This window comes from Natator depressus, chromosome 1 (assembly GCF_965152275.1).
Source record: "Natator depressus isolate rNatDep1 chromosome 1, rNatDep2.hap1, whole genome shotgun sequence".
NCBI classification, from domain to species: Eukaryota; Metazoa; Chordata; order Testudines; family Cheloniidae; genus Natator; species Natator depressus.
Window position 1 is genome coordinate 213,859,189 of NC_134234.1, and position 71,276 is coordinate 213,930,464.

At 47.8% G+C, this 71,276-nt stretch overlaps 1 protein-coding gene and 1 long non-coding RNA gene across 4 annotated transcripts; one reads left to right on the forward strand and one right to left on the reverse strand.

Moving 5' to 3' along the window:
- Positions 1-1,400: 1,400 nt before the first annotated feature.
- LOC141974956 (tapasin-related protein-like) lies at positions 1,401-22,461 on the reverse strand. Of its 2 annotated transcripts, XM_074935039.1 has the most exons (8): positions 19,926-22,461; positions 18,891-19,130; positions 7,168-7,443; positions 6,320-6,415; positions 5,865-6,206; positions 5,322-5,651; positions 4,603-4,698; positions 1,401-3,535 (listed from the first exon to the last, which is right to left on the reverse strand). In XM_074935039.1, the coding sequence occupies exons 1-8, from the start codon at positions 19,972-19,974 to the stop codon at positions 3,495-3,497; spliced, it is 1,470 nt and encodes a 489-aa protein (XP_074791140.1). In that variant the 5' UTR covers positions 19,975-22,461; the 3' UTR covers positions 1,401-3,494. The 2 variants fall into 2 exon arrangements, with proteins under 2 accessions (XP_074791140.1, XP_074791148.1); XM_074935047.1 differs by lacking the exon at positions 6,320-6,415 and having other exon boundaries at positions 1,403-3,535; positions 19,926-22,459.
- Positions 22,462-22,596: 135 nt separating this feature from the next.
- LOC141975082 (uncharacterized) lies at positions 22,597-36,803 on the forward strand. 2 transcript variants are annotated; one of them, XR_012635850.1, is made up of 4 exons: positions 22,597-22,782; positions 30,264-30,755; positions 34,407-34,525; positions 36,562-36,803. It is a non-coding gene; the product is annotated as an uncharacterized LOC141975082 (long non-coding RNA). The 2 variants fall into 2 exon arrangements; XR_012635848.1 differs by having other exon boundaries at positions 30,264-30,678; positions 36,562-36,800.
- The last annotated feature ends 34,473 nt before the right edge of the window (positions 36,804-71,276 follow it).

The window sequence follows — 71,276 nt, forward strand, 5'->3', positions numbered from 1 at the left end:
AACCATCTCAAACCCCTACCCAGTAATCTGATAAAACTAATTAGCACCCTTGGGCACCTCTAAGAGTCAATACTTACCCACTCAGAAACATTGAGTCTGTGTATAACACAAGAAAACTTTTGTTAAAAGGGAAATAGAACCCAGCATTACCTTGGGAAAACACCACAACCATGATTCAAAAGCATGTAACCATAAGCAACACTCACCTCACAGTCCCTTCGGGCAGTGTCCTTTGTCTCAGTTTCCCATCTTGAAGCATGAAAATCTGACAAATGTCCCTTTAACATACCACTCCCCTCTCCCTGCACTGCACCCTACTCACAGTTGGCTGTTCTTAGTCAGTGAAGACCCTTAGTTCAGAGGTGCACTCCCCTGGATTCACCTCCCACCCCTGAAAAGGGAGGGGGAGTGCCAAGCAGTGTCTCTGCTGCTGCTTCCACTGTACTCTGCCGCCGTTAGCTATGTGCTACTACCTCTGTTGCTGTTACCTCTGCCGCTGTTCAGCAATGCTGCTGTCATCAGTGCTGCTTGCCACTCACTACCACTTCTGCAATGCCCATTTTGAGGTTCCACCACTTAGCCCAGCTCTTAGCCCTGGTCTACACTGGGAGTGGGATCGATCTAAGCTACGCAACTTCAGCTGTGTGAATAACGTAGCTGAAGTTGACGTACTTAGATCGACTTACCGTGGTGTCTTCACCGCGGTGAGTCGACTGCTGCCGCTCCCCCGCCGACTCCGCCTGCGCCTCTCGTGGCGGTGGAGTATAGCAGTCAATGGGAGAGCGCTTGGGGGTCGATTTATCGCGTCTAGACTAGACACGATAAATCGATCCCCGCTGGATCAATCGCCATTCGGTGAGTAGTGTAGACATACCCTTAGTGATTTCCCTGGACAGCGAGGAACCTCTCTACTGTTGCTTCTTGTCTTTCATTACAACACTGTCCTCACACCAGGTTGAAGGCTTAGAGCTGCTCAACAGTGATTTCAGCTCTAGTAACCACCCAACAGAAACAAGAACTTTTAATTGAGTTTACTCAACTCTCCCTTTGAACACTAAAGAGAAGAGAATCAACTAGTATCTAGAACCCTTTAAAGCAGAGCCCCCCCACTAGATAAAAACATCTATCCCTAACCCCTCTAACTTTCACTGGGATGTGACATCCCTACCCCCTGCTTAGCAAGTGGGTTTGAGGTTAGGGTGTCCCCTTCAATCAGGGCATGCTAAGCACAGTTCTGCTGCCCTTTATTCATACAGTAAGGATAACAACATTTCATTATCCCTGCATTCAAAGTGTTTTGTATCCCAAAACCAGCCAAAAGTGATCACTTTGGCAATGCAGCTCTGTCTGCTGAACACCTAGGTGTGTGTATGCACATATAGTCCGGTCCTGAAGTCTTCCTCCCCTCCCCCCATTTCTTTTTGCTGAGTTTTCTTTCTGCTGCCGTGGTTGAAACTCCTGCATGGGGATGGGGATCATTACTGAGACAGCCCTTCACCCCAGTTTGTTTCCTATCAGTTACACTTCATATTGCCCTTTACCGAATGAGGCTGGGAATTAAATACTTCTTTTTTACCTTATTACTTCTGAAGAAATGGACAAAGAAGAGAATTGTATAATAACCAGTAAACCTCTACTGTGATCTGTCACTGCAATTTCACCCTTCCACCCCTCCTGAGAAGTGGTGGCATGATGCTTCTCCCTCCCCAGACTTTCCAATTCAGATGAGTTTGGAGTTAAAGTGGAAATGTGTTAGAAAAATAACAACAGGGTTTTATTCAGAGGTCAAATTCAAACTAGCACAAAGTGCAGTGAATACCGTATCTCGTTTGAGCCAGTTACAGAGTGAGCCCCACTTCTCGCCCACTCCCTCTCCACCCTGAGTTTCCCAACACAGCTTTTCATCAAGATACTAACAAGGGATGTAACTGGCTCTCAATCTCTCCTGCTGAAGAACCTCTTCATTATAAATAATTAAATATTTATTTAAGAAAGAGGAGTCAAAGCAGGAGTTTGACTCTGTAGCTCAGTGGTCAGGGCAATCCCCTGAGATGTGGGAGAGGCCCGGCTCCAAAAATATTTCATTTATATCAAGTGGAACAGCTGCAGCAGGGGAGACTGAGACATAACCACCCCAGAATACTCAACGACTCAGTGGTTAGAGCACTCACCTGGGATGTGGGAGAACTGACTTCAAGTCCCTGCTCCAACTCAGGCAGAACAGGGATATAGACTGGGTCTCTCACATTATAGGGGAGTGCTCTGTCCACTAAGCTAATAAGGTTATTAGTTGCATTATTGTAGCACATAGGATCCCTAGTTGTGGACCAGGACCCCATTGTGCTAGGCACTGTACAAACAGAATAAGAAGACAATTCCTGCCCCAAAGAGCTTACAATCTTGAGCGTAAAGCAAGAGACTTGTAGGGGAATAAAAGGAAGCAATGAGACAATAATGGTCAGGACGATTGGCATTCTAACCATTGTCAATATATTACAGGCATCACGGCAAAGGAGAGTTTTGTGGATGTATTTGACGGTGGATGCTTTATGGATGTTTTCAGGGAGCCCCTCCCAAGTGTGCTGAACAGCGTGGGAGAAAGTAAAAAGATGCTTGTCTGAAAATGTAACCTGTGGCCAATGGAGGCTGGCATGATGGGCCCATCAGAGATGAGCATCAACAGTTCAATAGCAAATGAGAGATGATAGGTAGGGTGGGAAATGGCCAAGAAAGGACTAGAAGGTGAATATAAGCAGCTTATATTTGATGTGATAGAGAAGGGAGAGCCAGTGGAGGGATTAAAAGCTAGGGATGACATAGGCAAAGTGACAGTAAACACGTACACACATATGTGTATACACACACCCACCAAATTTCTGACCTGCTTGCTCCTAGCTGTCTCTGTTCAAGGCCTGCTCTGATAGGTATGCTCTGAGCATGCCTCTGGGATCAGGCCCTGCAGGTGACAAAGGCAGGGTATTGCCTAGGCTGACAATCCTACCAGGGGTTATGCATGAGCTAGGGAACCAAGCAGCTCAATGGCATCAGGAATTAGGTGATTTTGTGTATGTCCACAGGCAGAAACTTAGGTGCTTAAGGAATTTAGGTAGCTAAAGGGTTAGGCACCAGCTGACCAGAGGTTTGAGGATCTCAGTGGTGCCTAAATGTTGGTCTTAGGCACCTAAAATGTCTACATCCCTTTGTGTATCTAGCTCTGTGTACCTGAAAGTGTGAGAAGAACAGTGTTCCAGTGAGGTTAATGGTATTACCCCCACTCACATGATGGAGACACCCCCTTTTCTCTGACTCCACCTTTCCAGGGTCACAAGGGTCCTCCAATCCCTTCCTATAGAGCTGCAAGAGGGTCCCTGGAAATGGTGATAGCTCCATTAATGTAAAATGGGAGGTTAATTTCTGAGTGGCTGGGTCTTCATCTGGTATGGGGTCTGTGAGAGCGGGCGCAGGAATAAGGGTAACTGAGTTAACTGTCCCTTTTACCCTGAAGTCTCCAGAGATTCCTCAGATTTTGGATCAACTGAAAAGGAAGAAAAATAATTGATTCAGGAAGACAAAAACAATCAGTAAAATGTCATTCTCTTCCATGATCTGCAGCTACCAGGGCGATGGTAGGCTACTATTAAGAGCTTTCCCTTCACCCTGCCCTGGTTCTTGTCATGCAGACAGAAAGTAGAAGAGCAGAAGTAGTGCACCTCTGATCCTACCCCTTATAATGTATGGTCATTTTGGAGGGTTTTCGGTCTGGGGGCTTCAGTACCACCTCTTTCATGTCCCATGGGAGGAGTAAGGAGTGAGGTTGTGCTCCAGTCAGGGACAGGGATTTCTTTGGCTTTTAGTGTTTCTTATACCTTCCCCTCCCATCCCCCTTGCCCTCCCGACTGGCTGCTTGACCTTATCTCGGGAGAGGAGTTGAGGCAGGACTGTCCTTCAAGTGACTGCTTTTATATTACATACCCATTCTGCCCAACAACACTTTAGCACTATCTCTTATCTCTTTTCACCTGATCTGCTTGTGGGCAGATGTAACACCCAGTATCTTTGTTCTTTGTTCACACATATTAGTAAGAATATAAAAATATCAAAAGTCAAATGAGCAAACAAGACCCAAAATTCTATCTCAGGCAAATATACAGGTCTGAGTACTACATTATCATCACTAACACTCCTAAGAGCTACCCCCTCTCCTACCCAGCAAGAGACACTGTAAGAAGAGAAGCTGGAGAACTAGCTATGGAATCATCTCCCAGTTACTCCATTTCCAGCTTCTCCCTCAAGGAGGCAAAATGGAAAGGAAGTAGGCGCACGAAGTAGGAGGGGAGCTCCCAAATACTCCGGTCCAGGCTTCTCCCAGCAAGGCTGCTGTAGGGAAGGAGGCAGGACAGCTGGTTGTGACGGAGCTTCCCGCTATGCTACTCCCTGCAGGAAGCACTGTAATTAGAGTGGCAGGAGTGCTGGCTGCAGCAGGTGCTCCAGGCTACTCCAGTCTCTGCGTCTCACAGCCAGCGGCACCATCGGGAGCAGGAGATGAGCTCTGACTGTGGAACCTCAGTCTAGGGAGAGGGCTGAAGTGCTTTACACTCTGACCTGCTTTTCTTCTCCTGAGCATGAGGCCAACGAGAGCAGCAAGGAAGATGGAAGTAGCAATGAAGGCTCCCACAAGCCCATTAGATGTTTTTTGCTCTGTTGGAGAAAGAGGGGGAGTCAGTGATGTGAAGCTCATCTGAGTCTGTTTCAGAGAGCTAAAATTCTTCACACAGATCACACACAGGGCAGGGCTGGGATCCTACTGGAGGAGAGATGTGCAAGGTTTCTGGGGAAAGATTAGGATCTCATTAGAACAGTGCCACAGGGAGCAGGGACTAAGCTGAGTTCCTGGTGGGGAAGGAAGGGGGTGGGGGCAAAGAAGGTCCTGGTTCCCTTGGAGACAACAGTGTATAGGGGTCCTTGGGGCATGGTTGGGTTCCCAATAAGGAGTCCGTGTGCTGCCTTTTTGCTCCCTTGAAACCACTGCCCCCTTAACAGTGTAAGGTGCTGCATGATGCAGAGAACATGCTTTACAAAGAGCTGTAGAGGGTGCAATGAGAGCTGAGGAAGTGCGACTGCCAGGAGAAGCCAGGAGAGGAAAGAACGGATGGGGAATGAGGGCAGGCAGTGGAAATGGGAGGGTGCTCCAAATGGGATGGGGCTTCACTACCCCAGAATTGAGAGGTGAGGGAAAAGCTGGAGCTAGGAGATCAGAGGGTTGAAGCAAAAGCTGAGAGGCAGGGGCAATAAGGAGAACTCGCCCTCCTTTCCCCGTTTACCTGGTGTCCTGAGCTGGGCACTAGCTGTAATTGGCTCTTCAAGGGCCAGATGCGAGACATGGCAGCTGTAGGTGACAGGTCCCAGCTCTATGGCTGTGTTGATACTCAGGTATGAATTGATGCCGTAGGTGCCATCCTGGGCTTGCCTATGGCTGGAGAAGTATGTGCTTGAGCCTGAGATAGGGATCTTGTCCTTGTCGTCAGAGGCCTCCCGTGTCCACTTCACCGACACATCCAGGGGGTAATAGCCAGAGATCTCACAGGTCAGGGTAGTGCCTCCATCCCCCTCACGTGACACCAACTCTGGGAACAAACGGACTCTCGGGGGCTCTGGAGGGGGGCAAACAGGAAATTAAATCCAGCTGGTGATAAACTGTGTTTGAGGGAATGGAGTAGTACAGAGGAGTCCCTCATCCCCACTGGGTGGGGCTGGGGAAATAAGGAGGGGAGCAGAGAGATACGGGGAATGGTCAGGTTCCAGTGAATGGGGCCTGTCTCCCCTTTGCCCCCTGACTAGGTATCCTTAAAGCATCATTGCCTCACCAACCAACTGCAGCTGGATGATGTTCTGGGCCTGGTGCTGGGGGGTGGACACTAAACAGATGTATGTCCCTTCATCCCCCACCCCCACTCCATGCAGGCTAAGTGATGCATCTCCAGTCTCCAGCAGCTGCACCACATCCACGTGGGCCGTTGACTGTTCTGCTTGTGCCACGTCCCCCGCCTGGTAGTGGAAAACTCTACGCCCGCTGCCTCGGTGCTGCAGCCTCCACTCCAGCGAGGCCAGCGGAGAGCTGGAAGCCAAGGCAAAGCTGCAGTCCAGGGTGACGGAGGTGCCAAGTCGGGTATGCAAAGTAGGGGTGCGAGATGACAACTGGAATTCAACTAGGAACAAGGAGAAGGAGAAAGACAAATAGACTGAGAGAGTGTTAAATATATGTGGTTATGGAAGACTCCCCCTGGCAGGTCATCAGGGACTGGGTCACAGCTCCACCCACCTGGAGGAAGCATGCTGTGGACTGACTGGCCATGCTGGGTTGAAGGGTTGGACATGTGTCTCCCCACAAGAAGATCCCATCCTGCAGGCTGCAGAGCTATTAGCAGGATACGGGGAGTAAGTGCATATTGCTCTCCTTGCTACACCGAACTCCTGGAGAGCAGACATAGCACTTGCCAAGGGTCACAGTGGTGTGGCAAATAATGAACATAAGAATGGCCATACTGGGTCAGACCAAAGGTCTATCTAACCCAGTATCCTGTCTTCTGACAGTGGCCAATGCCAGGTGCCCCAGAGGCAATGAACAGAACAGGTAATCATCAAGTGATCCATCCCCTGTCGCCCATTCCCAGCTTCTGGCAAACAGAGGCTAGAGACACCATCCCTGCCCATCCTGGCTAATAGCCATTGATGAACCTATCCTCCATGAACTTATCTAGCCCTTTTTCAAACCCTGTTATAGTCTTATAGTGACAGTGGTGGGGAGAACAGCGGGGCCAGAACTGGGGAGTCAAAGGGCACAGAAGTGCAAGGGCAGAGTGATCAAGGGGTCACATTGGTGGCCCAACGGTTACATCCCACAGATAGCAGGAGGGCCCCGTACATTTGAGCTTCCCTCAAGAAGGGAAGGATTATCTATGCTGACTCACAGCATGTGCAGTCCTTTTCTCTAGTTCCCTTAAGTCCCAGACTACAGAGTGGGGTGGTATTCCTGGGGTCTCTAGTTCCCCTAGCACTCCTTAATGTGGAGTCTTCAGCCCTGGAGTGTCTGGCTCCCCTAGTGCTCCCTGGTGCAATAGGTGCATTCCAGCACTCAAGTCTTTTCCCCTCATTCGCCACTTTCTTTACCTGTGGTCAGCACTGTGCCCTCCTTGCTTATAGGGACCTTCAGCCTTGGGTGCAGTACAGCCATTCTCTCATCTTCTTCCCTGACACTGCTGACCTTCAGCACCAGGGCTATGCTGATCCCACTGGACAACTTCAGGGTCCCCATGAACCAGGAGGCCTGGCTGGGCCCCTCATCTGCCAGGTGTAAGCTGTATGGAGAGATCTCACAGGTCACTTTCTCCCCAGCACAATCTGCATGCAGCAGGGATTCCGCATATGGGATGGGTACCAAAGTTTCTGTAATGAGAAAGAGAAGACATGTAGTTTGATGAATGGAACAGGAAAAACAGGATCAAGTTTCAGTAGGGACCTAATCTGGTGAGACACCAAGGGCTGTGTCTACACCTGGTGTAAAATGGGGTCAGGCTGCTGCTATGCAAACACAAGAGCCTTAGCATGTAACATTGGTCTCCCAGCTTGTTTAAAGAAGTTCTTGTGGTGAATGAGGAAGTCATATGTATTATTTTTATGAATATCATATATTCCTCAGTTTACCTGTTTGCTTTAACTTTACAGCCAGACTGGATAAGCTCAAAGGCTGTTGGGGAAAAACAACAGGGAACAAAACAATAACAGACAGACGATACCTTAAGGGAACAATAGGGAGAGCTATAAATTGGGAAATACCTACCTGCCTACATACCAACCATGCTAGCAAGGTTTATTCTTCCCAAGCCTAAACCTAGGAGCAAAGGGGATGCTGAAACATTAAAGGTCCCAGCCTAAAAAAGGAAGAGGTATTGAGGGTGCAGCAACAGCTAGAGATGAGTGTCTGTCAAAGAGAAAATCTACCTGCCAAATCCATTATTGTTACTGAAGCACATGCCAATCTTTCTTGTTGCCCTGCACTCTCTTCAGCTATACTCCCCATGACAAAATATGGGAGCACTTTAAATAATTTGTTAATACTGTATATCGGTCTGGCTCTGGTGAGGTGGTTTTTGTGAGAATGTCTTCGATTAAGGGCTTCCCAACAGGTAACCGTCTGGGATGGTCCAGGCAGAAAGGAGAAGATGGCTCAAGATGATCCTGTAACAGCTTTGCCAACTTTTTCTTATAGCCCCCGCTAAAATCAAACAATTGCATGAGAATTTCAGCTTTGATTAAAAAAGTAAGTTTCTAACTGTCATGATTGAGGAGAAAAACTTTGTTTCAACTGCTAAGTAAATATTCTTTGAGCAGGGGGTTGGACTAGATGACCTCCTGAGGTCCCTTCCAACCCTTATATTCTATGATTCTATGATTTTGTTTTAAAATATTTGATTATTTTGTTGGTCATTATCACTGGTCACAGGTTCCCATGGGAAGGAAACACAGGTGCCCCAAACCTAGCTGGACCTGCACGGTGATAAGCAGTTGTCACACATGGGGCAGTGGTCTCAGACCTGATCCAAGTATGGAAGAGTCACAAGATTCCATCCCAAAACAGACAAGGGCAAGAGGCCCAAGACCTGATTTAGGTTCTCTGAGAGAGACTAGAAAGAGGACTGAAGTGCAGCTAGTCCTGTAGCTGTGATACTCCCTTTCTTGCACCCTCTCCTCTCCTTGTATCCCTCCCTTATGTCCCTGGCAAGTTGCAGATCCAGGGTGAAGTGCACATTCTTCCACGAAGGAACTCTGTCCTCAGTTGAAGGCAGCAGGTTCTGCTGCTTGGTGTCTAGGTGGGACATGAGGGCAAGGAAATGTATAGTACAGAGCATGAGCATACCGAGATGTTTCACAGATAGTCCAAATGTATAACATGCAGCCGATTTGAAAGGTGCACAGTGAGGAAGGTGCTTGCAGAGTCCGGGGAACAGGGTACCTGTAATTCTGCTGCTGGGTTTGATGCATATTCATTACGATGATATGATTACATTTTTAAATTACATCATCACCCATGATTTTTCTCTGCATATATCATCAACTGGTTTGAACTCAGGACTTTCAGATCAACAACACAGACTTCTACCACTTGATCTCACTGGGTATGTCTACACTGCAAGTAGACACCCCAAGCTGGCCTGTGCCAGCTGACTCAGGATCATGGGGATCAGGCTGCAGGGCTATTTAACTGCAGTGTAGACGTCTGGGCTTGGGCTGGAGCCCAGGCTCCAGGACCCTGCGAGGTGGGAGGGTCACAGAGTCTGGGCTCCAGCCCAAGCCCAGAAGCCTACACTGCAATTAAACAGCCCTGCTGCTTGAGTCCCTGAGGCCCAGTCAGCTGGCACGGGCCAGCCATGGGTTTTTAATTGCAGTGTAGACGAACCCAAGGAAGTAGTAAGTGGAAGCAGAAGTATCCAGTCGAGCCTACGGACCAGGCACGAGAGGGTAGCGTGACATACTTTGCTAGCAGGTTACATAGCTGCTTGCTTGACAGCACAGAACTGTGGGTATCAGGATTCTCAGGCTCTCTCCTCCTACATTCTCTCTAACCAAACAGCACTTCTGCACTCTCATTGCAGACCATCCTCAAATCCCCACCACTTCTTTGCCACTCTCACGTCCATCCTTAAACTCTCCCTCTCCTGCCATTTCAACTTTTCCATTCAAAATCTTGCTGATTTTTTCGGCAAGATTAGAAAAGGCCACCCTTTCCTTTCCTTTTGCTATCTTCTCCTCCTTTTTCACTATCACTGAAGCCGGGATCTCTCACCTGTAGCTTTCCTCCACTAACCATTTCAGCAGCCCACATCCCATCCAAGTGTGTCATAGAATCATGGAAGATTAGGGTTGGAAGAGACCTCTGGAGGTCATCTAGTCCAACCCCCTGCTCAAAGCAGGACCAACCCCCACTAAATCATCTCAGCCAGGGCTTTGTCAAGCTGGGCGTTAAAAACCTCTAAGGATGGAGATTCCACCACCTCCCTAGGTAACCCATTCCAGTGCTTCACCACCCTCCTAGTGAAATAGTGTTTCCTGATATCCAACCTAAACCTCCCCCACTGCAACTTGAGACCATTGCTTCTTGTTCTGTCATCTGCCACCACTGAGAACAACCTAGCTTCATCCCTTTTGGAACCCTCCTTCAGGTATTTGAAGGCTGCTATCAAATCTCCCCTCACTCTTCTCTTCTGCAGACTAAATAACCCCAGTTCCCTGAGCCTCTCCTCATAAGTTATGTGTCCCCCTTCATCATGTTGTTGGGGACACTGGGGCATGGCCACTAGGTAACTCGAGGGGATGGAAGACCACGAGTGTCGATGAAGCTCCCGCGCACTAGGCCCAAGTCTCCTTGGCCCCCCCGCCTGGAGGCACTCGCAGCAGTTATGCTGAGGATCTGCAACAATATGTTGCAAAGTCAGACTGCCTGAAACTAAACAAGGCCAAACAGGGCAGATATGGAAGAAAAATGCTGAATAAAGCAGCTTTATGTATAGTTTAACAAATGATACAGAGAACAAGGGAACTAGCTGGGAACTGGATTGGCTGGCTATATGGATACTTAGGGCAGCTTGCTATCGGATAAGTATGCTGGGAAAAAAGGATGTATAAAAGCCTGTGTAACTTCCTGCTCTGTGTGCAGGATTTGAGATTCTTTTCTCCCTGTACCTTTTTGCAGCTGCAAATAAACTTTTCTGCTTCTCCACCCCGTTGTGATTATTGGGTGTAGCACACCGGGTAGCGAACCAACCCGAGCTGTTGTTTAGCCTCTCGGCACTGGGTGCCGGCAACAATGTTCTCCTTTGCCCCACTCTCCCCCTTCCTATCCTCCCTCATTCCCACCTTCTTCCTTACCTTCATCCCACACCTTCCCTCTTGCTCTTACTTATCCCTGCTCTCTACCTCTCTACCATCAACTCCACCATGCAACTTTGCATTCTCTCTCTCTCTCTCTCTCTCTCTGAGTGTGCCTCTGTCTTTATCTATGTGGTTATGTGATTATGGCAGTGGTGGACTAGAGTTCAGGAGCCCAGGGTTGCACACTGCAAAATTGCCACGCAGTAGCAGCTCCTGGGGTCCAGGAGTGTAAGTACACCTACAGAAATCACGCCTGGATATGCACTGACTTGCATGGGCAGGACCACCTGGGGCAGAGTGTGCAAAAACATCCATCCCAAGATACCCCACACCTGGCCCCCATTTTTTAAGTTCTCCCACGATCCTGTATTACCCTTGCAAAGTCCCAGCGCCGGCTACTCCGCCTAGCAACAGGTCTCACCCACCAATAAAAAATTCAGGCGGGGAGGGCAGCAGCCAATCAAAATATGATTTTGCCCTGGCCAATCATTAGGCTCCAAGCTCAGCCTCCTCTGCCAATTACAGTGCCAGAGAAAGAGTGTTTTTTTCTACCCAGCAACATGGAACATGTGGCAATCACAAAACCACACCAATGGAAATATCAGGTGGGCAGAGCCAGCCCTCACTGCTATCCTGCCTAGCAATGTCTCACAAAGGGCCTAAGGCGGTAACATCAGGACAGATTTAGCCAATCAGGAGAGGAAGCAAGGTGATTGACAGACCAATATTAACCCCTTGAGGAAGCCAGTGCTGCAGGCTGCTGGTTTGCTGTCCTTGCCCTAAGTAATGGAATTTGGGTGAAGACAGCTCCCCCACTGCATTGAGAGGGGGTGAGGCTAGGAGTATTCAGCAGATCTTGGCTGGATCTAGGATGCCCTCACTGATCAGGAGGGCAATTCTTGCAGGTGCTGAGGCTGCTGAATACCTTGTGTGCATTTTCCTGGACCACAGTGTCCTGTATTCACTGTCCTCGAGAGTATCTCCTGGGATGCCCAGCTGAAGTCATCAACAGCTGGTGTCAGAGCCACTGTAACTGTCCTGTCCAGGGACAAAGAAGATTCTTCTGGTGGTGAAGGCAGCTGGAGCATTTCCCTCACTGCTTCTATCACATCTTCAGAGACTCCCTCCGGTTCTGACGGGGGTGCTCTGGCCAGCAACACCAGAGGCAACTGAAATCTTCTCCTCTTTGCTGAGACATGGGAGGGGACCCTGCTCCAAGATCTATGGGAGGGCTGGCCAATGAGGCCATGGTGGCAGGTTGTACTGATACTGGCATAACTGGGTATGCCCCGTCCAATGCTAGTTCTGCACCAGGACTCAGTGCTGCATGCCTCAGAGTACCCTTGGCGGTATCGACCTCACCCCTCAGGTGAGGGTCCCTGCTCAGTGTGGTAGAGAAGGAGTATATTGGTGACAGGGATGAAAAGTAGCTCTCAGGAAATGGCAATGCTGATAGTTGTGACAAGGGCTCCAATGCTAGGGCCGATGGTGCCAACATCAATGTTGATGCCTCTACCAGCATTGGGTCTGGTGCCAGTCAAGGGCATATTTTGAAACTCAGAGGGGCTCCAGTTTTGAAGTTATGAAGTGTAGAAAATTGATAAAGAACGTTACAGACATCAAGAAAAAATGCATGGCTGGCAGGGGCAAGGACAATAAGGAGTTTTGTAAGTATATGAAGAACAAAAGAAATCCTAGCAATGGTATAGACCCATTACTAGATGGAGATGGTAACATTGTTAATAATGATGCTGAAAAGGCAGAAGTGTTCAATAAATATTTCTGTTCTGTATTTTAAAAGAAGCAGGATGACATACTCATATCACATGAGGATGACGAATTATTTTCAAGAACTTAGTAACTAGGAAGTATGTTAACCAATACCTATAAAGCACAAAATAATTTAAATCACCAGGTCCCCAGCACCCAAGAGTCATAAAAAAGTGTTGGCTGAGGATATCTCTGGCCCACTGATGTTCATTTTTAATAAAGCTTGGAATATTGGGGTGCGATGGGGTACTCATCTCCTGAATGCCTCCTATTGGCTGGGTGTGGTACTGCAATCCTCTTTTCCCCACTCGTGGTACCCTCTATAGGTTGTCAGTCACACTAGGCAGGTCTTCAGTGGCTCAGCCCTCTGGCCAACTCACTGTCCTCAACAGATGAACCCCTTCCAGGGTAGCAAATGTCCAACAAACTATCTGCCCACATGAGGGTCTTCAGACCCACCTCTGGGACCTTTAAATCCAGTCCCTTCGCTCAGGCTTCCAAAGGAAACTTGTCCCCTTCTTGGGGCTTAGGCCACTTTGCTAGTGGCCAGTGGGGGAACACAGGCCCACCCACTACTCCAGGTCCCAACCCAGGAATCCTATAAACCGCAGCCACATACTGCTGCCTCCGGTGTGCTGCTGCTGTTCCCTGGGCCTTTTCCCACATAGCCCCCTTCTCTTCACCCTTCCCTTAGGGCTGAAGTTCTCAGATCTTCTTCCTCCTCACAGAACACAAGTAGCACCAGAACCCTCCCTCTAGTTCTCCCTCAAGCTCCTGTGACCCGCAAGGCGCACCCTGCCTTGCTCCTCTGGGCCCAGCTAGGAACTGACCTGCTCAGGCCCAGCAGCAGCTTTTATTTGATCCTGCGGGGCTCTGACTGGCTGCTTCTATGCAACCCCTCGAAGCAGGCCTGGAGGACCCACCTTCACTGCTCCTTTCCTGGGGCAGGGTGTGGTAAGACCACAAGGCCTCCAGCAAGGGGCCTCGAAGGGCCAGGTACATCCTGTCACATGGGAAATTCCAGAAGACTGGAAGAGTGCTAATGTTGTGCCACGTTTCCAGAACAGCAAGCAGGATGACACAGGCAACTGTAGGGCAGTTAGCTTGATATTAGTCCCCAGCAAAACAACCGAATAGCTGATACAATTAATTGAATTAATTCAATTAACAAAAAAATTAAAGGACAGAAATATAATTAATGCCTCTCCAGAGGCTTTTATTTTAAATAGATTTTGTCAAACAAACCTGAATTCATTCTTTGATGTGATTGCAAGTTCGGTTGACAAAAGCAGACGTAAGACATTTAGACTTTTGTAAGGTGTTTGGCTCAGTACTGCATGCCAATGTGATTCTAAAAATTAGCATGAACACAATACCAATACAGCACATGTTACATGGATTAAGAACGTTTTTGTCGATGATATGGAATTAAATACAAAATCACTGCTGATAAAATTTTCAGATGACACAAAGACTGGCAGAGTGCTAAATAGCAATGAGGATAGGGCAATCATACAGAAGGAACTGGACCAGTTGGTAACCTGGTGTGACATTATCTGATTAAAATATGACCATGTAGATCAGGGGTGGGCAAACTACGGCCCGTGGGCCGGATTCGGCCCTTGGGATTGCCACCCCCGTGGGCCCTGCACTGCTTCTGGGAGCGGCGCGGGGACAGGGCAGGCAGGCAGGGAGCCTGCCCTGGCCCCACTGTATGCTGCTGCCACCCCGGAGCCGCTCCAGGTAAACAGCGCCAGGCTGGAGCCTGCACCCTAAAACCCTCCTGCACCCCACACCCCAACTCCCTGCCCTGAGCCACCTGCTGGACCCTACCTGCACCCCTGTCACACCCTGCCTGCACCCCAATCCCCTGCCCTGAGCCCCCTGCCGCACTCCTCCCTGCACCCCTGCCCCGAGCCCCCTCCCGCACTCCGCACCCCCTCCTGCACCCCAACCCCCTTCCCTGAGCCCCCTCGTAAACTCCGCACCCCTCCTCTGCCCCAGTCCCCTGCCCTGAGCTGCTTCCTACACACCGCACCCGCTCCCACACCCCGCACTCCCTCCCGCACCCTAACCCCCTGCCCCAGCCCTACATGCATGGCCCTGCATGCAATTTTCCCACCCAGATGCGGCCCTCGGGCCAAAAAGTTTGTCCACCTTTGATATAGATCATTGTTGCTATCACTGTTATATAACTGCAACAAATACTGTACGAAGGTTGTCAATTAAGGTGTCTCTAGAAAGGCTATGATTTGCTGAATATGATTATGCTATTTGTATGCATGTAACACTTTGTATTTGAAGTTATGAGCATTGGTTCTATACCTGGATTTCAAATGTTTTTGCCTGGGGTAGTGCCCACAAGGTAGTCAGCCAGCACATCTTGGAGGAACTATTGAAATTGAGTGGCCCATCAAAAGAACATTTAACTTACAATGGAAGACACCCACCTACCCTGAACGGACTTTCCTGTGAACATGCTGTTTGAGGTATAGGTAATGGCTTCTACTGTGTCTAATCATGCATGGACATGTGACTTGCCCATGTGACTCCAAACATTATCTTGTCACCTGTGATTTTCCACTAGCTGTGTTGAGTTCTTTGTTTGAAACAATGGGTTTCCCTCCACATGGCAGAAGCTATAAAAGGCCCTGGAAACACCTCCGTGTTGCCTCTTTCCTGCTCAAACCTCTGGACTATGTATGGACTTATACTAATGGGAGCATTCTAACCAAGGGATCGAGGACCTTCCATTGATTTGGAAGCAACCAGAGACTTGACTTAAGCCAGCAGTTTATTCCATCACCGCCACAAGCCTGAACGAAGAACTCTGCAATTATTTTATGTACTTGATTCCTTTAACCAATTTTAACTTTCACCTTTCTTTCTTTCCATTTATAAATAAACCTTTATATTGTGCATACTAAAGGATTGGCAACAGCGTGATTTTTGGGTAAGATCTGAGTAATATATTATTGACCTGGGTGTGTAGCTGGTCCTTTGGGATCAGAAGAAGCTTTTGTTTGGTTAAATTGGTTTTAAAGAACCACTCATCTCTAAGTCTAGTGTTTACAGTGGTGATACAAGGACTGGAATGCCTAAGGAAACTGCTTTTATGACTTCTTGTTACCCAGTGTGGTGAAACAGAAGTTTACTTTTGTTGCTGGTTTGGTATATCTCATGGGAGAATAACCACTAGTCTGGGGTATGTCCGCCCTATTTCTCAGCAGTTTGTCCTGAATTTGGTATTCTCAGTCATGACCCACAAAGGCACTGTTACACCCGGGTGCATGCAAACAATCTGCATTTGAATACAGCCAAATGCAAAAGTGTACATCTAGGAACAGGAGATGCAGGCCCTAGTTATAAACTTGAGGCTGTATCCTGAAGCTAGTGACCATCCAACAGATTTAGGGGCTATAGTTGACAAACATTCAATATGAGTTCCCAGTGTGATGCTGTGGCAAAAAGGGTTAATGTGATCCTTGAACATATAAACAGGAGTGTAGTGTGTATGCCCCTGGTGAAACTGATAATGGAATACTTGTACAAATGTGGTGTCCACATTTTAAACAAAACATTGAAAATTTTACAGAGGGTTCACAGACGAGCCACAAAAATTATTTGAAGGCTGGAAAAAATGTTTACAATGAGAGGCTTAAAGAGCTCCACCTGCTTAATTTATCAAAAAGACTGAGAGGTTACTTGATTCCTGTGTATAAGGGCCTCCACGGGGAGAAAATATCAGGTGTGAAAGAGCTCTTTAATCTAGTGAGAAAGGCCTAACAAAGAACTAATGGCTGCAAGTTGAAGCCAACCAAATTCAAATTAAAAATAAGACAGATTTTCTAACAGAGAGGGTGATTAACTCTTGGAACAATTGCCATCTCTTTAAGTCTTCAAATCAAGATTGCATGCCTTTCTGGACAAACACCAGTGACTGGGCTCAATACAGGGATAAAGGGGAGAAATTTTATGGCCTGTACTATATAGGATGTTAAACTACATCAGCCGTTTTCAAACTGTGGACCAGGACCCCAAAGTGGGTCACAACCCCATTTTAATGGGGTCGCCAAAGCTGGCTTTGACTTGCTGGGACTTGGGGCTGAAGCCTGAGCCCCACTGCCCGGAGCCGAAGCTGAAGCCCGAGGGATTCAGCCCTGGGCGGCGGGGCTCAGGTTACAGATCCTCTGGCTGGGGCTGAAGCCCTTGTGTTGGGTCGCCCACAAAGTTATATAAGTATGATAGAATTATAATTATGTAGTAGTAGAAATAAAGATAGACAAAAGAGTATATAGGTATTGTAAAAAGGTATGAACATCAGTTCCATGCTGCTGAATTTCACTCTGTAACAAATCCAAGGCCAAAGTGCTAATTATTTCAGGCCAGTACAGGACAAAGAGTCTGTGCTGGAAAGTGATAAGAACTTTGAGGAAACAATGCTGTTCTTTAAAACAACACCCTGATGCTCTTCCCCCGCAGAGGCCCCTTGTCATGCCTATGTAAATCTTGGTATCCAAAGAGGGAAAAACAGATAGTGGGATAAAACTTGTTAAATGAATCAAGAGTCACAGATTGTGTTGTTAAGTAAAAGAATGAATGATGAGTGCATGGAATTGAGAGCCTGAAGCAGGGAAATAATTGGTTAGTAAATGGTGCCAGCCTAATCCTAAGAATTTCAACCTTGATATCGATGGGCTAAAGAATATGCAAAGTGGAGATAACCGGATGACCCCCGGAGGGAGAACCGGAATCCACCCAAAACGCATCAAGGGAGAACAAGAAGATAACACCTAGCCATCATGGAGCCGTCATGGATGTATCACCTGCTGATTGAGCTGATTGACGGTCATCTCAATTGTAAATTCAGCATGATGAAGCAACCTCCATAGACTTGTATTGAACCAGAGACCTATAAAAATTGGGTCCAGGGACTGTGTTCTTTGAGTCTGGTTCTACGACCACCCTCCAGGAGCATCGGATGCGCATCTGACAACGACTTGGCTCCACTCTCGTGTCCAGGCCACCTGGCCAGTGACTTGGCACGAGCAACATCTAGGCTGGTAACTATAACAACCTTTATGTAGAACCTGCGTGTGAATGTCTGTGTGTGTGAATGGATCTATATAGAAATTGCATATAGGAATATTTTGTTGTATTTACAATAAACGTGGCAATTTGCCTTGTCCCTCTTACAAGATCCTGTTGGTATCATTTTTATTAGTGTAACACTTGGGCTTCGGCTTTGACCCCTACCCTTTCCAGGGAATTGCGGCTCAGGCTTTGGCTTTGGCTCCCCACTTGGGAAGTGGGAATCATACAGACTCAGGCTTCGGTCCCCCCTCCTGGGGTCATGTAGTAATTTTTGTTGCCAGAAAGGGGTTGCGGTGCATTGAAGTTTGAGAACCCCTGAACTAGATTATCTAATGGTCTCTTCTCGCCTTAAATAGATGAATATATTAATTAAAATCTATGAATATTCTGGTCTATGGCCTTGTCTATCTTGAAACTTTAGCTACTGATATAACTGGGATTTTAGCCAGAGTGCAAACTCCCTTCTGTATGATACAATTTATACAGGTGAAGCCTGATTATCACCAGGGCAGTTTATTCGAGTTTCAATCTCCATCAGTGAAAATAATGGCTTTGCCTTTTTTCACTAGGAGTACCAATGCAATTATCTCAGAAGGGCATTGTGATAGTAATTCATTAATAAGTATGTGGTGCTCAGATATTGTGGTGGTGGGGTCATGTGGGTAAGCAGTGTTCGTGTAGCCATGCTGGTCCCAGGATTTTAGAGAGACAAAGTGGTTGAAGTAATATCTTTTATTGGAGCAACTTCTGTTGGTGAGAGAGACAAGCTTTCAAGCTACACAGAGCTCTTCTTTGGATCTCAAGGAGGGCTGAAGAAGAGCTCTGTGTAGGTCAAAAGCTTGTCTCTCTCACCAACAGAAGTTGCTCCAATAAAAGATTTTACCTCACTCACCTTGTCCCTCTAATGCAAGTAAGTTGATAGATAGTGACTCTGTCTCTATTTACACAGTGCCCTTCATCCTGCTATCCATTTGTCCATCACATGTCCTATGTGAGCCCCTGGGGCAGGGCTCTGTGTTTTGAGTCTGTGCAGATTTCAGTTCACTCATGGCTTACTGTGGCTGGCATGGCAATTCTCCCATCCCCAGCTCCTCACTCACCTGAGACTTCAAAGATGATGGGAGAAGCGGAGTCAGTATTTGTGCCTGGCGCCTCATAATTGGTGACACTGTCCAAGCTTCCATCATCGGCAATGCTGACACCTCTCAGCACTAGGGTGGCAGGGTCTGAGGAGAATGATCCGGCAAAGGCACCCGGAAATCCACCCACAGCTTCCTCTATATAATGACAGTCCAAGACCACATCCACAGAGTGTAATTGGGACCCCGGGGCCAGCTCCGCTGAGAAGGAAAAGAACCAGCTGAGAGGTGAGGTGCACACACATACATACACATACCTGCTGCCCCATCGGGACAAGACATTTGGCACTGACATCTTGCCCTTTGCTGGGGCAGCCCTATAGAAACGGGGATGATCCAGGTGAGCCCTGGGGCACGCTACCACCACACAATTCCCCTCCTTCCCTGAAACACCTCCCCTGAAGTACCTCTTCCCAGTTTGGTATTACTTCCCTGTCCCCCACTGCCATCATCCTTTTGGAAGACCCCAAGCACCCCCCCCATGATTATCAGCTTATACTATCACACCTCCCTCTGGTCCATCCATCTTGGGCGGGGGGGCACGGGGGCTCACTTGTCTAATCCCTTCTGGGACACAAGCTGCTAATCAAACTGTTCCCCCTCTTGCTCCCTGAGCCTATAATGCAGGGGTGGCCAAACTGTGGCTCATGAGCCACATGTGGCCCTTTTACCATTAAAGTGTGGCTCACGGAGCCCCCCCCTCCCTTCCCCCCATTCTCCACTTAACAGACTGGGGGGTGGGGAGGAGCTCAGGCCCTCTGCCTTGCAGCAGGGTGGTGAGGTAGGGGCTTCTGCCCAGAGGGGAGGCGGGTCTCAGGGCTTCAGCGGAAGCAGGGCTGAAGGACCAAGGGGAGCCCTGGCAGGTGCGCCCTGGCTCTGGAACTTCTGAAGATTGTGCTATGTGGCTGGGAGGGTTTGGCCACCCCTGCTATAATGGGCCTTCTGAAGAGGCATCCCTGTAGACCAGCCAGAATCCCTGACACCTCCTAAACTCACCAGCCTTCAGAGCCAGCACTCCACAGATGAGGATGAGCCCTAGATTCATTCTGTGCCCCAAAAAAGGGGTTCCAGACACCCTAAAACATCAGGCGTCTGTGCTAGAATCAAACTCTGAATGAGTCTTCAGACTGCCAGTGCCTTTCCTTTCACTTTCACTCTGACAACCAAAAACAGATTGGAGAATATTAACTCCTTCCTTACCTAAGAGAGGAGCCGGATAGCCTGAAACACTTGAGAACTAGATAATGGGAGACCGCAGGTTAGGATTGAGGGGCATCAGCAAAGCTGGGTGTGGGAGGCTGTTTTACTCTCTGAATTTGTTTTTTAGATAAAACTCTCCTGTGTCAGTCTCTTCCAAAACTCATTTTGTGCCACGTTTCCTTTTTTTGAGAACCCCAAGCTTCTGTGAAGCCTTTTGAATCTGGGTTCAGATGCATTTTTAAAAGATTTGCGCTCACAAAAAAGTTTTTGCTGATCACTCTTCAGCTGAATAGAAGTGTTTGAAAGTTGTCTCCTCTATGAGTTATGTGTAACAAACTATCTGAGTTCAGTGCGTGTGACATGAATTCCAGAAACAAGGAGAGTTTGTTCTCAGAATGGGGAAAAAAAATAATCTAGATTTAGAAAGTGAAGGAAAAATCCAGCAACTCAACAGAGATGAGTGAGCAAGAGGCTGAGCATTTCTGATATACCAAAGGTTGACTAAGTTTCTCTGTGTCTCTCACATATACTGCCAGAAAATGGCTTTTTAAAAAAACAAAATTAGGGAGGAGCATACTGTTATCTTCCCACAGATTTACAGTTGTAGAGCTATGCTGTGAAAAAAAGATCTTCTATACTTTCCACAGTATGCATCCGATGAAGTGAGCTGTAGCTCACGAATGCTTATGCTCAAATAAATTGGTTAGTCGCTAAGGTGCCACAAGTACTCCTTTTCTTTTTGTGTTCGAAGTGTCACTTTAACTTTGCTTTTCCTTGCTTTATGCTTGTTGTTTATTTGAGTTTGAGGGTTTTTGTTTGTTTGGTTGGTTAGTTAGTTTTTGTTTTTCTTTTCTTCTTTTGAGGCTGTAAAGAGTTTTGCATGTGAATTTCACTTGTTTTGGGAAGAACTGGGGGTAGTTAAGGGGGTGCGATTGAGGTGCATCTGTAGGAAGGCTTCCTGTATACAGTAAGCTGCTCCACAGGTAGCCCCTCAGTCATGGCCCCCTTCATGCTGGAGCTGTGACTCTCATGAGGATCGGAATGGGTTTAAGGTTTTACAGTGTTCCCTTTTCCCCAGAAAACTATCCAGTGGAATGGCCTTCCATCCCAACATTACCGCAAACCCATCCACACCTTGGGAGTGTTCGAATGAACCCTTTGAATCCCAAGGTTCCTGCATCTTTTTCTGAATCTGCCATGTTTCCTTCTCTCTAACTCGTCTCCACAAGCAGAGCCTCCCTACATCCATTCCCCACCCTAAGCAGACCCTTACACATCATCATCAGTCATGACACATGGCTTCAGAGGCAGATTGGTAGATGTTACAGTCTTCTGTAGCAAGCTGAGTTGGAAGAGAGAGGTTAGCATGTGAAATTCACCAGGCTTTGCCAGAGAAGCAAAATGGTGCAGAGCTTTCGTTCCTTAGTGGAACTCTGGATTGCTAGAAAAAGCCTCAGAATTAAACCTCCCACCTTACTGTGAACCCGTTTTCTCTCCAAAAGCACTGGGAGTCATGCTGAAACTATACTTTGTGTCCCAGAATCTGCTGCACCTCCATGCCTCCTCCCAAAATGATGTCGGCTGTCCTTTAACACACAGCTTCTGAATGCTCTGTCCCTCCTCCCACCCAGGTGCAACGCGTTCCTTCCTTCCTGAACCCAGCCCCCAGCCATGCTCCAAGTCTCTCCACATTGCCCTCACTTCTGCAACATACCCTGGTCTCCCTGGCCTGACACACTGTCCTCAAGTGCCAGGAAAAACAGAACAGAGCTCAGAAAATGTACACTGTTATTTCTCCTCTGTCGTGAGTGGAGCTGTCATTCCAGCCAGTTGGAAAAACAAGGAGGCGTCCTTGTGGCCATTAGAGACTAACACATTTATTTGGGCACAAGCTTTCGCGGGCTAGCCCCCACTTCCTCACTAGCACGGCTACCACTCGGAAACCAACTGGAAAAGACACCCCAGCCACCTCCTTGAGTCCCACCATACCCTTATCTCTGGTGTCTCTGAAGCAGAAACATCAGAGCTCCTCGCGCCCACCTCCCAGCCGGGTACAGCTACGAGCGGCTGGGAGGAGACGCGGCCACGTCCCAGCATCCAGGCCCCGGGGCTCGGCGCGATCTCCCTTGGCCGGGGGGGTGCAGTGTCCGCGGTGAAATCCTTCCTCTCTTGGGCGCGTTCAGCCTCTTTCCCTACGTGCCGCGCGGCGGCTGCGCTGTGGTCTGTGCCCACAGCTGTGTGTGAGCGAGACCCGGGCGGGGGCGGGCCGCGCCGCTGTCTCTTTACAATGGGCCCCGCGGCCGCGTCCTGCCGGCGCCCGGGCGCTCCCACGCGGGGCAGAGACACCCGGCGGCGGCCCCGCCCCGCCCCGCTCCGCCTGCGGGCGCCACCTGGCCGGGCCCGGGGTCGAAGCGCTGCGGCGGGCGCGCCTCGGCCCCCCGCTGGCCGCACCCCCGGGCCGCGGCGCCGGCCGCTGCGTGGCTCTGCGAGCGGCGCTGCCGGGCGGGCGCCGGGGGCTCGGGCTGCGGGAAGTGGCCGCTCCTGCCAGGACACAGCGTATCCGCAAGTGGTGCGAACTGCGCCACAGACAAGAAGAAGCTGCCGTGCACAGACCAGCAGAAACCACACAGAAGGCGCGGAGAATAAAGACACAGTGAGTACACACGAGTGGAGGCCAAATTAAAGCCGTTAAACTAGAAAAGGCTGTTTTCAAAAAAAAAAAAAAAAGAGGGAGAACTGTAAGCCAACCCCACCTGTATCTTTCTGTTGTAATCCTGCTGGAGATGGGAACAAACCTTCCAGATCTATATGAAAACTTCGGGAGCAGATACAAAAGAGCCGGGGATAAGAGTAGCCATTTTACCGGAAGCTCTGGAAGTTGATAACATTCTTACAGCAGCCAGCTGAAAATGCTTCTCTTTTGGATGAGATCTTCACAAGGCTTAGGAACTATGGTAACCGTAAGAAAAATGTTGTTGTGTTTGAACGGCACCAGTTCTGTCGTGGCCTCACCTGCACTTAGGGGAAGAGCAGATAGACAAATATGTCACAGAGCTGAGGCAAAAAGCAAGCATTTGAGTTTGGAAATACTGAAAAGGATATTCTCAGCTACAGTACTGTGCTTAGGTTTCAGAGTAGCAGCCGTGTTAGTCTGTATTCGCAAAAAGAAAAGGAGGACTTGTGGCACCTTAGAGACTAACCAATTTATTTGAGCATAAGCTTTCGGGAGCTACAGCTCACTTCATCGGGAGCTGTAGCTCAGGAAAGCTTATGGTCAAATAAATTGGTTAGTCGCTAAGGTGCCACAAGTACTCCTTTTCTTTTTGTGAGTACTGTGCTTAGTGTCACTGATAAAGGGCTAAAGGAAAGGTTGTTGAGGAAAGTGGAAACCTGATTTGGGTTTGCAGAAAGGAATAGGCATTCACAGAGCCTCACAAGCTGCAAAGACACAACTAGAGATCCCATCTGGGCCACATACTGACAAGTTTGTAGAGGCTGTTACACAAAAGAATACTCATGGGGAGGGCCCAGCGGCTGGTGAGTCAGAGCAAAGCAGGCACACCAACCACTCGCACAAAAACTCTGTACACACTGTGGTACAACACACCTAGCCTATGGAAAAATATGCCACAAATGTGGAAAATTAAATCACTATTCTATTTGCAGAGCAACACACTTACCCAAAAGGCAAAGCCACAAATCTCTGACTGAACTAGAATGCGAACAGTCTCTTTTTGTGTATACAGTGTCACAGGGAAACAGAAATCCTATAGCTCTGTCAGAAATCATATAGCTCGCTCACAGAACCTTGGTGTCCTACACTGCATGTAAGGAAGGTACCTATGAAGTTTTAATCTTGATATTGGGGTGGAAGCTAAATGTTTTCCAATTCAGTGTTCGAGAAAGACAGCCGGTCCCATCTAGATAAAGCAGTCTGATGTTGTGCTTATAGCATATGGTGATTCCAGAATATACTCTGAAGGGGAAGTCACTTTAACAACAGCAACTGTTAAAGCTAAGGTCAGTCTTCAATTGAAGACTTCACCTTAGTGATGAAGACTTAATCCCTAAGGCATTTACAACACTACTGATAGGCAGAGAAGCCTGCATACGGGTACACCTAGTATGTATGAATGAGTATGCTGCACACCAAAGCACACAGCACTAAGAAGAATTGCTTGCACAATACCTGGAATTCTTCAGGGGACTAGGAGAGTTCTGTGGGAAGCATCGCATATATACAGACCCATCAGTCACCCTTGTCATACGGTGCATGGCTGCAGAACTACACCTTTTGCAGTGACAGACTCAGAAATTCACTCAGACAGTTAGAAAAGGAAAGAGTCTTAGCCAAAGTGAACTCACCCACTCCATGGGTTAGCAGTTTAATCATAACTGGGACAAAATATGGCAAGATTAGGATTTGTTTGGATCCCAGATGCCTTAATAAGACTATACTGATACAGCATTATTCTATCCCCACACCAGCAGATGTCCTGACTAGCTGGTAAAAAAGCATATTTATTATGCTAGATAAGAAAGATGGATATTGATAAGTCACATTAGGTAATGAGTCATTTGATCTTTGCACTTTTACTACACTCTGGGACAGATACAAGTTTCTCTCTTTACCTTTTGGAATAAGAGATAAGGTGGTTCAGTAAAGATAATGCCATAATAAATAGACATGAGGAATGACTAAGAGAACATGCCACTGTGTTCTGTTGTGTTCCAATGGTTTGAGCTGCACCGTTTATCTGCATGCACACCAGCTGCATTAGGTGTAACTGTATTGAATGGTGGAGCAGTTGGAGCAAATTGGCTGCTCTGTCACTGTGGTATGAGGAGAGTTGCATCTGTACTTTGAGGGATCAAGTATTCCTCATTTCAGCATTGAGTTTATAGGCTTTGTCAGTAGGGGGTGCCGGGAGTGTGTCTTGCTATGGGGATTGTCAGCTATCTGGTGGTCTACATGACTAGTCTCCAGTCCTTAGTGAGGAGTCAGTGAAGGCAATGTCTCAGAAGGAATCCTCAGGGCAAGGGTGAAGAGGTAGTAACATTTAGCAAATCTGGGATGGTTAGTATCTGTGTGTAGGTAGCTGCTGTTTGCTATGCCTGATCTAAACTTGAGTTTTGCCTTAGCAAAGAGTAGATGCTAGACTTCGTCCTACAGTGCTTATGTGCTCTGTTCTCAGAGTGTCTGTAGTATCTGTAAGGGCAGTGTGGTGTTGGCATGTTGGAGTATCACTCAGAGGGCAGAGTAAAGCTTCCATTGCACAAATGGTTTGTACCTTAACTTTTTATTTCCTTGTTTTCAGAGGTTTAAGGTTACCCATTGTCCACATTCTGGAAGGGCATTAGGCCGCACTGAGTAAACCTAACTCTGTATTAATGAAGGTTTGGGGCAGTTAATTTCCTTGGTATTTTAAGGGGAAAAATTCTTACTACCCCATAGAGTGGTTGCCCTTGCTGAACCCCTGAGGGGAGGTGCAGTTGCCCTGAATTGTGACACCTGCTACTAGAGGGAGCTGTGGAGACTGTTCTGTTGTTTGAATCCATAAAGAAAAATGCACCAAAATTTGAAAATAAACTCTCCCCATCATGCCAGGCCTGGAAAGAAGGGACTCAGCAGGGGAGGAAGAAGATGACAACACTGGTCAGCACCTCTCACAGGTTCAGATAAAACAGAGGGAGCCATGTTTCCATGGTTTAGGGATATCACACCAGCAGGAGCACTATTTCTCTGTACCGCAAGAAGTGCGGTAAGCGGGAAAACATCACCTGATCTTTCCACAGTGCCCCACAGAACAGCAAAGAATACACTGAGCGGAAGCCATCAATGACTGCAGATAGGAGCCACGGAACTAGTTATGTGACTAGGAGGAGTCGGGCCCGGAGGCAGGTTGTCTCCAGATGAAAGGATATGTGAGCTGTACCATTTCACAGAACTGTATATGGTGGAGACTAAACAGATGTCATCACCTGTATTATGTTAATGTAAAGGTTAATGATGTGATATTGACAATGGAGAGAGATACAGGAGTGGCAATGACCATGATCTCTGAGGGGGCTTGCAAAAAAAATGTTATCTGAGGTAAGAAACTATTGTGCTTTTACAGAATTGCAATAAGGGCAGAGAGGGGTATTAAGCTGTCTCCCTGTCACTGTAACTTATAAAGGTGTCTGTTCACCGTTAGAATTAATTGTAATGGAAGGAAATGGCCCCCTAGTAATCGGCAGAGACTGGCTATACAAGATTAAATTGGATTGTGGTACATCATTTGTCAGACAGAGTGGGGGCACTAAAAGACCAATGTAATTAGTACAGATATGGGTTTGGTTAAAGACATACACCAGCAAAGCAAAGGCCAGTCCTAAATTTCTGAAGGCTACACCTGTTCCATATGCTCTGTAAGAGCCCATGGAAAAGCAACTGGATGACTTGCAAAAGCAGGGTATAATTTCTCTATGGAGTCCAGTGAAAGAACTGTACTAATTGTGTGTATCCCAAAAGGTGATGGTAGTGTAAGAATTTGTAGGGATTATAAAGTCACTATAAACCCCGGGCTGGAGATGGACAAATATCTGTTTCCTAAACCACAAGATTTATTTGCAAAAGCTGACAGAGGGAATGAAGTTGAGCAAACTCGACTTGCCCCAAGCTTACCAGCAGATGGCAATGTAGCCAGATGCAAAAACATTTCTGTCCACAACACACACAAGGGTATTTAGGTATGAAAGATTACCCTATGGGGAGCTAGCACACCTGTTCTGTTTCAATGAATAACAGATCAGGCACTGCAGGAGGTAAATGGTGGTGTCTGTTATTTAGAAGATCTATTAATAACTGGGAGGACTTCAGAGGAACATTTAAAATATCTAGAGGGGACTTTAAAGAGATTGCAGAAAAATTGTAACGTTAACAGAGATAAGTGTGCTCTTTTTCAAAATCAGGTTACTTGTTTGAGGCATTGTGTAGATGCGGAAGAGGTTTACCTATTAAAAGAGAATACAAAATCCATTGAGAACGCTCCAGTGCTATACGCTGTCTCAGAGCTTAGATTGTTTCTGACCATGTTAAATTATTATGGAAGATTCATTCCGAATTTAGCAACATTAATTTCAGAAACTATAAAGTGGGTTTGGATGGAAAAGGAACATAAAACTTTTGAGGTAGTGAAAAAGAAACTAGTTCCAGTTTATTGCTAGATTGTAAAACTGAGCTTTCCATAATTAGGGCCCTGAGAAAATTGTGACTGCCCAGAAATTGTGGAATTAGCCCAGTACTGCAGTTTTTCCTACAGTAGGGAAGTAAAAGTGGGCACCTGTACGTTCTCATGCTTGGGGAAATCTGTAGCCTCACCTGAACTTCTGCTTCAACGTAAAACTGCCCATGGATGCCTGCTTCTGTTGCTCCGTTGTAGGGGAAATCGCAGCAGTTTGGGGTGATTCAGTGTCTGTTTTTATACAAAGGAATGCAGCAGTGACCTTTTACTGATGGCATTCTGTGTACATCCTGTGAAATTTGCTATTTTACCTGTGACTGCTGTAATTAAAAAACAAACAAAAACAAAAAAACCCAAGATTTTCTCAGGGCCATAACTTAGCCTCTCCTGTAGGAATTGGGCCTATCATTTCACACACTTGTAAAGATGGGAGTGAAAAATCCATAGCATTTGCTGGCAGAACATTATCAAAGGCTGAGAGAAGAGACTCTCAAATTAAAAAAGAAGCTTTAGCATCATTTGGGAGGTTATTAAATTCCATGAATACCTGTTTGGGAAACAATTGATCTTAATCACTGATATAGAAGCATAGGGTTGGAAGGGACCGCAAGGGTCATCTAGTCTAACCCCCTGCTAAGATGCAGGATTTGTTGTGTCTAAACCATCCAAGACAGATGTTATCCAGCCTCCTTTTGAAAACCTCCAGTGAAGAAGCTTCCACAACCTCCCGAGGCAGTCTGTTCCATTGTCCTACTGTTATTAGTGTTAGGAAGTTTAATCCACTGGTAAAAATACTGGGTCCAAAGGCGTTGCACCATTAGTGGCAGCAAGGCTGAAGCGATGGGATTTGATCTTAGCAGCGTACCCGTATGCCATTTATTATAGACCATCAGAAAAACATGCTACTGCAGAAGCACTGTCCTGTTTGCCCCTTTACACAGGGAAACAGAAAGGAAAACTCTGTATATCGAGTCTCTTTCCTAGATGACCTTCCTATTACAGCTAATGAAATTGCTCTGGAAATAAGAACCAAAATGGGATCTTTTAAGGTGATGCACTATGCACTATCAGGGTGGCCAAATCACATAACAGAAGAACAACTTAGCCCATCCTATTTCAGGAAGCTGGAGTTATCCCTGTAGGATGGTTGTTTACTATGGGGACTAGGGTTGCCTGGTGTCCAGATTTTGACCGGAATGCCCTGTTGAAAAGGGACCCTGGCGGCTCTCGTCAGCACTGCTGACCAGATCTTTAAAATTCCACTTGGCCGCCCACAGCAGGGCAGGCAGGGTGCCTGCCCGGATCCATGCAGCTCCTGGGAAGCTGCCAGCATATCCGTCTGGCTCCAAGGCATAGGGGTGGCCACAGGGGCTCTGCATGCTGCCCCCACCCCGAGTGCCAGTTCTGCAGCTCCTGTTGGCCAGGAACCCCAGCCAATGGGAGCTGTGGGGATGGCGCCTGCAGGCAGGGGCAGTGCGTGGAGCTGCCTTGCCGCACCTCCACCTAGGAGCCAGAGGGAGATGTTGCTGCTCCTGAGAGCTGCCTGAGGTGAGTGCCACCCGAAGTCCACATCCCGAACCTCCTCTCGTGCCCCAACTTCTTGCCCCATCCCTGAGCCCCCTCCTGCATCCAATCTCCCTCCCGAACCTCCCCTTCCCAAACCCCTGCCCCAGCCTGGAGCTCCGTGCACCCCAAACCTCTCATTTCTGTGGAGCCCACACCACCAGCCCAGAGCCTGTACCCCCTCCCACACCCTGCCCCAGTCTGGAGCCCCCTTCCACACTCCAAACCCCTCTGCCCCAGCCCAGAGCCTCCTCCTGCACCCCAAACCCATCATCTTCAGCCCAACCCCAGAGCCCGCACCCCCAGCTAGAGCCCCCACCCCCTCTCACACCCTAACCTCCTGCCCTAGCATGGTAAAAACGAGTGAGTGAGCGAGGGTGGGGGAGAGCAAGCGACGGAGGGAGGGGGAAATGGAGTGCGGGGTGGGACCTCAGAGAAGGGGCAGGGGTAGGGCCTCAGAGAAGGGATGGGGTAAGGGCGTTCGGTATTGTGTGATTAGAAAGTTGGCAACCCTAGTCCTGTGTAAGGCAGTAATGACATTTCCATGAGAAGCAGGGAATGAAGAGGGAAAGATGTCTGAAGCCTGAGTCCAGCAGAATGAGCCTTACCTGGATTCTAGCTTTTTGACCATATTGTGTTACAGCCTATACTGGTTTCCTGACAGCCCCTCCCCCAGGTTTTTCTGTCTAGGGTAGAGAGTATTGGTACGAAATTACAAGGGGCGGATGAAGTGGGAAGAAGGTGTGGTGAAGCATATATTGGGATCAGTGACACATCTGGTAGAGGTAAAAGGGGGCGGGGGGGTAATGAAGAGGCATTCATTGTTACCAGATAAAGGCTGAGTACAATTATAGGATGTGGCTCCTGAAGTTGATTTAAGCAGGGTTTGAATGAGCTCTTCACTGACATCTAGTGATCAGCTGGGGGGAAAGACTTCAGGAACCAGCCTTGTTTGCATAGGCACGCCTGTTGTGCCAAGATGTGCAGCGTGATGGAGCAGCTTTGCCCAAATGACCACTTTTGGCTGGTGTAGGACTGCAGGTTACTGTGGTGTTGGGTGCAGGGGTGAGGAAAGGTTGTTGTCCTTGTTGTATGAGTGGGGGCAGCAGAACTGTGCTTGGCCTGCCCGGATTGAGCATGGTCACCCTCAGCTTTACTGCCCTCACTAAGCAGGGGTAGGGTGCCAAAGGCTAGCGGAGAGGTGAGTTGGGGGTGGCTGGCTGAGGTGGTATAATAGGTATAGGCTTTGCCCAGAGAGTCCTAGACGTTGTTCTGACCCTTTGCTCTCTACTGTTTAATAACGAAGTGGATTATACTCATTTGGGAGTCTCTTGTTTTGTTACAGATCACTAGCGCTGAAGTGGCTGATGCCCAGGTGTGTGTGACCTGCTGTGGGGCAGTATCTCCCGTGCAAGAGACTGACCAGTCTGCTTTAGGAGCAAGGCTGCTCTTCTAACGGCTGAAATTACCGAGAGCTGTGTTCGGGGGCGGGACGTCAAGGCATCGCAGAGGTGGCAGTAGAGCGGCACAGTGGTGGCGTGAACAACGAGGCGGCCAGCGGCCGAGGGACTGGCAGCGACGCGGCCAGCGGCAGGGTGAACGATGAAGCAGTGGCAGCAGCAGGCAGCAACACAGGGTGAAGGGTGGAGCAAGCCGCTGAGGCACTGTTCAGCCCCTCCCTCATACCCACTGTGGTGGGAGGTGAACTCACCCGAACGCACCTCTGAATTCTGCATCTTTGCTGACCAAGCACAACAACTGTGAGTGCAATGTGGTGGAGGGAGAGGGGAGTGGCAAGTTAAAGGAACACTTGTTTGTCAGACTTTCACACTGCAAGGTGAGAACCTGAGGCAAAGAACACTGCCCAGTGTATTGTGGGGTGGGGGTTTTGCTCATGGTCACATGCTTGTGGTGGTTCCCCAAATTAATGCTGGCTTCCTTTCCCCTTTTTATTGAAAGTTTTCTTTTCTACACTCAGACTCGGTACTTGCCAGAGGGGAAGTATTGACTCTTAGAGGTGCCCAAGGGCGGTGTAATTTTTCCCAGATTACCGGTGGGGACTCAGGCCAGTTCTGTATTCTGTTGTTAAGAGGGATCCCTAGATATTGAACCCAATCTCACCTGGCAGAAGGGTTACATTGTAAAAACAGTTACTTCTACTCTAAAGAGCTAATAGAGAGGATAGAGGTAGATCTGTCAGAAAGGTGTTTGAGAACTGCCATAGTGTTAAATGCAGGATGGGAGCGATTGGGGTTTTATTGTCAGGATTATTTTCCCTTTGTTATAGACAGTCCTGAGATACAACATCCTCATGCCCAAAAAGATATCTGGGTTCAATCTCTCTCTGCAGACAGTGAATGCTTCCTGCACAGCAGCCTTGCAGCAAAGTTTGATCTGCTCCTTTCAGCCAGGTCACTTCCCACCATTGCCCCAGCTCCCTGAGTGATAAGAACCAGCCAACTGGGAAACGGGGGAGGGGAGGGTTTAAAACAGGACTATCGATTAGAAATATTGTTACAAATCTGGAGCACCCAAGGACTTCCCTGTTGTCACTCTGCTGAACTGCATGGCCTCTGAGGGCTGCACTGTGACTGTGTGCATAGGACTTGGCTTCTCCTGCCCCAAAAATCTGGGCCTCAATGACTGGAGCAAAAGGAGATTCTCCACTAGATGTTAGCAGTATAGAGTCTATGGTACACAACTAAGCATTTCTGATTCTGTCCAGCAATGCCCTAGAGTGCACATATACACTAAATAGTTGAGTACAGTGTTAGTGCTGTTTTATAATGGGGATGATTCCTCCCTGGGCTCAATTGTTAAATAGTCCCAGCCCTGGTATGGGGCCATATCCCCAGGGCTTCCTCCCTGGAGACACTATCTTCCTAGAGCTGGGCTCAGTCCTTTCTCAGTCCCAGCAGCCAGCCGGGAGCTCCTTCATTGCTCCCCCAGTCCCTGCTAGCAAATTGTCTTTGGCTCAGTCCTAGCAGCCAGGCAGGAGCCTCTTACTCCCCTGGTCCCTGCCCCTGCTTAGCTGCCTGTGCTCCTGCCGCTTTTCCAGCCAGGCACACAGTCCTTTCTTCTCCAGCTCCAAACAGCAACTAACTGATGATCTGTTCTGCAGCTCCTTTTATATGGCCCTCCTGGCCCCTGATTGGCCATTCCAGCAGCCCCTCTGATTGGTTGCTTCCTCGCAACCACTCTAGGCCTCTTGGAGGATCTCTCCACAGCTCCTTTCCTGGGATGGGTGTGGCAAACCCTGAGGCCTCCAGCCGGGGCCTTTGGGCCTACTCCACCCCATCACAGGCCCCCAGATAACAAAGTCCAATAATTTTGGATCGTGTCCCTGTACTATGGTCCTAGTCAAACACTCGGAACATTAGTTCCCTCACCCTGCATGGAACTTAGGGTGTTTCCATAAAGCACAGTTTCTGTCTCTAGGTATTTATAGAGCACCAGCACCATAGAAGCCAGGCACTGTATTAATAGGCCTCCTCTCATGCCCTGTCCCTCCAGGGGGCCCTTCGCTACCCTCTCTCTCCTCCATGGCATTAAGTAGCCACAGTGCAACAGGTAAATCAGAAAGGTCTTCACAGGCTATTCGTGCTCTGGAGCAGAACGTTTCCTCCTCATTCATGATCTAGACTGATCCAGTCTCCCTGGTTTCAGTAATGCCGGATATGCAATAGCTCCAGCATGGCCACTGTTGATGGCAAGATGCTCTCAGGCTTCATCTCTCTCAGATCATCCCTGCGGAAGGTAAACGATGGAAGCGACATGAATAAACCACCCCAGGGGCAGAGGGGGTTACAGGCTGTTGTACCCTGGGCTGGATAGAAGGAGAGGACCGGGCCAACTAACCAGTGTTCTGAGCATTGTGGGCATTCACTGGAGCCCACTTGGCTCAGGACACATTGCCATCCCCTTCATTACATACAACCAGTAACCCACTTAATGAAACAAACATGATACTCAAGTTGTGTGTAGATTTCCTGTCAAACTGCTGCAGACTAGCTTAGGCCACACACATACAACCTAGAGACCGATTTTATAGGTATCTAGGTATTTAAATACCTTTGAAAATTTGCCCCCAGTGATTATTTTGCAGTTCCCACTTTGACCACTAGATGCCATTGTTCTTTCGCAGGAATAGAACTGTCACTACTCCCAGTAGCTAAGGAAGTGGTGGGTCATAATATCATCACATGGGCATTTCTGCAGGATCTGGGACGCCTCTTATGTTTAATGCTTGTTAATAATGGATCCTCTTTCCCATTTCTTTGTTTAAAGCTTCAGGATGATTGTGTGATGATGCAGATGGAAACCAAGAACAACTGTGTCCCCTTTTACATGGAGAACATACATTCAAAGAGAGATTTTCCCCCTGGTGTTATATATGTCTACAAGCTTTAAACAGATGCCTTTTGAAAATTTTTAGTCTCAGGGCCAAAAATCTTAACAAGACAACTGTAAAGAAACTGATTGGATGAACAGGGACTCTCTGGGGTGATGGTGCCATGCAAGGTGGGAGCCCCGTGTATTTGGAATCCACCTCAGTAGGTCTTTGGTGGAGAGAAATTGATATTAAAAGAAAACATATAATGCCCTCCTCTGTCCTCCCATTCCCAGGTCTCACAAAAGAATATCAGTTTCTCTTTCTCAGCTGAGCAAGAACTTTCTTTGTCCAACATCAAACCAGCTTCAGTGCTGATATGTAATTACTATAAAAGAGGTAGGAGGCCTGGCTGAGATCCTTGTCTATTTCCACTAAACTGGGTGATGTTTATTTGCACTTTGCTGCTGGTACCTTACCACAATTGACAAAAGGCCACAACCAGCCTGTGTGTTGCATGTTAGCCCCATGCCCCTCCCAGGTGCGACTAATAGACTCACTGGAACTCACCAGACACTGCCTGTTTTTTGTAGCTCTGCCTTGGGAATGGATCAATCCAAAATGGGGAGATTTCAAGAGAGTGTCATCAAATATTTAGTGACTTTCTGAACATGTCAGATTCTGCCCAAGAGTTTATAGATCAGCTGTGAAGACAGGTCATTCTGAAACAAGGGAGGCTGTGAAGCAGGGGGAACTCTTGGTGCCAACTGGTGGAAGACACAGGGATGCATAAATGTTACAGGGATCCCCCTGGGTCTGGTATTTACATACTACTTTGTCAGAGTCTGATGCAAGGTCTCTGCTGAAATCTTGTCACACTGGCCATCATAATCATTGCAAAATATATGTGTGGTTAATATGTAAAGAGTTACGCGTATATAATGAAAATTATGTTTTAAGTTCTGTGAGTTGAATGCACCCACCAGCAGTGGATAAACAAGTTTATTTCAGCCAGAAAATATTTATCTATTGGTCTGTCTACAATTAAATTGGGTATTGTATACTTCAGAATGAACACCTATTTACAGTCTGAGCAAAATGCTAATCGAGTGATTGCAAAGTCTCCAGTGAAGACAATGGATTTCTTTTTTACTACAGCTGTAGGGATAGAAACAAACTCTGCATTTTTCCACTGAGGAGGCAAGAGGTCAGCATACTTGTATCATGAATGGAAGATCACAGCCTAGCTTGGCTGTAATACGCTGGAAGGATTTTGGGTGAGTTTTTGCTCTGTCTGATATGACAAGTAAAGTATAGGCTCTAGAATGCATGTTACGATTTTATTTTATATGTAACACTTTGTTTCCAAAATGTCTGCTTATTATCACTTGAATCTCTGCTCTTTGTTTAAAAAAACAAAACAAAAAACTTTCTCTATAGACAAATCTAAGTGCTGTGTGTAAAGCAGAGCTGTGCTGTACTGCTCTTTGGGAATGTCAGATCTGGAGAAGCTGAGAGCGTCCAGTGGATCGGGGGCTTCGCACTGCAGGTGGATGCTTGGAGGGCTCAGGGGTTGGAGCGTATCTATCATTAACCAATACAGAGAGTGGGGCCTGGAAGGTAGTGCTTGTCTTGCCCCAGACTGGTGGTGGTGGAGAATCGCCCCACAGCAGGTACAGACAAGGCTTCCTCATGCTCAGGGTGAGTGGTAGCTAGGTCCCTTATATCCATGGATACCCCCGGGAAGCATCACACAGGCTTCAACTTCTCAAAGGTTTTTGTGAGTTGGGAATACTCTGTAAGGGGGGCAGGGGACATTCGTATGGAGGTTACAGCAGTGGTTTGATAGAATGTGACATTTGGGTTTTTCCCTTTCCAAGCAAACACGTCTTGCTGAGTGCAGCACAGCCTGTGGTCAGACATCTCACCCGGAAAGCAGCTGCAAGTCTGCAGCGATTAGAGTAACGTGTGAGTGATACTTACATAGAGAGCGATAAGAATAGGGAGAGGGGAAGGTGGGGGGAGGAGAGAGTGGGTGGCATGCAGAGATGTAGTTAAAAGAAAGGAAGAGTTGTTCCAAATCCAAAATGCTCTGACGTATTTGAAAATGAGCCCATGTCACTGGAAAAATATACAAGATTTTGCAGATGTTGGGCTTGGAAGTGAATCCCTTTTTACAATGAAAATAAACCTATTCCTGAGGAGAAAATGGGCCCATCAGGAGGGATTTTCCAAAGCAACTAAATGACTTAGGAGCACACGTGCTATTGAAAGTCAGTGGGCCATGTACTCCTGAGGCACTTTTGAAAATCCCGCACATCAGCTGAAAGTGACTCTGGAATCGGAACTCTTGCATATTCAGGATTTGAAACGTCTCACAATGCTGATGCTGTAACAGCCACTTCAGGGAACTTCATGGAAAAGTGAAACGTGGGGCATGAAATTGCCTAAAACACGGTGAAAATCTCTGTGCTGACTTCTACAGCTGCAGTTTCATGCAGCTGCAGTGATTTGTAGAGCAGGAGACGAAAGGAAGTGGGATTAAGAGTGGATTTTTCCCTCCTGGCACAACCAGAATTCCCATTAAAGCCCATGGGGCAGATTCTGATTTCTCTTGCTCCAGCATAGATCAAGAGTAACTTCCATGAAGTCCACAGAGTTACAGCAATGAAGGAGAGAGCATGGGTGGGGATGTAGGATTGCTCTGCATGGGCCCAAACAGACTGTTGCATGTAATTAATAGAACCCCCCCTTTCAGGACTGGCCTGTTTAGCTGTACAGAATGACATCATTTTCTGGGGAGAAAATTGGGCTTTTTTTTTTTTTTTTTTTTTTTGGTGCAGACTCCCCCTTTTCATTGTGGTGACAGAGTGCTGAGGCTGAACAGCACCCTCATGGCTTTAGCCTCCATTAGTTCCCCCGGGGACAGCTGCTAGAGCAATTAGCTAATCAGAAGGGGAGGCTGGGGAGGTAAGGAACACATTAGGCCTTAGCTGGCTAACCTGATAGAAGCCAGGAAGGAAGTGCTACAAGGGAAGGAGGACTTGGCTAGCTGAGTCCAGGCTGAAAGTTCCCAAGAGAGGGAAATCTCCTTTCTTCCTAGGACCCTGGTAAAGATGGAGTGAAACATGTAGGATTAAAAACTGTGATGTTGCCCTGTACTGGTGTTGGTGGAAGGGTTTGGAATAAAATACAGACTGAACACTAAAAGAAAGTGGGTCTGAGCAGTTTCTGGAGCATCAGAGGATGGACAGAGCATCACCCTGTTATAATCACTCATGGTTTTTTACTCTGTGTTTTCTCTTCTTCACAGGACAAGTGTGGAATGTGAACTAAGGAAAGAAGCCGGACAGCTTATTTCCCTCTGACTGTAACATTTACTAACAGTCTATACTTACAGTCTGACAGACGGCACGCTGTGACTATGCAGTAGGTGACTTGGCTAGATTCAGCTCTAGTGTGTAGGTCCCCTCCACGAACTCCCCCCAGATCTAGAAGACCACACGCTACCCTGGTTCCACGGTCAGACTGAGAACAGTAATTGGTCAAAGCATGTAACATTTCCCATAATAAACTTCTCAAATTCCACATGCCTGGGTCCTGGTTATCTTGTTCTCTCCACACACTTTAGTGGCATGAAACTGAAGAACATTTTTCGCTAGTAAACTCAATGGCATTTCTCTTTTGTAGTGCAATAATAACTTATAAACACCCCAGCTGACCAATTCCAAAATTTCAGGCAATGTTCTAGGCATCAGTGGGCAGAACCCTGCAGATTTTGAAGAAACATGGACAAGCCTGATTTTCCACTGGTGCATGTGTGATTTAAAGTTAGGCATACAGGATGCCCATTTGGTGCTGCGGGCAGAGAAATCTCTGGTGCCCCCTGCTGCTGCATACACAAATCACAGGCAGCTGTTTAATATGCTGCTGTCTCTCCCTTAGGTGGATTGCTGGGCCTATGTAAGCAATGATGTGTGCAATTTCTAGTTAGAGCTAGAGGCAATCCCAGAAAGAACGTAACAAAAGGGCAATGGAGTTATGCATGACTCTTGGATGAATCGTCAGGAATATTGTGGGCAAGGCAAAGTATCTGCTTCACAGCTCTGCCAATGCCCCTCAGTCCTGCCCTGCAACCCCCTGCTATTCCAGTCCTGGGCTCCCTACACAGCTCTGCCAGTGCCGCTCAGTCCTGCCCTGCAGCCCCCCTGCTAGTCCAGTCCTAGTCATCTCTTAAGAGCACTATTCACTAGGTCTTCCACAAATTTCAGTACTACGTATAACCTGATTACTGTGGAATTAAAAAACCCCACACACCCCTCCTTTGTAAGTAAGGGAAGGGTAAGTAAGAAGGGGACTGTGCCATTTAAAGGACAGAGCATCCCTCTGCCTTGTCCACCTCACAGCGCCTTCCCAATTACTCAGCCCATTACAGGAAAAACAAAAGGGAAAGTTGGCACCATTCCATTTGGCCTCATTCCGTGCTGAATCAGTCACTCCTCCCCCCCACCCCCCTTCCCTTGATCCTTGTCCCTAGGATGTACCAGCTTTAGGTCAGTACTCAGTTCAGAGAATACCACAATTACCCTAATGCAGGATAGGACCCACACAATCAGTGTGTTGCTTGTGTCTATGATACAGCTAGAGCCAACGATTATGGGGCCCCTGTCATGTGACTGTCCCCTTGTCAGTCTGACCCACATCATATTTCTGGGACCAACACGTACCGTCTAGTTTGTTCCCAGTACCCCTTCACATCAGAGCATTAAAACAAGGAGGGAGGTCCTGACTGACCACTAGATAGTGTGGCAAGGCATCTCCTTCACGCCAGCAGGCTCACTGCTTCCCCCTCTGGCAGTGGGGGCCTGGAGTAAGTCAGCCCTGCTCCAGATGGTGTTTATTCTCCTGCTTGCGATTTATTTCTCAATATTTTCCAAGTAGGTCTCAGAGCAGGCCCAAGGAGTGCCCCTCCACCAAACAAAAAGAAATATGTTCATAACACAAAGCAAAAGGGAATACCTTTTCCTATCCTTCTCTGGAGGCGTGTTGCCTCTTATTGGCCCTGGAGTACCAGTTCTTCCCCTAAACAGGCAGGCAGGTAGCTTCCACTGTAAAGAGAAGAGCAACCATACAACCTGGCAAAGCCTTTCTCCCTGCTGCCACTAGCCCTGCAGCAGCTTGTCTCTCACCTGAGGAGGCGTTTTTAAAAGTCTCAGGTAGTCCTTAATTGGACTCAGGTGTCCCTAGTTGACCTGAAGTAACCCCTTTTCAGCTTCTCGCCTTTCTCGTTCTGGGGCTAATATACCCGCCCACTTCCCAGAACCCAACAGGACCCCAGCCTGACTTTGTCATAATAGTAACAAGCTAGCAAGGCTGACTCTAGGGTTAAATGCTGTGGGCATGCCTACATGGCCCTGCAGTTGGAAGTACAGGGGTGTAACAGTGCATACTAATGTGCTACACTATAACTGCCCTGTGTAGACCCTGTGAGCGCAAACTAAAAGTTACATAGTTTACATTAATGTAGTCCTGTTTCAGGAGTATGGCAGTGTAAATTATGTACCTTTTATTTGCACCTGTAGGGTTTATATGGGGCAGTTACAGGAAAGAATACTAGTGCAGTTTGCAACCCTCCAGTTCAAATTGCAGGGCCATGTAGACAAGTCCTTAGAGAAAAAATAATGAAAATACAGTAATGATTAGTGTAGACAGTATTTCCACCAATAGATGGTGCTGTATCTTTATCTTAGTGTTAAGTTGTTGTCTTGTGTGGTGTTATGTTGTTGTATCCGATGTGGGGAATTTAGCTGGGAATTCAGTCCTGCCTGTGGTGCTGGAGTTATTACTTGCCATGTCCCAATAAATACTTTGGGTTCTACAAGCAAGTATTACAACTGGTGGCACCAGCTTCAAGATGACAAAATCAGTTTTGCCTGAGAAGAAATGTGCTGATCGTGCAGATGAGACTGGAGTCTGTGAATAGTTGGCAGACTTTCAGCTGTTGCTCTCTGTTAATGAGTGGTCTGGTGAAAAAGCAGCACGTACCTAGCAGTGTGTTTGGATGGTGACTCCAACTAATTTTACCAGCACCTTCCCAGTGTGGATCATGGTTTTTATAGACAGTAACAGGAACATTTGTATGACCACCATGGTGGGGGGGGAGAGATTCATCATTTTGAAATACTGGAAGGAATGGTAAGCCAGGAAGTGGCAGGGAGGGAAACATCTGTGTAGGTATTTGAGTGCATTGCAGACACTGTTCGAAAGGACTTTCCCTGCACCACCCTGCCTGGGAGATGGCTCAAATGAAGCAGAATCTGTTGCACTGAATCTGGAACTGGCAATGCAGAGAGGGGGCCTATGCCTAGTGGCGAGCTGTGAGAGAATCCCATGTGAAAAGTAGTTTATAAACTGTTCAACAGAGGATCTTCATAAGCTGATGGTGAAGAAAGATCACATACTGGACAAACCTAAGGGCCAGATTATACACAGAGTTGCAAATGTGGAAGCAGAAAGTGATGTTTCCTTAAAGGTATCAGCTGTTAATTCCCAGCCCCGGTGTGACTCCTGTGCAGCAACTCTGGAAAAAGTTGCAAGGGAAATGGCTAAAAAAGTGGAGGCCCAGGTGCAAGCTGTGCACGGACATCTGGTGGGTCAGAGAGAGACTATTTCTCGAGTGGGTCCCAGGCCAGATGACATTTGTGGGTGATATAGAGGCAAAGGCCTTGGGAGATTAATGACAGGTTTCAGAGTAACAGCCGTGTTAGTCTGTATTCGCAAAAAGAAAAGGAGTATTTGTGGCACCTTAGAGACTAACCAATTTATTTGAGCATGAGCTTTCGTGAGCTACAGCTCACTTCATCCGATGCATATTGTGGAAACTGCAGAAGACATTATATACACAGAGACCATGAAACAATACCTCCTCCCACCAGCAGGAGAGTGGGGTGGGAGGAGGTATTGTTTCATGGTCTCTGTGTATATAATGTCTTCTGCAGTTTCCACAATATGCATCCGATGAAGTGAGCTGTAGCTCACGAAAGCTCATGCTCAAATAAATTGGTTAGTCTCTAAGGTGCCACAAGTACTCCTTTTCTTTTTGGGAGATTAAATTGCCCAAACAGGGGGAAGCCATACCTAGGGAAACTAAAAGTTGCTGCTACAGTAAGGCCACCCTACTAAATGGGCTCTTCTTCTGGTGACCAACATTTCCAGTGATGATGTACTGGGAGTAGATTTCATCTAGGGAATTACAAAATCCTGGGGTGGATGCTGGGGGGCAACTCTTGAACCTTCGAGATGCCTCTACCGTGCCTACAGGGTGATACCCTGTGGTAGCTCAGAATAAAGCAGCCGTAGAAGGCAGTGAAAGGACAGGATTAGAACAGCTACTTTCATGGCATGCTCATGTGTTTCCCAAGTTCTTCATTATTCCTGGAAGATAGGATTGGGTGCAATATCAGACTGTTCTTAAGCCTGGGATTGTTCCAGTGGGACAACATCATACTGGAGCTGAAGGGGGAGCAAAGGTGAGGTGGGAGGGCAGAACTGACGTGGGAGCAGGGTTGAAAAGCAGAATGAATTGCTGGGCAGGGGACAGGCTGATGTGGGGGTGAGTCCATGTAGCAGGGGCCAAAAATCACCTTAATAAATTCAGGTGAGGGTGCTACACTAAATTGTCACATGACACACACAAACACACAGATGGACAGACAGACCCACTGGGTATAAGCAGGGTCGTTCAACAATCAAAAGTTAGGCAAAAATGCAATACAATCTTTTTTAAAAAAACTTGGATTTGGGCCAATGATTGGGCCCTGACTCATGATTTTTGAACTTCTGGGTTGGCAATACTGAAAATGTCACAGCTATAACCCCTATGGAGTGTGAAAGGGTGGAAAGAGGGCACGAGGGTGGGAGAGAAGGAAGAGGAGGGGGAGGCTGATGTGAAAGGATGGGGAAAGGGCACGGCTCAGCAGCCCAGCAGAGAACCCTGCCAGCAGATGCCCAGCTCCGCAACGTTTAAGGCCTGTCTAGAATCCAGGCCTGTGTAATGAAAACCCTGGGCCAAGCAGCTGCAAAGAGTGAGGCAATCACCAGCCCCCAAACTTTTCCTTTGCTCCAAAGATTGGAGGGAGTGTGACTCAGCTGCCCTATAGGGAACCCCACAAGCAGATGGTCAGTCATTTACTGTGTGTTGGCCGAGCCCCAATGCTCATCACAGCCAGAGCAGCAGCAGTTCACCCTCTGTGACCTGCAGGTCAGCTGAGCTGATCCCACACTCTCCCAGTATGTGGGGGCACACTCACCGCTCAAGGAACACCAGCGGGCAGCATGGGACAAAGATCAGTCACCAAACAGAAGGAACAAGGAGACAAAAAAAAAAAATTAGAAAGTGTGAATTTGAAAATAATTAAACAAAAATTCTAATTGATTTTTTTTTCACAAAAAGGAAATTTCTTTGGCATCTGTAGTCTTCAAAACAGCAATTGTGATGAATAATTTTTCATTAGAAAAAATATTTCATCAGCTCTCCCCTGACATGTTTGGCTCTTGCAGGAGTTAGTACATTTCTGACTAGCAGAGGAAGCTTTTGAAGCAGACTGGTGCATACAGGAAAGCATGCACACACACCCTGATCCAGAGAGATTTGTCTCAGGTGTGTGTTTAAAAAAGGGTCCCAACATTCTCTCATTTGAGATACAGAGATTAATCCTTATAAACTCAGACTGAACTGCAGAAACCACAGTACCTCCTCTATATAAGTCTCAAACTCCCTCAAGGCCTGAGTGAGGAAGAAAGTGGTTTCTTTCCCACCACTCATTTCCCCTCAAGCAATGTTGCTCCTTCCTCCCTGCTATTAGTTCCATCTCTTACATAAACATCCTTATAAGAGATAACAGCTGCTGAAAATCAAACCTGCACTCATAAAAACATACAGTTGTAAATAGAACTATGAAACCCCGGTAATTTGGCTCTTGGGGAGTGTGTGCTCTCTCTCTCTCTCTCTCATATATATTTTTAGACTGTAAGAGTTTGCAGGGCAGGGGATATCTTTTAACATATATGTCTGTATAGTCCTCAATGTACAGTGGGACCCTAATCCTGATGGGGGCGTCTGAACACTAAAATTATCTGTAATTATTTGTATTACTGTATTAATAGGTCATTAGCAAAGTCTATTTTTTAAATTCTTAGCACTAGACCAATTCTCTAAAAGATTTTCTGTGCTAAAAGCGTATCTGCAACCATTCTGAGAAATTTCTAGTTTCTACACCAAACCCCAGAGATGCTATTGCTGTTCAATTGAAGGTGGTGGTGTTTTTTTTCCTAAACAATGGTAAAATTGTATTTTTTTCTTTTTCTTCAAATGTCTGGCCTGTTTTGGCTGATTTTGTTCTTTAATCACCTTAAGGAGAGTCTAGGTTAGAAAATTTCCGCCTTAAAGATAAAAAGTTATAAGGAGGTGGAAAGGATCCCTTTAAAATGGAAATGCCCAGGCAACTTAACTGTAGTCTGGAGCACAGGTGTTGCTCTGCACTCCACCTGCAATACACACAAGAAGACGACCATCCCCCACACAGCTGGATGTGGCTCTCAGTGGTCAGCTCTTGTTATGAATTCACTCGGTTTTGGCAATTCTCTTGCATAAACCTGATTCAATAAAACTGGTGACCTCATGTGACCTTAATTTCTCCAGAGTGCAGGCTTCATAGTAGAATTGGTTGAATAATAAAAAAGATGTAAAAAATAATCTCAAACTGCTCTACCCAGCTCATACCCAGCTCCATGAAGGAACTTAAGTTTTATAAATTGTTAGATTAAGCTAGTTCAGAACAGCACATGAATAGCTGAAAAACCATTAGTGGAGAATGAGTGGCTTTTAGGCCCGGATTTGTTCCTTGGTGAGGGTGTCCCCAAACAGGGGCACTTCGGGCTCGGCAGCTGCAGGGACCAGGGATCCCAACTCCTGTTCAGTGTGGGGGAGGCATTACAGGGTGATCAGCAGCCCCTCTCGCTTGCACCATGATTTCAGGAGGGTCATGTGATAGATTTGGCACTCTTTTCGCTGATCCGGCTGATGGACCTCATAGATAACGGGGCCTGCCTGGCGCATTACCTCATATGAGCCCTTCGACTGGGCTAGAAGCTTGGCCTCCTCGGAGGGGATCAGTACGTGGCCCTGATACCCTGGTTCAAAGGTCCGAGTGCGCTTCCCGGTTGTAAATCCTGGCCCAGGCCCCCTGGACGGCCTGCAAATTCTTCCTCATTAGGTCCCCGGCCCAGGTTAGGTGTTGTTGCAGTTGCATGACATGCTGTAGGAGCCCCTGGGTCTGGGTCGGTGCCTGTTCCCAGGTCTCCCATATTAGGTCGAGCAAACCCTGCAGTTGACGCCCATACAGTAGGTCAGATAGCGAGAACTAGGTGGAGGCTTGCGGTGCCTCTCTCATGGCAAGCAGTAGAGGGGGAGGATCAGTTAGTCCCAAGAGTGCGAGGTGGAACTTTTAGAGCATCTCCTTGAGGATCCAATTGAAGCGCTCGACCAGTCTGTCCATCTGGGGGTGACAGACTGATGTCCGCAGCTTCTTGATCCCTAGGAGGCCGTAAACTTCACGGAGCAGCCAGGAGGTGAAGTTTGTCCCCTGGTGTGTCACAATCTCCCAGGGCAAGCCCACCTAAGCAATGATCTTCAGGAGTTCTGCCACGATGCTGCATGTGGTGGTGTTCCATAGGGGGACTGCCTCGGGAAAGTGGGTGGCCTAATCCCTCACTACCAGGATGTAGTGGTAGCCAGCACTGCTTTTAGCGAGAGGCCCCACCAGGTCCATCACGACCCTCTCAAAGGGTGTTCCCACCACCGGAAATGAGACCAGGGGAGCTTTCGGTACCCCCGGAGGTACTGGCAGTTGGCACTCCAGGTAGGAAGCGCAGTAATCTTTGACATCTCGGTGTACGCCCAGCTATAAGAACCAGGCCAAGACCCAAGCCAGGGTCTTCACCTGACCCAAATGACTGGCTGTGGGGACATCATAAGCCATCCTATGTACAGTCTGACAGCGACACTGGTGGCATGACTAGCTGGGACCAGGGCTTGCAGGTCTGAGGATCCTGGGAAACCCTTGTAGGCGCTTCCCTGTCAGCTCAAATCGTGGCCACTGGGCTGTGCGCTATAGGTTCATTGCCGCCCTGGCAATGTAGGCCAGCTGCTTATAAGCCCAGCTGAGGGTGGAGTCCTCCCTTTGGTTCCGGCTGAAGTCAACCCCCATGTTCAAGGGGGCTTCCCGGTCGTCTGACTGGGTTGGAGTGCTGAGACCCCCACGTGGGGCTGGTGGGTCGCCTGGGTGAGCCTCCCTGCATACCTCAGCCTGCCCTCAAGGGGGTCTCCCTCAAGAGCCATCTGCTCTGGCAGGTCCCAAAGGCTTGTGGTGTGCAGAATCCTGGTGAACTCTGTCCAGTCAAGTCCAAGGATGATGGGGTAAGGCAGCTTCAGGGCGACCCCTACTATTATTACCCAGGTCACTCCATCCACAGTTAATGGCACTCGAGTACTCGGATACACTTTCACATTCCCATGGATACAGAGGAGCCATATCTGGCCAGGTCACTTGCCAGGGCAAGCCCCTGACACACTAAAGTCTGCCCACAGCCAGAGTCCATGGGAATCATCACCTTGGCAGTCGGGCACCAGCAGGCATGGGCCTCCTCTGTGTAAACTTGCACAAAGGAGCAGTCCATGGTTGGGCTGCCGCAAGTGAAACAGGGCCCAATCTTGGCAGGGACAGTCTGGGCCTTGGCTTCCCCCCTCCGCTGTGGCTTGCAAGCATCCCATGGGCCTTTGGGATGGGTTGTGGCAGGGGACCATTGTGATGGCCCTTGTCATGGTTCGAGTCCCAGCGGGCTGCTATCTTAGGACTGGAGGGTCTTTCTGAGGCTGGGGTTGGGGGGCTTTGAGCCGTCACTGCAGTTCCAGGTGTAACTTTAGCACCCTTGTGACCAAGATGGAGTCTGCTCTGTAGGCAACTCTGGCCAAGAGACGGTGTGCGCAGGAATGCAGAAGGAAAAATCCCTTCCACCCCAGGGGCACCAGTTCCAAACCCGCCAGAGTGAACACACACACCCACCAGAAAAGTACAGTGGATATAACAACGGGAGATATTTATGTACAGAGGCATAAGGGGAGAAAAACAACAAGGGGAAGTATAGGGGGAGCAGTAGAACAGGGTTGCATTCAAACCAAGGCCCCTCAGGCCCAGTGGTAGCACAGTCTGAAAGGGCAGACACTGAGCAATGTGTCTGCACACAGTTTGGAAGTCCTGAGCAAAGTTCCAGTCCAGTGCTGAGCCTTGGGTGCTCCTGGTCGTCTTCACCACCAGTGAACTTTCCCCAGCAAACCCCTCCGGTGCCCTCTTCTGCCGCTCTTTGCAAAGCCACAGAGCGACCACCTCCCCACTTAACTAGCTAGCGGCCTCCCTCCTTATTCCTCGTGCAGAGTCACAAGCCCCAGTACTCAGGGCCCCATGCAGCTCTGGGCAGCAGTGATACTGGATCCAGCTCCGGCCTGTCCTTCTCGGGCAATTCCTCCCTGGCACAGTGCTCCTCCTGGCTCCTGTCCTGGGGTGTCCCCGATCAAGCGCCCTGTCCCTCTCAGGCTTCAGGCAGGTTCTCTGCTGCTTTCCTTTTGTCTAGGGCCTGCAGCCCCTCTCTCCCCAGAGCTCCAGAGCCACACCCCCAAGTTTTCCATCTTTCTCTCACTGCTCCCCCTCCCCCCAGGAAAAAGATTTAAAGGGGCCACGCTCTCTAAACCTCAAAGGGGTTACACAGGCATCACAGGAGCCTCTGTGGCCAGAAAGTCCTCCATGAGGTCAATTGCCACCTTTAGGGCGGTGGGTGGATGTCGCAGGACGCAGGCACTCCCTCGGGGCGAGAGGATATGCACAAACTATTCAACAACCACCTGCTCGGCTACTTTGGTGGTGGAGTGCCACTTGGGTTGGCGCTACCACCAACGGGTGTCCTTAAGTTCCTAAGAGTGGATAGGTCTTTCCCCAAAACTGGCACCAAAAGGTTTTGTGGGTGATGTCTAGGTTGTCCAGGATAGCCATCCTTACCGCCCTGTTGTCGTGGGTCTCATCATTGGGGAGGTTACGATATATGGCCTGGGCTTCCCCCATTAGGTAGGGGGCCAAGAGTGTGGCCCATTGGTTTGGGGCCCACCTGTCAGCTGAGATGACCCACTCAAAGACGATTAGAAAGGTCTCTGGGTCATCTTCTGGTCCCATTTTTGTGAGCTGTACTGACAACACGGGGGTACAGAAGTAGTCGCTCCTCTGGGAGCTGGGCTGGAGGGGCTAGGCAGAAGGGCAGACAGTTGCTGGAAACACAGCTGCTGGTACTCCAGATCAGCTGCTGCTGCTAGGCCCCCAAGTTCCTGGAGCAGCTGCTGTTGTTGTTAGAGCTGGGTGGCCTATTGCTGCTGCTGGCTCTCAGTTCACCATTTCATCAGCTGATCCAGTTCCAGGGGTAACACTCGGCCTGGTGGCGGGTTATGAACAAGTGCAGTCCCCCTCTGTCTCAAGGGGCGAGCGCTGCCCGCATTCTGCACCATGTGTAGGAGTGTGTGGTTGTCCCTCCACATCAGCCACGGAAGGAGGCCATGCCCCATCACTCTCGGATCCCTAGGAAGGCAAGGATTATTGGACGATTAGCGGTCTCTAAGGCCCTGGCCTTCTAGGCAGGGCCAAGAGGCAAGTAATCCAGCGCTCTGCCTCAGGCAGGGCAGAGCAGCAAATCTAGAGGCTCAGGCCCTCAGCCAGGGTGGAGCACTAAACAGTTTAGGGGCTCAGGCCCACAGGCAGGGCGGAGCAACAAACAATCTAACGTTCTAGGTCTGGCATACAGCAGACAAACACAGGCCTCCTGACCAAACGTGAGTGGAGGCTGCCACCCCAGAGGTGGTGTTGGCAGCAGAGGGTAGGGGGGACTCGGCCCATCCTATTCCACTGGGTCCCAGCCCAGGGCCCTAATAGTGGTGGAGTATTCTGCCACTGGATCACCAGGGTTCCAGCCAAAACACGCTGACTTGGATTCAGGCAACAACACAACCAGACTATAATCCAGTGTTCCTGGGCTACTTCCTACACTCCCCTCGCTGGGTACCTGTATGTTGGCGTTTTTCTCCATCTCCCCAGGGTACACCACCAGCGGCATTCCCAGTAGCTCCTCAGTGTCCAGGTCAGCTGGCAGTTCTGGTGATCCTGGCGAGTCCTTAGCACTCTAGAGGTCCTCTTCAGGCTCCCGCTCTAGCAGCGGGTGGGAGGCATATGTCTCCCTCAGCAGCTCCAGCCCAACTGAGATGCTGGGCCCACCTTTTATAGTTTCTGTCCTGCCCCTCTGCTTCCAGGGGGTGGACAGTTGTTCCTCCCCATCAGTCTCAGAGGGAGGCCATGCCCCCTTGCTACAAGGGCCCTGAATCCATGCTGGCGTGTTTGGCTGGTAGCATAGGGCCAAGCATATGTTAATAATTGACTTACTTCCTTACCTGCCCACTTTGCAGTGTGGAGACAGCAAAAGTACAGGCACCTGGCCTCATGTTTAGATAGTCCTCCAGTGCCATTCCCACAATGTCCTGCTTCTGTATCTCCTGGCATATCGCCCTACTCACTTCCCACTTGCCCTCTATGCACTGGAAGCTACCTGATAGCTCTTCAAGTAATGTCCATAGAGGTGCTCCACTACAGGTGCACATATACCTCTCGAGGCCTTGATCAGAGATTTCTAGCAAGCAGCGCCTGTTCAACCCACACATGCGCCCTTTGCTTCCTCCTGGCAGACACCGAGGCTATATAGGAGTGCGTGGGGTGAACCACCCGGAGTTCCTTCTCTACCACCTTGGCCCAAGGCAGCGCACTAGTGTGTCTACCTTGAGCATACTCAGCCTCTCTCTTCACTTCTTGTAAAGTTAGTTTAGTTTAGCATTGTTGTTAGCATTAGTATAGTTAACGTAAGAGGATTGCTTTTTCCCCCCTCTCTTTACTCCTGTGAGATTTGTCTTCTTCTGGTAGGGTATGCCTAATTCCCCAGGCTACAAATGTTGTTTCTTTCTGTTTCTTCCATTGACTGCTCCCCCATGGGAGGATGTGGAGGAAGAAGACTCCCAGTTTGTCTCCTCGGTTTCTGTTAGGGGTTCTCCTACAACCCCTCCAGAAATCTGCCTTCTCTCGGGGAGGATGTTGCAGTGCATCAAGCATGGTGGAACCAGCCCTATATGCCATCTCCCTCTCCCTTATGGACCCCCCACAATGGCAATCTTGGAACCACTGGGTTGCCTATAGGTAACAATAAACAACTGGTACCATCCTGGAGGGAGACTGGAGGTCCACATCCTCCCTTCACCCTTTCAAGACAGGCAAAGACATTTGAGGAGTTGGAAGCTGGGGAAGATGAGGAAGTTGCCCCTGAAACTCCTATTTCATAGTAATTGCCAGATAAGGTGCTTATGCCTGCCCCTCCTTCCATCGCCGACGACTTCAGACAGTTCCAGAACCTCATTAGAAGGGTAGCGGACACTCTTCAGCTCCCTCCTGGATCCACCTAAGATGGTATGGCAGACACTATTCCACCAACTGTAAATGGGCAGACAAGTAGTAGTATGAGCCTGCTAAGGACTGTGACCTTTTGTTTTCCCATCCCCCACCCCACTCCCTCATGATGGATGCTGTGAATGAGCAGGGTAGATATCACTGTTTCAGGGCTACACGGTATGACAAGGACCAAAATGATTGGACCTCCTTGGACGAAAGTCTTACTCATCCACAAGCTTGCAGTTCTGATCGTAAACTATCAGGTGATCATGGCTAAATATAACTTTACTAATTATAGCAAACTCCTGGCCTTTAGCAAACACCTGCCACAGCAGGGAACAATTCCAATCAATTGTTGCTGAGGGTCAGCTGTGGGCCAGAATGGCTCTTCAGGCATCCTTACATGCTACAGATACTGCTGCCAGGTCCATCTCCACAACAGTAGTTATGCACAGGGCATCCTGGCTCCAGCTTTCAAGGTTTCTGAGAAAGGTCCAAAATACAGGAGAGGACCTCCCCTTTGATTGTCACAAGCTTTTCTTGGAGACCCCGAATGACTCCCTGCTCATGCTTAAGGACTCCAGGGCCATCTTATGTTCCTTGGGCATGTATACATCTATAAGTAAGAAGCATTTCAGGAGGTCACAGACTGCTCAGAGATCAAGCCCTGCTCAGTTCTCGGAGTACCAGAGACCTGCAGAACCCTCCAGAAAGAGAGACAGGTTTCAGAGGAGGAGGGCCGCCCATCTTCCCTCTGGAACATCCAGACATAATCTAAATAACAGTTTTGATGATTGGTCAAGGGTTCGAGTCCTCCTGCTCCTCTGATTTTACAGTTGAACCCTTTAGCCCATCTCCCTTACTTTGGGGATCACCTTGTCCATTTCCATCAGGATTGTGAGCAGATTACCATGGACCAATGGGTCTTGGAGGTCATAACTTTGGGCTACATTGTTTAGTTTTTGACATACTCCCTCCCTTCCACCACACTTCCCCATCCCTCTTCCCCGTCCCTCTCTCACAAGCTTCTACTAAGGCAAGTGGTCTCTCTCCTCTGGCTAGGAGTGATATAGATGGTTCCTTTCCCTTACAGGGGCAAGGTATTATACTTCCTAGTACCGAAAAAGGATAGAGGTTGGAGGTCGATCTTAGATCTAAGACAGCTGAACAAGTCTGTGAAGCCCCAGAAGTTCAGGATGGTGATTTTCACAACTATAATTCCTGCTCTAGAAGAAGGGGATTGGTTTTCATCCCTCGATCTACAAGATGTCTACTTCCATATAGCCATTCACCCATCACACACAGGAAATACGTGATTCACTGAGGGCCAATATAATTTCCAGTACAGAATGCTTCCCTTTGGTCTTCAAGGCTCCAAGGGTGTTCTTGAAGGTTCTAGTGGTAGTGGTGTCTTACCCTGGACAGGAAGCGATTCTCATCTTCCCATACATTAATGACTGGCTTCTCAAAGGCTACTCTTTTGAGGCAGTGTTGTCATCCACTCAGAATGCCCTTGCAGTATTCCAAGAGTTGGGCCTATAGCTAAACATAAAGAAATCCATGTTAGTACCAGTACACAGAATTCAGTTCATAGGGGCATGCTTGGACTTAGTGACAGCCGAGCATACCTCCCTTCTTTAGACAGATTTGTGATTCTGTCAGGTCTGGTAAGAACAACTCAGGGAAGCCCTTGGACGTCAATTAGGAACTGTCTTCAACTCCTAGGCCACATGGCAGAGTGCGCCTTTGTGACCAATCATGGAAGGTTACACATCTGCTATTTCCAAGGTTGGTTGAGAACTCTCTGACCAAAGATGCCCTGGGAAGGCAAGCGGCCATCCACTTCCATATAAAGAACTCCCTGAATTGGTAGAAGGAGTGACTCCACTTGTGTAGGCATCCCTTTCTGCCACCCCAACCCATTAGTGACTATAACAGCTGCTGTATCCCTGTCAGGGTCGGGAGCCTAGCTTGGCACCCTCACAGTTCAGGGTGGATAGACAGCTTATGAGTCCAGTCTCCACATCAACCTGTTGGAGCTCAAGGTGGTCAAAAACATTTGTCTCCATTTCCTGCCCTTGATCAGGGCAGAGTGATCAGGATAATGAGGTACAAGAAGGGAGGCGCAAGATCCCCCTCCTTGTGCTCCGAAGCTATAAAGCTCTGAAACTGATGCATAGTCAACCACATCCAGCTTTCAGCAGCCTACCTTCCAGGCATCTGGAATACCACTGCTTGTGCCCTCAGCAGACACTTCTCCCATGACTACAAATGGGAGCTGGATACTCAGATCCTCCAGGACCTATTCCAGAGATGGGGATGGCCAGAGATTGATCTTTTCTCCACCTCCGAGAACAGGAAGTGTCCACTCTTCTGTTCAATAGGGCATGGGGGGCACTGCTGCTTGGGGATTGCTTTCCTGCTACTGTGGAAGAGGAATCTGTTCTATGCCTTTCCCTCAATGTCATTAATTCTAAGGGTGATGAACAGGATCAGGCAGGACAAGGCCAGAGTTATTCTCATGGTACCTACCTGGCCAAGACAAGCTTGGTACCTGTGACCCTACGCCGTATATTATTCATAGAGATATTGTTATGATATGAATATGGCATAACTAAGATGTGTTCTATGCAAGATGGGTCATGTAAGATATCATTGGAAAGGTTATGATTTACTGAATATGATTATCCTATTTGTATGCATTTATCTTTTCTGTATCTGAAGCTAGGAATATGGACTATGTATCATTACAAAAATGTTTGCACCTGAGGAACACTCACCAGACAAAATGCAATCAGGCTGTCTGGTTAATCAATAGGCCATTAGGGAAAACAATAGAAACACAGAAGATGCTAATCTCCCACCTTCCTGACAAGTTTCCTGGGATGCTGCTTTGTCACTGCAGGGTCATGTGATTGTGTCACTTGGTACTGGGCCCCATTTTGGCCTACTAGTATTTTTCCATTAATAGGGGGTAGGGACCAAACTGGGAAACAAAAGATTCCCACCATATGTAAATCCTATTTAAGGGAGGTAAGTGAGTTAATCTTGGTTCATCCCTGCCCAGGATGATTGCTGACAACATCTAAGAAAAAAGGACTCGGGGGGGGAAAGAGCTGAGCCCGGGCTGGAAAAGGTGTCTCGCTTGTGAAAGAAATGCCTAAAACAACATTTAAGGTGAGAAATTATGACTTGTAACCAGTTTCTTTAGTGTATTGAGCTTAGTTCGCGTTTGTTTTATTTCGTCAGTAATCTGCTTTGCTCTGTTTGCTAACCCTTATAATCGCTTAAAATTTACCTTTTGTAATTAATAAACTTGTTTTGTTTTGGGGGGCAAAATCTGTGCATATGTTCCTCCACATTGAGGGAGGGAGTGAAGAGCTTATGCACTACAGTTTTCTGTGCAGCGCAAGACAGTGTAATTTTAGGTTTGCACCCTGGGGGCGGGGGGGATACGCACTTGAGTACCGGGCAATCCCCTAGCTGAGTCTTCCCATGCAGAGCTGATTTCAGTGTCTGTGTCTTTCTGCAGCTGGGTGTGTCCCTAGCTGTGTGTGTGCTAGAGGAGGCTTGAGGGCCTGACACAGCGGGACAGGGTGAGGGAGCCCAGGCTGCTGGAACGGGCAGGCTCAGTGGGACTCCAATACATGAGGTGGCACCTCGCAGTGTATGGGGAGGGGGGCAATCCGTCACAGTACCCTTACCTGCTTCAGCTGTGTCCAACAGCAGATCAAGCTCCCAGCCATTCCCTATCTCCTGTCTCAGAATGCCAGTCATGCACTTCACCCAAACCTGGCAGTTCAACATCTCAGAGGCTGGCTCCTGGATGATTCTCGGGAGTACACTCCTGCTCCATTGGTATAGAGCAGGTGTTATTGCTCAGCAGAAAAACATCAACCCACACGACTTACCTGCAGAAGTGGAAGAGTTTCACCCACTGGTTCGGTCACTGTTATCTTCAGCCTGAGTTGGTTCCCCTTTCCCTCATCCTGATTTACTTGCTGGATCTGAACACATCTGGGTTATCCATCAGTTCCACCGAGGTACACCTGGCCGCATCAGCCTTTCATCCCCCAGTCAAGAGATGTTTCAATTTTTGCTCACCTGGTATGGTCCAGATTTATTAAGGGGTCTGACTAATCTCTTTCCCCACATTAAACACCCCATTCCTTCTTGGACCTCAATCAAGTTCTCAACCACCTCATGAGGCCCCCATGTGAACCAATGGCTACCTGATCCCTTCCTCATTTGTCTGTGAAGGCGGCCTCTGTAGTTATCAACACATCAGCCCATAGAGTAGGGGGGTCTTTGATGGTGGATCCACGCTGTACCACATTTTTTTTGTGATAAGGTCTATTTATGTCCCACATCCCAGGTTGCTGCCCAAGGTTGCTTTGGACCTTCCATCTTAGCGAATTGATCCATCTACCAGTATTTATTCCAAAATCTCTCAGTTCTCAGCAGGAATCCTGCTTCCATACCCTGGATGTTAGAGGGGCCTGTCACGTTATTGACTTGAACTGGGACGTAATAGAACATGCTTGCAACCAAGGTTCTGTAGTGGCACCAAATCTTATATAAAGTGGGTCAAATGAGGTGTCTCAGACAAGGTTATGGTTTGCTGGTTATGATTATGCTGTCTATATGTGTGTGTATAATTTTTGTAGTTAAAGTTATGAATATTGGCTCTATACTGTCTGTATTTCAAATTTATGCTATGCTTCTGGGTGACACCCCAGACAAGTTGGTGTCAGCTCTGCCTAGCCTGCTGGATGGCCCGTTAAGGACCATTAGATATACAATTGACCCATTGAGAGAAGGCAGACACACCTTGTGACTCAGCAAGACATGCAGGGACGTGCCTATGGACAGAACTCTGAGGTTTCTCCATGCCATGTGATGGACAGCTTGTCTTTGAAACAAAGAAAGAAAGACGACATGGCAAGAGAATATAAAAAGCTGCAGCAGCTCCTCCATCTTGTCTTCAATCCTGCTTCATACCTCTGGAGGGACTTGACTACACTGAAGCTTTGAACCAAGGACTGAAAGACCCATCCCAGTTGTGGATGTACTCCAGAGACTTGATTTGAACCTGCAGTTTATTTTATCACTGCTGCAAGCCTGAACCAAGAACTTTGCCATTACTGCATGTAATTGATTCCATTTAACCAATTCTAGCTCTCATCTATATCTTTTTCCTTTTATGAATAAACCTTTATATTTTAGATTCTAAAGGATTAGCAACAGCGTGATTTGTGGGTAAGATCTGATTTGTATATTGACCTGGGTCTGGGGCTTGGTCCTTTGGGATAGAGAAAATCTTTTTTCTTTTACTGGGGTATTGGTTTTCATAACCATTTATCCCCATAACAAGTGGCACTGGTGGTGATACTGGGAAACTGGAGTGTCTAAGGGAATTGCTTGTGTGACTTGTGGTTAGGCAGTTGGGTAAAACCAAATTCTTCTCTGTCTGGCTGGTTTGGTTTGCCTTGGTGTGCATAGAAACCCCAGCCTTGGGCTGTAACTGCCCTGCTTTAAGCAATTTGTCCTGAATTGGCACTCTCAGTTGGGTACCACCAAAACCAGCATCATTACAGGGCTTTAGCCTTTTCTTGGGTAGGACTAAGCAGTTGAGGAGATCACCTCGACTCTTTATATCCTTTGCTAATAGGTGTAAGTCCCCGCCCCCATGCCCTGTGTGATGGGGCAGTTAGGGATGACCCAGGATCCTCTTCACAAAGCAAGAAAGGGGTGGAAGGAGTTTCTGTAGGTGTCTGGCTGGCTGGGTTCCTGTTGAAATGGTCACTTAATGCTGCTGGGATTTGAATGTGTTATCAATGCCATCCAGGAGCCTAGAGCCTTCGCTAGGTATCACTTTAGTATTCTAAATCCAAATAAATACGTCAATAATTTGGGCTCCAACAGAAATGTTTGTTTGGTCCAAATCCAACAGCTCCAAGGACCAAATCCTGACTTGTCACTCCCCCATTAACTCGCTGAAGCCCGTAGAAGTTTTGCAAGTGTGAGGTGAGCAAGGTTTGACCCAAATAAGGCCTGAGCTGCTTCCTCCCACAGAGGGTGGGATGTGTGTGTGCATGTGTTGGGGTGCAACGTGCAAGGCCTTTACCCACGAGGGTATTGGAAGCTCTTCCAGCAGGAAGATTTATCCTGCAGGAGACCTGCCTCCCTCCCCCAGGGTTTCTGCTGGAGCAGAGAAGCTTTGAATCCTAGCTGGAGTCTAGAGAAGACTGACCAGCACAAGCTGCATGGCAGAGGTGCTGTAGCAGGGCCTCTCATGGCCACATTGGTTTCATTCCCTCAAGGCTGCCCCTGCCCAGTTTCAGGCTGCTCTGATTCTTCCAGTATGGAGGGGTTACAGGCTCTTTGCCACGTTGTGTCCCAGCTCCAAGCAGATTTAACACCAGTTGGGGGGTGGAGGGAGACCATAGGTTGCAAGTGCTGGTGCAACTCAGGGAGTGAATCTGGCCCCAAGTCTCCCAAACATATTGAAAATCAGGTTAAAATCTGATGTGGGACCCAGATATGATTTAAATAATACATGGTCAGAACTTGTTTGGCTGCAGTTAACAGCACTAGAGCTCACTGGGAATTTTTCAATTAGATGGTTTTCACTGGAAGATACCAATTTGATGAAACCAAAATGTCTTATGGAAACTTCCTTGGTTCTGACAATCTGTGACTGAAATACAGGCTGGTTCTGAAGGAACCGCCCCCCCGGGCTGGAATCCATCGCAAACCTTTCTGGTTTCTTGCCAGCTCATCTGGTGGGCTCCTCGGGAGCCCAGGCTTCTAGGATCTGTAGCTTTCCGTCAGTTGACTGTCTGGGGTTCCCGATCTCAGGCCTTTCAGTATCCCTGCTGAGGATCCATTGGGCTTGGAATCCCTGGGAGCTCTGGGTGCCCTGGCTCAAGTTGGGCTTCTCAGGGATTTTAGGTTCCTTGCTCCATGGCAGATGTAGTGTTCAGCAGCCACTTTGAGCCCCTGTAAAAAGATCCTCAGTATTAAGTCACCAATTCAAACCGTCTCTGCTAGAGATTATGGGCTTCTGGAGTGCCCCTCCCCCCAGCTATCTGGGACAGTGACAACAAAAAGATACAGTACCCAATACCACAGTCTTGACCTAATCTGGAAACACCACAGAGAGCTGATCAACTAATTCATGGGGGAGGCGGGTATTTACCCTTAAGGAGGAGGAGGCGGCGGAGTCCCCCTCTGTGGTTGAGAAGGCCAGGACCATTGTGGAACTTCCCTGGAGCAGCAGCCAGAGACTTGTCATCCCACAGGATATGGGAATTCCCAGCATCTTTCAGGTCAGACTGTAGCAGCCACATTTACCACAATAACATGGAGATTTTTCTTGGAAAGTTTGTGTCCCCTCTCACTGCTCAGAGTCAGGGTGAGTCACCATCTCCTGTAGAAGAAGGAATAGACCAAGACTAGAAATCCTGTTCCAGGACCCAAATGTTTTTGCCAGTCCCAGAGTTCAACTGTTCTCACTGTGATGAATTTCTGGTTCTCATTTCTCCAGTCTCCTACTCAGATGATTCAATGACAAAGCTGCAGTATTGCACGGGGGACAGTGAGGGGGAAAACGATCCTGGATCAGAACAAGGTAAAAGGGGAGGGGCAGACTCAGGCCAAAAGACCCAAATCTGGAGAACAGAATTTCTATCACACTTTCTGCAATCACAGCCATTTTCCCTCACACAATTCCCATTTTACACAGTCAGGTCTAATCCCATTGAACAGGATTTCTGTCAGAATCTCAGGATGGGAACATGTGACCATCTCACAAGCACAGATCCCTGGGAATGCCTCCCAGTGACCTCCCCAGGTGAGCAGCAGGAGGAGATGGGTCAGTCTCTTTCAGTGGAAGCATCAGTGCCCAGCAGGGCTCATCTTACACCCCTGAGAAAGAGGAAGATTGTCTGTTTTAATTACAGATGGGCTCAGCCCAACTCACTGATCCAAACCCACCAGATCTCTGGGGAAGGAAGGAGTCACAGATTCTGGATCTCAGTTATGCAGCTGGCACCTGTCACTATAACAAGCTCAACAAGAACTCTGGATCTGAACTTCCTGGCCTGGGCTCATCTCTAATTGAGAACGGGGTAGGATTTCTACCTCAGCTGCTCTCAAGGGAGTCCATGAATTTTGGCCCACTGGGAGTTTAGCCTGTGGCTGGGGGGAGGACACACTGAACAGATGAGCCAGTTCTGCTGAGAAGCTGAAGCACTGCTGTAATGAGGCTGGTTCTGGCGGGACCCAACTGAGAGTGCCAATTCAGGACAAATTGCTTAAAGCAGGGCAGTTACAGCCCAAGGCTGGGGTTTCTGTGCACACCAAGGCAAACCAAACCAGCCAGACAAAGAAGATTTTGGTGTAAGCAGTGTCAGGATGAGCTCCACCCTGATATCTGGTGGTGAGGTGTGGCAAGTTGTGGAAAAGAACTTCAGGGGCTGATCTCATTTGCATAGGCACACCCACTCCGCCTAGAATGAGGCCATAGCTGCCCAAATGGTCACTTTGGCTGCTGTGGGATCCCCAGTCTCTCTGTTATTGGGGCAGGAAGAATAACTTGCTATTACCCTGATTATGGGAACTGTGCTTGGAACTGTACTTGGCCTTTTGTTATGATGGAGGGATTCACCATCAACGAATTAGCACTCGCTAGGCAAGGGTCATGGGTTCCAAAACTCTGAATTGAGAGAGGCTGGGGACAAGTATTAATACTTGGTGGCATGGGCCCCTGGGTGAGGGCCTTACTTGCTAATTGCACTTCCTTCTCTCTCCACTGTGGAATATCAGAGCTAATTTTGATTCCATTAGGAGTCTAGTTACAGGCTGCTGAGCTCACTTTGGGCTAATGGTGCACCAGCACTGAGGCTCCCCTACTACAAGCTGAATTCACCAAAGAGCTGAACTGACTAAGAGCTGAAATCACTGAGCGTTGTGTTTAGTGGGGGAGCCTGAAGATATATTGTGGAGCGGTTTGCGGGATGGCTGGAGTGCCTTGTGGACCGGCTGGTGGAGCAGTTTGTGGGACGGCGGGAGCTGCTTGAGGGCAGCGGAGCAGAGCAGTTCGTGGACCGGCTGGTGGAGCAGTTTGTGGGACGGCGGGAGATGCTTGTGGGCAGCGGAGCGGAGCAGAGCCGAGCGAAGCAGTTCGTGGGGCGGCTGGCGGAGCGGAGCGAAGGCCTATGGAGCTGTGGGGTGGTCAGCTTCAGATCACGTAAGGTGCCCCTTACCTCTCTTCCCCCGCCACCCCATCTCCACCCAGGTTGGGAGGTAAAGCTCTGCAGATAAACGTTCAAACTCTGGGGCTGCCCTGACCAGGGAAAGAGACTTTTGGGTCATTGGACTTTTAGGACTTTGGGTGATTTGGGGTTGCTGGACTCAGAACCAAAGGGAAAGAGCATGCCCCAATTTGCTTGAGGTGGGGTTTTGCTCACGGGTTGTGTTACGAATCCTGTTGGTGGTGTTTCCCCAACATAATGCCACATTGTTTCTCTCTGTTATTAAAAGGCTTTTGCTACACTCAGACTATGTGCTTGCGAGAGGGGAAGTATTGCCTCTTGGAGGCGCCCAGTGGGGGTGGTATATATTTGTCCCAGGTCACTGGGTGGGGGCTTGAGCTGGTTTGCATTGTCTTATTGGAATGAATCCCCTAGATATTGAACCCGGCCCTTGTTGCTGCCAACTCTGACGGGCAGAAGGGTTACATTGGTTTTACCCCACTGGCTAACCATAAGTCACACAAGCAATTCCCTTAGACACTCCAGTTTCCCAGTATCACCACCAGTGCCACTTGTTATGGGGACAGATGGTTATGAAAAGCAATACCCCAGTAAAAGAAAAAAGGTTCTCTCAATCCCAAAGGACCAAGCCCCAGACCCAGGTCAATATACAAATCAGATCTTACCTACAAATCACGCTGTTGCCAATCCTTTAGAATCTAAAAGCTAAAGGTTTATTCATAAAAGGAAAGAAATATAGATGAGTTAGAATTAGTTAAATGGAATCACTTACTTACGGTAATGGCATAGTTCTTGGTTCAGGCTTGTAGCAGTGATAGAATTACCTGCAGGTTCAAATCAAGTCTCTGGAGAACATCCACAGTTGGGATGGGTCATTCAGTCCTTGGTTCAAAGCTTCAGTTCCTCCAGAGGTATGAAGCAGGATTGAAGACCACATGGAGGAGCTGCAGCAGCTTTTTATATTCTCTTGCCACGTGGTCTGTCTTTCTTTGTTCCAAAGACAAGCTGTCCATCACATGGCCTGGAAAAACCTCAGAGTTCTGTCCACAGGCACGTCCCTGCATGTCTTGCTGAGTCGCAAGGCGTGTCTGCCTTCTCTCAATGGATCAGTTGTGTGGCTGATGGTCCTTAATGGGCCATTGAGCAGGCTAAGGCAGAGCTGCCACCAACTTCTCTGGGGTGTCACCCAGAAGCATAGCATATGTTTGAAATACAGACAGTATAGAGCCAATATTCATAACTTCAACTATAAAAATGATACACATATACAGATAGCATAATCATAACCAGCAAACCACAACCTTGTCTGAGACACCTCATTTGACCCCCTTTATATAAGATTTGGTGCCACTACAGGACCTCGGTTGCAACAATGATCTATATGGTCCCAGTTCAAGTCAATAACGTCACAGCCCCAACGCAAAATTGATGCAGGAAGGGATGACGCAAACATCACTGACTGCATCCCAGGAGCTCCCCATCCTTGGTTTTGTCTTACTGCAGCTGGTATTGGGTTAGAAGCCATACCAGTGTGTAACAGAAATGATCTATCAAAGTCACGTTCAATAACACGAATGAATCTCTTTACAAACACAAGGTAAAATTTGGTTAGAACAATAGAGGATTGGATCTGCTCTTGCAGCATGGTTCCTGTATGACTTATGTGATTTTGCCAAGAGCTAAAGAACATAGCTACTTTATCCACACAAGCTCTGGCAAATGTTTGAAACCCAATTAACATCAAGTCAATGTAGATATTAATGTTGTCCATAGTATAGAAATCTTGGCATTTAACCGTGAAAGCAATATGGTAGTGTGCCTCAGTTTCCCCTTTCATACAGCACATCAGGTTTGGAATGTCTTTTCCCCTGTGAAAAGTTCCAAGACTGTTTACAGGCACTAACTGTGAAACATCAGTATAACAAGGCCTTTTAACATAAAGTATGTTCTTATGTATCACTTTTAACATATTCAAGGGATTTTCCAAAAGATTAGGCACATTGTACATTTTTACAGTTCTTGGTAATAGCAACACAGTTACAAGAATTACCATTAGCAATAACAAATTCATTGCAAGTGTCCATTTACAATCATTTTTGTCATGCCATCCCTTTGGCTCAATACCATTGAGGTTTGGGCCTTATAGGGTTAGCCTGTGGCTTCCCTTTGCAAAATTAAGGTCTCTTTTTCCTCCTTGTCCTGAAGGATCAAACCCTGATTTCTCTTGCTTAACAGAATTCACTGGCTGATTGGGTGTGCTCTCTCTGCTAACAGCTATTAGCAAGTCCTTCTTTTCCCTGCCAGCCAAGTAATTAGCATTACCACAGACAGGAGCTAGTTCACCAGTTTTCAGATCCTTAACTGCTACCAATTCCAAGGCTGGACTCAGGTCTTAAAGAGATACCATCCATTTTCACTAACAAGCCAGACTCAAAGTTCTGTTGTCCTTCCCTTACCAACCTCTGCTTCCACATGGAATCAGATGTTGTATTCTCTCAGTGAATGTAAGTCATATCCAAAGTGTCTAGAGATGAGAGTATACCTGCCATCCCCTGCATTCTTGAGAGATTAACTACACAGCTGTTCTGCTCTGCAGACTCAGCTACCCAGTCTTCCCTCTGAACCTGAGACAGACTGTTCACTCACAGAATCATCATGGAGACATTCCTCTCTCAACAACCTTGTCTCCCAGACAAGCTGGCCAAACACAGCCACTTGGTTATTGGACTGTTCAACTTTCTTACCAGCTTTCACTCCGAGACCTTCTCAAAGCTATCCACACTGGATCTTTCACAAGGAAAGTCAGTGGATCCATTCACCACAGAAAATTTCTGGCGGTTAGAAACTGAAACTTGCTTGATTAAATCCCTTTCACAACCTTCAGTTGCCATAAACTGCTTGCAAAGACTACCATGAGGATTCCTTTCCCCAGGAGCTTGTCTAAGCAGCAATTCACCCCTCACAGAAATTCTGCCTTTACCCTCTTCACCTAGGGCTTGCTCTAAAGGAACATTTCCCTGAGCAACAGACTCTTTCTGGGTCTCACTTACATCCAGAATCACCTCTGGCCCATCAGGCGGATTTCTACACAATCCCCCTTCAGGCAAACTTCTAGACTTCCTAGATAGAAGCATTCTCCTTCCCTTTGCCACACACAAGCTCAGGAATCTTTTCCTTCTTGCTACAAGTTTCCACACCATCAAATCACCTTTCTGCTCTCTTTGTGCCCTGGCTAGGCTATCACCCTGATTAGACAGAGTTGATACACCCTTTCCCAGTGACACATTAGCAACAGGCAAAATCCAAGCACCAGAATTGTCTGGTCTCTGGGATTTTGCTAGGACCCTAACTGGATGCACCGTAGTTACAGTGCCATTCTTCCTAGCAAACACAAACTTAGGACCATTCCCTTCCTTGGCTTTAGCTGAATCCAGAACCAACTCTGAGACAACTGCACTACTCTCAACCATCACAGGCTGAAAGGCACCTTCTGTCTGCTCCACAGACAAAGAAGGGCTGGAGACACATTCTCCTTTCACAGTCACACAGCTTGGGATCTCATTTCCCTTGTCCCAGCACACAGGGCATTCTACAAAAGGACAATCATTGGACATTTTAAACTTTCTAAACCTAACTGTAAGAATCAGGAGTAACATTGAACTTCCTCAACAGAGAATCTTTAAACCGCTCATAATCCAAGGCTTCTTGTTCCCCCAGTTCATTAAATACTTCCCTGGCTTTCCCAGTCAGTCTGGTCAGCAGGACAGGCATTCGCTGATCATTGGGGATCTGGTACAGATTGCAGAGGTGTTCAAAGGTAGACAAAAAACTCCTCTATATTCTCAGTATCATTGTAAATGGGACACATTCTTTCCCAGTTTTTCTCGTGGTGGTGGGGAAGTGGAGCACCAGGAGGTGGCGACTTTCTCTGCTCTTCTAATACTCAGAGCTGAAGTTTGGCCGTCTCCTGGTGCATCTGTTGAGCTTTATTCTTCCTTTCATCAGCTTCTCTCTCTCTCTCTCTCAGCAGCTTCTCTTTCTAGTTCAGCCTGCCTTTCTTTGGCTTCTTTTTCTAATTCAGCTATTTTTGCCTTTCCAGCAATTGAAGATCTGCTAGATTCTGTTCATGCTCCAGTTGCAGTTTATTTGTTGCCTTTTGCACTCTAATTTTTTCTGCAGCTTCTGTAGCCTCAGGTAAGGGCTGTGCTCCTGCCTCCTGATTACTGGCCACTAACAGATTTCTCAGTTCTTGACTTGTAGCTTTCTTTCTAAAGCTTGTCCCCTTTTCTGAACACAAACCTTCCAGGGCTTTTTTGCTAAGGTCCTCATAGGCTCTTCGCTCACCCATTGCAACTGCTTTTTAACCAACCAAACTCTCAATCCCAAAATTCAAGTTTGGATAGCGTGGGGTTCTGACCCAAAGCTTAATTGACCTGGTTCTGTGGATCCTAGCATGACTATGCCACTGTAACAAGGCTGCTTCTGGCGGGACCCAACTGAGAGTGCCAATTCAGGACAAATTGTTTAAAGCAGGGCAGTTACAGCCCAAGACTGGGGTTTCTAGGCACACCAAGGCAAACCAAAACAGCCAAACAGAGAAGACTTTGGTTTTACCCCACTGGCTAACCACAAGTCACACAAGCAATTCCCTTAGACACTCCAGTTTCCCAGTATCACCACCCGTGCCACTCGTTAAGGGGATAAATGGTTATGAAAACCAATACCCCAGTAAAAGAAAAAAGGTTCTCTCAATCCTAAAGGGCCAAGCCCCAGACCCAGGTCAATATACAAATCAGATCTTACCTACAAATCACGCTGTTGCCAATCCTTTAGAATCTAAAAGCAAAAGGTTTATTCATAAAAGGAAAGAAATATAGATGAGTTAGAATTGCTTAAATGGGATCAACTACATACAGTAATGGCAAAGTTCTTGGTTCAGGCTTGCAGCAGTGATGGAATAAACTGCAGGTTCAAATCAAGTCTCTGGAGAACATCCACAGTTGGGATGGGTCATTCAGTCCTTGGTTCAAAGCTTCAGTGTAGCCAAGTTCCTCCAGAGGTATGAAGCAGGATTGAAGACCAGATGGAGGAGCTGCTGCAGCTTTTTATATTCTCTTGCCATGTGGTCTTTCTTTCTTTGTTCCAAAGACAAGCTGTCCATCACATGGCCTGGAAAAACCTCAGAGTTCTGTCCATAGGCAGGTCCCTGCATACCTTGCTGAGTCGCAAGGCGTGTCTACCTTCTCTCAATGGGTCAGTTGTATGGCTGATGGTCCTTAATGGGCCATCAAGCAGGCTAGGCAGAGCTGACACCAACTTGTCTGGGGTGTCACCCAGAAGTATAGCACAAGTTTGAAATACAGACAGTATAGAGCCAATATTCATAACTTCAACTACAAAAATGATACACACATATAGACAGCATAATCATAACCAGCAAACCACAACCTTGTCTTAGACACCTCATTTGACCCCCTTTATATAAGATTTGGTGCCACTACAGGACCTTGGTTGCAACAATGATCTATATGGTCCCAGTTCAAAACAATAACGTCACAACTGCCAAGCTGATCCCTGGGCTGCCTGAGAGGCTAGTGGAGAGCAGGAGCTCACAAAGGATCAGGCCGGTCACCTCCCAGCAGGAGCTTTACTTCCTGCAGAGGGGAGGTTCCCCCTCCCCAGTGTAACAGGAAAATTCAAACTCCCACTGAAACACATAAAAGAGCTGCTGTTGGATTCTGCAGGGACAGGACTGACCCCTACTTATTTATGTGGAAATAATGGTGGCACAACTACTGTCTTACTGTATGTCACTAACTAGTGCCCTTCTCACCATGGTCACTCTGACTTTCCCTGAAAAAAGGTCATGAGCAACGGCTCTAATTATAAGGGCCACCTTCGTTGAAGAGAAGCACAGGATGATATGGGCTGAGTGTGGTGTTTGCTGTTACAAGGGTAGCTCCCTCTGATAAGCCTCAGATGTATTTTGATTACAAGGAGGGGCCTGGATTTAGTGAAGTCCCAGGGATTCCAGATGGCCAAGGTGAGAAGGGGATATGCATCCTGGAAGTAGGAATTCACTATCTGAAAACTAAATGTATTTTCCTAGTGTGACAATTTGGGGAAATTTTCTGTACAATTAAAGAATTCTGGTTGATGATATTATGAAGTTGTCACTATGAAAACAACTGTATCATGTGAATGCCTCTATGTAAATGTGGAATCTACAATGGACTTTCAGGGCCTGTAGCCTTTACCCACTAGACTAAGGACAATGGAGAGTGGTTAACCTTAACAACATACTCCGATTACACAATAGATACACTAAGGCGGTTGGTTGAAGTGAGGAGAACCAGTTTTCTCCACACCCTAAACAAGGGGCTGGAATTTGGAAAGTAGAAAATTCCCAAACAGGACAGAGAGACAGAAGTGACAGAGCAAGGGTTTAAAAAGGACTCACTGGGGAGAAAAGTCACGGAGAGACAAAAGGAGAGTAGAAGGGAAAAGATGGACATGCCTTTTAGTGTGAGCAGGAGGCAGTTTAGCTGCAAGACCAACCAAGGTTAGAGAAAGCAAGCTGATCTAGAGAGAGAGAAGATCCATGGTTCAGAAATCAAACCTTGAGCTGCAGCAGAAGGATCCCGTGTCTTCCAGGCTCTTGGTTCCCTGAATCCCTTTCTTTATTGGCCTGTAGTGCCCTGTCAATCAAGCTGACCTGGAGCGTTGGCTTCTCCCCATTGGCCCTGTGGACTGTCAGTCTCTCCCAGATCCTTTTTTTCGGTTAGAGGGATTGTGCAACCAGGAGCTAATCATGCTCTCCAGTGCGAAATTCAAAAAAAAAAAAAAGCAGCAGCCAATCCTTTGGAAGGCCCAAACAAGCAACACTCAATAAGCCACTTAAAGCAAGAAGCCCAGTACAAGAAGCAACAAGCCACTTAAAGAGCCAGAAAAGACCAAAAGCAAACAACAAGCAACTCAAAAATATTGCAAGCCAAGTCCAGAAATTGGCTTGTGTCCAGGTTCCTTCCGCACTCTGAATTCTAGGGTACGGATGTGGGGACCTGAATGAAAACCTCCGAAGCTTACTTTTACCAGCTTACGTTAAAACTTCCCCAAGGTACAAACTATTTTACCCTTTGCCCTTGGACTTCCACTGCCACCACAAAACTTTATCTGGGTTCCTGAGAAAACGTTGTTTGGAAACGTCTTTCCCCCCCAAAATCCTCCCAACCCTTGCACCCCACTTCCTGGGGAAGGTTTGGTAAAAATCCTCACCAATTTGCATAGGAGGCCACAGACCCAAACCCTTGGATCTTAGGGCAATAAAAAAGCATTCAGTTTCCTTACAAGAAAACTCTTAATAGAAGGGAAAAAAAGAATCACCCCTGTAAAATCAGGATGGTAAATACCTTACAGGGTAATTAGATTCAAAACATAGAGAATCCCTCTAGGCAAAACCTTAAGTTACAAAAACGACACACAGACAGGAATAGTCATTCTATTCAGCACAGCTATTTTCTCAGCCATTTAAAGAAATCATAATCTAACACATACCTAGCTAGACTACTTACTAACTTCTAAGACTCCATTCCTATTCTGTCTCCGGCAAAAGCATCACACAGACAGCCCCAGACCCTTTGCTTTTCTCCCTCCTCCCAGCTTTTGAAAGTATCTTGTCTCCTCATTGGTCATTTTGGTCAGGTGCCAACGAGGTTACCTTTAGCTTCTTAACCCTTTACAGGTGAGAAGATTTTTTCCTCTGGCCAGGAGGGATTTTAAAGGGGTTTACCCTTCCCTTTATATTTATGACAGCTTGTTTTAAGCCTACTTGGCAAGCGTGGATAGGGGGTGCTGCCGCACCTCCCCCCGCCCCCCGCACCCTTAGTTCCAGCACCTATGGAAGAAACTGACACTGAAACTGCTCATCAAAAATAGCAGTTTAAATTATTGTCTGAGAGAAAAACCTGCCTTAATGTATATTTCACAAACAGCTCAGTAACTGTGTGGTGAGTAGGGGGCTGATAACCAGAAAATCCTGAGCAAACCAAACTGTCTCGCAGGTGACTTGGAGTTTATATTTCAGATTTTCAAGAAGTTCAGATATAATATCCTGGGGTTAGAGCCCATGACCGAAAAGCGGATAATTCTGTGTTGAGGCCTGGGTGATCAGACGGACATTGCAGGAGATGGGCAATAAATTACTGCACAGTTATTTGTGAGATAGTGTCATGTAGTGATGCCAAGCACATGTTCATCTCGAATATATTTTTGTGCATTGACCCCTAGATATATTTAATTTTCTATGGGAAATTTGAGTTTGCTTCACATGATGCAGACACATTGATGCTGGGGAGTTTACAGGACAGGGGATATCACCATGTAGCTACTTTTCCCTCCATGCCCCAATCTTCCTCCTTGAGCCCTGAGTAGAGGCCAGGTCAATCTTTGCCAGAAGATCATGTTTCACAATTCTTGACCTGTTTAAACAGTACAGGAGAGCAAATTTGTAAAATGATGTGGGGTTCAGGCAAACAAATGAGAAAATATCAGGGATGAACCAAAGCCTCAGGTTTCACCCCCAGGTCCAGATCTGAACTTCCCCAAGGTTCAGAGTGCTGGGTGGGGTCATTATTCCAAGTTGGGCCAGAGAAGTGGAGCCAGTATATGATAGGTACAGTATGTAAATGTGATTGTTATCCTGCAAGGTGCTGATGGCTGTAGGGTGACCAGATGTCCCTATTTTATAGGGATAATCCCGATTTTGGGGCCTTTTTCTTATATAGGCTCCTATTATCCCCCACCCCCGTCCCGATTTTTCACATTTGCTGTCTGGTCACCCTAAAGGGCTGCCATCACAGGGTCTTGGATAGAAAGCTCCTTTTTTCCTAGTGCAGACCAGGCCCAAGGGGTTTCCTTTGGGACTGGATTGAAATGAACCACACCTGAATAACCTTCCCTTTGGAGTGCAGCAAAGCGAATGATTTATATTTGCTTGGCATTAAAGGAACAGGATGGTCTGGACATGTACTGGTGTTATGCCATGAACTGCACTGTTCTCTGAGCTCCATGGAGGCTCCAGAAACATGGTGTCCCTGGCTCAGCCATCCACTGCTGCAACCAGCCCGTTCCAGGGGTCACAGAAGAACTCTGCATGTAGCCATAGCTCATGATCATTGTAATGATACCTGTACATGCTCCCAGTAGCAAGGACAGTCCTGGGTCTTCACATCCTGTCCTGGGGATGGGGAGCACAAGGCTGTAATGCCAAGTGCCACAGAACAAATATGATGAGGTTATAAAAACCATCTAGTCATGTTATTCAGCCTGTCTATGGACTTTAGAACCCCCCTCTACTCCTCTGCCGGGGTGGGAGTGAGAATTGCAGGCTGAAAAGTCACCGTTTAATGCACCTGTCATAAATATAAAGGGAAGGGTAAACACCTTTAAAATCCCTCCTGACCAGAGGAAAAATCCTCTCACCTGTAAAGGGTTAAGAAGCTAGGATAACCTCGCTGGCACCTGACCAAAATGACCAATAAGGAGACAAGATACTTTCAAAAGCTGGGGGGGAGGGAGAAACAAAGTCTCTTTCTCTGTCTGTGTGATGCTTTTGCCTAGGACAGAACAGGAATGGAGTCTTAGAACTTAGTAAGTAATCTAGCTAGATATGTGTTACATTCTGATTTCTTTAAATGGCTGAGAAAATAAGCTGTGCTGAATGGGATGTAGATTCCTGTTTTTGTGTCCTTTTGTAACTTAAGGTTTTGCCTAGAGGGATTCTCTATGTTTTGAATCTAATTACCCTGTTAGGTATTTACCATCCTGATTTTACAGAGGGGATTCTTTTTACTTTTTCTTCTATTAAAATTCTTCTTTTAAGAACCTGATTACTTTTTTCATTGTTCTTAAGATCCAAGGGTTTGGGTCTGTGGTCACCTATGCAAATTGGTGAGGATTTTTATCAAACCTTCCCCAGAAAGGGGGGGGTAATGTTTGGGAGGATTTTTTTGGGGGGAAGAGATTTCCAAATGGACTCTTTCCTAATAATAATCCGGTTAGACATTTGGTGGTGGCAGTGGAAGTCCAAGGGCAAAGGGTAAAATAGTTTGTACCTTGGGGAAGTTTTAACTTAAGCTGGTAAAAGTAAGCTTTGGAGGTTTTCATGCAGGTCCCAACATCTGTACCCTGGAGTTCAGAGTGAGGAAAGAACCTTGACAGCACCCAAACTGCACGACTCTCCCTGGCTGCTCAGCTGGAGACTGTGCTTACCCTCCCCTCACCCCTGAGATCGGGAACTGCCGTCCATTGTCCAGCACTGCCTTCGCTATCCCCTCCTCGTTCAGTTCCTCTGACAGAAGAAGGGCTGGCTGGGAAAGAGCTTGAGACCCACTGAGCTAATTAAGGAAGCATGGTTCACACTCACACACAGAACTTTTGTTATTGTTGAGGGGTGAGTTACAGACAGAGATACGGGAGACCTTCACACTGACATCAACCATTGACATCAACTATAATGTCACCATAAACACTACCAGGATTGGTTTAGCCATTTGCAAACAGCAACACTTCCCTGACCTCTTCCGAGCCTCAACTTCTCTTCCATCCCTCCACTCTAGAGCCCCCTCCCCTTCCTTCCCTCTTGCCTCCTGCTCCAAACCTCCCTTCCCTCACTATCTCTCCCTCCTGCCCTCATACTCCAGATCCCATTTCCCTCCCCTTCCTTCTGATACAGATCCCCACTTCCCCTCCCCATGCCTCCCTCCATTCTACCCTCCTACTCCAGGCCCCTTCTGCTCATTCCCACCCCCTGCTCCACACCCCCTCCCTTCCCTACCCCTCCCTCCTGACCCTGTTCCAGACCCCCCTCCCCTCTCTGCACAAGATTCCCCCTTCACACTCTTCCTTCTTCATTCCCCCTTTTCCAGATCCCCTCCTTCCCACCCCCACTCCACTCTACCTCCCCTCCTTCCCCTGACTCCAGACCCACCTCCTCCCCTTCCTGTCTCCCTGCTCCATACCCCCACCTCCCATCATATCTCCTCTTTCCTGGCCCCATTCCAATCCCTCCTACCCTCCTGATCACTGTTAGGATATAGATATTCAGGCCTGTCGGTAAAGGCCTGTACTCTAAGAATTTAGGTGTATTCTTATCACTTGGCTAGTTATAGAGGTATAAAAGAAAGAATCAAAATCACTGTGTGCCAGTGTAAGGGCCTTCTCTTACTGTGACAGTCTGAGGCCCTGTGCTTAGGCTGAGGTCTTTGGCTAAGCAGCAGAGGCAGCCATAAGCTAGGAAGCGACCGGTCACCTCCTCACATTCCAAACTAGTCACATTGAAAGAAGGTGCTATTGGGCTGTTAGGAATACAGTCCTGTCCTGATAGTGCCTATCACCTCCAGAGAAAGGGAAGTGCCTAGAAAATGTAAAAGGAAACTTAGTTTGATAGCATCCTGTCTGGCAAGAACTCACTTATCAATAGCTGGGATGTGAAATCCTCACTTCTCTATTGTCTTGTCATTATAGTTCCCACTTTGCTATTGTTAGTCGGTATAATCTCTGTCTGGTTCTGTGATTGTTCCTGTCTGCTGTATAATTAATTTTGCTGGGTGTAAACTAATTAAGGTGGTGGGATATAATTGGTTACATAATCGTGTTACAATATGTTAGGATTGGTTAGTTAAATTTCAGGGAAATGATTGGTTAAGGTATAGCTAAGCAGAACTCAAGTTTTACTATATAGTCTGCAGTTAATCAGGAAGGGAGTGGAGGTGGGAGATGGGAATAGGGGTAAGGAAATTGGAATCATGTTTTGCTAAAGGGGGAAATGGGAACAGGGAATGGGAGTAAGGAAATTGGAATCATGTTTGGCTAAGGGCAGGAATGGGAACAGGGACACAGGTGTAAGGCTCTGTGGTGTCAGAGCTGGGAAGAGGCACACTAAGGACGGAAACTGGAATCATGCTTGCTGGAAGTTCACCCCAATAAACATCGAATTGTTTGCACCTTTGGACTTCGGGTATTGTTGCTCTCTGTTCATGCGAGAAGGACCAGGGAACTGAGTGGGTGAAGGAATAAGCCCCCTAACAATCACCGTCTCCAAACCTCCCCTTGCTCCTTCCCCCTGTACAAGATCTCCCTTCCCCAACCCTATCTCCCTCCTTCCCCCTTTTTCTGATCCCCTTCTCTCCTCATCCCTCCCTCCAACCCCCACTCCGCTTTCTCTCCCCTCCCCAGTCAAGCCTCCTGCCCCCAACTCCTCTCCCCTCCCCTCCTCATTCCTCTCTCTTGCCACCCAGTCCAGACCTCCTCCTCTCCCCACTCCTCCTTCTTGACCCTCTTCTCTAAACCATTCTTCCCTCCTGCTCCCTCTCCACTGCACCCTCTTGTCCCTGACCCCACTCGCCTCCCTCCAATCCCACTTTCTAGACCCTCCTCCCCTTTCTTCCTCCTGTCCCCCACTACAGACCCTCTCCCTTCTATATCCCTCCCTCCTGCCCCCCTGCTCCAGACATTCCCTTCCCCATGTCTTCTCCTCACCCAGATCCTGCCCCCCACTCCTCTTTCCTGCCCACACACCACCAGCACCCCATTCCCCTGCACACCTTAACTCTGCCTCCTGCCCTCCCCAGTGCCCTGCTCCCCTCACTCTCTCCATCGTCCTTTCACAGGGTCTCTGCTGCCCATCACAGTCCGTGGGTCCTGTCCAGCTCCCTGAGCCACACAGGGGCAGCTGTGTTCCCTGCGGGTTTCTGTCTCACTGAAAGCAGTGGGAGTTGGCAGCCAGATTTACTCAGGGCGGCCTCACTCCCACATGCCCACACACTGTAGGGAGATGGTGGCATCTCACTGGCTTCTGCCCCTGTCAAGGCTGAATCCCTACTCTGTCACTCTGAGTGCAGAAGGTGGGGGCCTGAAAGGATTCTAAAAATTAGTATGTGCCACTCCAGGCTTGTGTTACACTCCCAAGGTTACAGCTTTTCTCTGACCTTGGCTTGGTCAATGCTGCCACCACCCAAATGCAAAAAATCCCCTTTGAACCCAGGAAGGAACACTTGGGAATTCCTCCCTGTGGGGTACCCTCAAGCCCTTCTACACCCCCCCCCCCACTCCGGGGAAGAACTGAGAAAGCCACAGCTAATTTCCTTTATTTTCTATCAGCTAATCAAACA

Bases quoted from the DNA above. Each gene is read 5' to 3' on its own strand.
- LOC141974956 (XM_074935039.1), bottom strand. From the start codon at position 19,974: ATGAATCTAGGGCTCATCCTCATCTGTGGAGTGCTGGCTCTGAAGGCT. The intron at 19,131-19,925 runs GTGAGTTTAGGA...TTTCCTTCTCAG, and splicing joins AGTGCTGGCTCTGAAGGCTG to CGGAGCTGGCCCCGGGGTCC. The intron at 6,207-6,319 runs GTGGGTGGAGCT...CCTTGTTCCTAG, and splicing joins CCACAGCATGCTTCCTCCAG to TTGAATTCCAGTTGTCATCT.